Raw genomic sequence first — 72,089 nt, 5'->3', positions numbered from 1 at the left:
CTATTTTCTCATTGATGAAAACATATATTTATAGGCATACAATGCCATGCCTGATAGAATAGACAAACCTAAAAGAAATATTAAATCCTAAAAACTCTAATAATATCTTATAAAAAGATAATTTTTCCTAATCTTTATCCTAAATAAATCATATGAATGCGATAAAGTAAATCCTAAAGAAAATAAATCTAGACTTCTAAATTCTTGATGCTTGATCCGCATCAGCAAGACCGGCTTTATGTATTAGTGATATGATATGATATGATATGATATAGTCTTGGAATATAAAGTTTTAAATACTTCCTTTTCCGCTCTCACATTTCGTTAATCTTGTGTTAAATACTGGTCTCAATCCAACCAAATTGTTTTCTTAAACCTTCTAATTTATCAGCTAATTAAACATGCAATGGAATAAGGTAAAAATTGTTGGAGTAAAAAGAGGAAAGGTAGCTAATCTCTCGTCCAACCGGGCGCGAGAAAAAGTGTTTTTTGATATAACCGGGAGCGAGAGTAAAGTTGATTTTGGTCGTTTGTTCGCCCTACCGGGCGGGAGCTCGCCTTGCTGGGCATGAGACTCACTTGGCTAGGCGTCTTCATTTCTTCTCCTCGGATCCTTTGTTTTTGTAACCTCCATATAACTCCTCCTTAATAATATGTTTAAGGTGTTTTTACTCAATCACCTTAATTTCTTATTAAGACTTTGTCTCTTTGGATTCCTAAACTCTTGATTATCCCATTTTTCATTATATATGTGATGGTTGAGAAAATCAGATTTAATATATAAGTTTACATCCAAACACATTAAGCTAAACACATTCTTCTTTTTGGGCATAAGTTTATATATATGACTCCAACCTCTCATCCAAAAGTGTCTTTGTATGATAGAGGTGTGTTAAACTTAGGGAACGTGCCAACGAATACAATTGAGCACCACGGTTACGCCGAAATTTCGTTTTCAAGTCAGTTATTTGCATCACGACACACTGTATTTGTTCCATTGTTTATAAGATCAACTTTTCGATCTTAATATTGATTATTACTTCTTGATATCCTTGAAAACACATCTATTTTACAACAAAAATTAATTCAAATTGCAGTCTTTCAACCTTGTGCTTTATTTTTCCTAACCTCGTGTTTGGGCTGATCAATTGGTAGTCGACCAAACAAAAAGTGAATACTTCTGTTGTAGACTTGTTGGTACAACCATACAAGAAGAGTACAAATGAGTCCATTTTCTAATTGAAATTTACGCGATACTTTATATTTTTCTGATTCTTGACAATTCCATATGGTACTCCGTATGTAAGTTAAATTTATTTCTTAATAATTATGAAGCATTCCCTCTTAAAAAAAATGCATCAGATTGGTATATTTGTCAAAACGTAACTTTGGTCATTAATATCTTTAATTGTCTATTAGTAAAAATTATATTATGAAAGTAAATATTGTGACGAATCTAATGATATGCTATATAATAACATTTATTTATTTTATAATAGGAAAAAAAATATATAGTCAAATATGATATATGAATATTGCAAAAGTCAAACTAATGCTTTTACAAAACTAGGGTAGCCAAAGCACGCGTTGCGCGCGAGGTGGCCAGCCTTTGGGCTTAATTTTTGTTGGCTTGTGTTTGCATTTGACATGTAGTTAATTAATGGGCTGATAAAAGGAATACCTCTCTATTGCTTAGCCTTAATTTTTCTTAACTTGTGTTTGCACTTCACATGGAGTTTGTCCGTTGCCGAGGGCTCTTATTTTTTATATTATAGGATATTCTAGGAAATCTTATACAACAGACTGCACCCTTATTTAAGTAGTAAAAAAAACAATGTGCTTACACTTTATATAGGAATTTATGATACTAATATATCTTTTGGAATCACTGACCTAATTGGAAACAACAAGATACATCATATAGCAGTACAAGGTACATCACAATACATAGTAGTGGCATTAATATATAATAGTATTCAGATACATATGATTTCACAATGCTCAAAAGTTAACAGATAATTAGAAAATGAACTCGGACAAAATGCTTCTTACAATTTGTTTTGCAATAAAATAAGCTCTATGCAACCCCATAATTCCCTTGATAATTCCCTTTGAATCCCTTCTTGCTTTCTTCCCCTTTTTCAACATAGTCAGTTTGGTTTCCTTCCTAGTACATCTACTTAGCACAATCACATTAGTTTCAATGTCCTTTAAACATAATTATATATAAGTCGTTAATTTTGACCTTCACAAAATAAAGAGAAAAAAAACTCCCATATAAAGCAAGAACCTTTCGTTGTCTAGTAACTAATGTTGTCATGTAATTAAACCATAACCCCCATTAAATTAAATATGAAAAATTTTAAACTTTATTATTCCATTCTCCATTTAATTTCTAATTAATTGATGGGTCTTAAGAAAAATAACGAAGTTATACATGGGGGTAAGATGATAAACAAACATTTTGAGAGATATAATAGTCTGTGCACTATTTATAAGAACAATCTCCTTCTTTTTATAAGGTAGGGAAAAGGGAAGGAGTATATGATATAGAGTACATGATAATATGATATCCCTTTTAATTTTGGCTCATTATACATTTTACCCTTAATTTTTGTTAAAGTCAAGTGCTTATGTGAGAGTTGATTTTAAAAAAGAGAAATTAATTAATTAAGAGTAAATTCACCACAACACTCCAAACCTCCAACTCTCAATTCTCATATATTCCTTCTCTCTCCCTTTTTCTTTAAAAAATTTTTTTTTTTAAAATTACTTACAAATAACTGCTACAATTCCAAATTAACATGAAAAAATAATGCATAACTTTCTTTTCCAAAAACAAATTTTACGTGATTCACTCTCAATGTATTAGTTAAGCTACATTCGCGAATAAGCAAGAGGAGAGTCTTTACTAATCTCAAAGATAATACAAACTACATAATAGTGGCCCTTATAATTTAATGAATATATATAAATAGGATGTTATAGGCCAAAAAATTGTAGCCCACGTAACAAAAATTGTAAGCAGACTGTCGTTTACTCGTTCGTTGTATAATTCTCTGTTAATCATGCATGAATTTTTAATATGAAAAATCAGGATTATAACATTGTTTTTGACAGAGCAATTCCGAAGAGTTAGAAGGTATTGGGTGCACTGTGACAAGACTGTGAGGTCTCTGACAAGAGCTGTCAAATCAAGTGTTCAGATCGGGTTTGGATTGGGTGAATGCAAGTCAATTTAGCTACTTTGGGTCATGTCAAGTTGATGGACTCATATATGTGGGCTTGGTTTGGGTTGAATCATGTTCGGATTGAGTCATGCATCCTATTGATTTTGGTCGAGTTTGAATCGTGCCAAGTTCATTCTAGTCAATTCAAAACACGATCAAGTCAACTTAGTTCGGGTTTGAAGTAGGTTATTCTGGGTTCAAGTCAATTTTGGGTCAAGTCGTCATTGATACAGTTCAATTTTGAGTCGGGTTATGGTCAAATCGGATTTAGTTTGTATAGGGTCAAGTTAATTTGTTCACTATCAAGTTTGGGTTAGTGTCATTATCAAATTGAGTTAATTAAGTTCTAATCAGGTCACTGTAAGATTCAAGCTTACTATGGATCGTTTCATTATTAGTTCAATTTACATATAGTTTAGGTCATTAATGTGTTGGAAGCAATTTGGGTTAGGCTATTATCAAGTTAGTTCAAGTACAGAATAGTAAAAAATAAATAATTTTACAGTACATATTCAGCTTGTATATGCACTTAGTATTCTAACTATTTTTAAATTTGTATTTCCCTTATCTTTTTTTTTTTTTTTTTTTTTTAGAAAATTTGTTGAAAACCATTTATTTATTTATTTTTTTGTCAAAGCACATCTGTGTTTAAATTTTTTTTTTTTTTTTGTTGAATCCCACCACTTTTCGGATTTCGACTATTGACTAACATTTCTGGCGTTGATTAGCATGTGCACCTCACATGACCCACTTAACCCATAAGAAGAAGATTTTCAACGCCAAAAATAACATTTGATTGAAAAGTTCAAGGAAATTGATATTCAATTATAACAAATTAACAATAAAAAAATACCTCACCTCAGAAACTACTTCAATGGAGAAGAGAAAGCTCGGTAAGTTCTTCAATGGAGAACTAATAGTTTGCTTCAATTGAGGATAGAGGTAGAGGGGAAGAAGAAAAGGGCGCAATTATGAGTTATGAGGAAGACAGAGGAAAAACATTACTGAATCACATTAGGGAAAACAAATAGAGAGACAAACTGACAAAACATTAATAGGGGTACAAAGATAAATAAACATTTTCGGAGTTATATAAGTCCTAACACTGTTTATAAGAGTATTCTCCCACTTTTTATAAGGTAAGGATATATGTCCTAGTACTGTTTATAAGAGTATTCTCCCACTTTTTATAAGGTAGAGATTTTTACTTATTGTCTATTAATAATTAAATATACTTGTATTATTTATGAAAGTTTCGCGTTAGCGAATGTATCAATTAAAGTGAAATATTTATTTTAAAGTGAAATATTTATTTTAAAACATTGACATTACTCCGTATAAGATTATAACTCAATTACAATTTTCAACCATGCATTCAAAGTTTCAACATGTCATTTTCTCAAGTCAAAAAATGGTAAAGACACACATTGTCACATTGATGATAACTCGCCTAAAATGGCCACTCTAACAATATGTTGCATACCCACCTAATTATAAACCCAAATAACCAATAAAGCTTTCTTTATTAGGAAGTTTTTACAAATAAAATAATCAATAATAATTATGAAAAGCTAATTACTTCACAAGTTCACATGTAAGCACACAATTTTGAGGGCAGGTTGAGTAGTTGACCCAACTACCATCACCTTTTTATACAATAGTAATATAATTATGTGGATTTTAGGATAATTCCAATTTCCATTTTACATTTTTGTATTTTTTTTATTGATTAATAGTTTAATTAATTATTTTCATTTTAAAATATATTTTTGGGTGTTAGGGTGTTACTAAACACTTCCAAGTTAAAGTGTTGAAGTTCAACCCCTAGGAAGTAGATTTTGTCCGTGACTTTTCGCATGCAGTAGTTGGGACTAAAAAGGTGAATTCACCGGCAATGCCGGTCAATGTCTGCTACCCCACATTTTCCCGGTTATCGAATCTAACTCACCTCCTTATTACGTTACGTTAGTCTACTTTTGCAATTCAATTCTTACATCCTTATACAAGCGCGTCTCTGCTTATCCTCTACACTTTCAATCAGAGTTATCAGACAATCATACAACGGCCTACGTGTGTTAATGAGCCGAGCCGAGACCAAGCTTGGGTAGCTCAGACTTGGCTACCCAAGCTCAGTCTCGGCTCGTTACAGTATTGCTCAGTTTCGAGTCAAGCCTATTTTTTCGACCTTAAATTATTAAGTTTAAATTACAAGTAAAACTCGACTTAGGTTTGAAAATTATAATAATATAATGTCTTTTTTTTTTTTTTTTTTTTCAGAACATATAATGTCTATTTTTAAGATAATAATATATTATAACAAAGTTTATTTATTTTTCTTAGACTTATTAAAAATATTCTACCAATATTTAAGGTTACATGTTAATAAAAAAATAAAATAAAAACATTTCGAGCTTGTTCACGAGCTTTCGAGCAGAACATGGTTGTGTCTTGACTTGTAAAAATTCCGAGCAGAGCTCGAGTAGTTCACAAGCCGGCTAAGCTCATTAACACCTCATTTATTCTATTCACTTGATTTTAGTTATGTTTGATTTGGTATCTACATTTTTGTAGAGTTAGGTCAACGTAAGTTTTAAGACGGCATTGGGCCGGGCCACTTGAGGTACGACACAATCAGCACAAAAAAAAAAAAACGACACGACATGATACAATATAGACATGACACATTACTATGTGCATCGGGCTATGAACCGAGCCTATTTCGCCTTTATTTGAAGGAAGCTTGACAACGCATGCATGGCCCGACTCGGCACAACAAAGCATGTTAAAATCAATGAAATTTGGCTTAGACAAACAAGTTCAGTACGGTGTCAAGAGGACACTGATTGTGCACGAGCCACTCTTTTGAAAATTAATATCAACACGACACGACATGTAAATCATGGGGTAGGCCTGGCCAACTAACACATAAAGCACGGATGAGGCACGATCTGCAACCATCATTACACAAGCCTATATTTGTTGCTTATTTGAAATAATTAAGTATTCGTTGGTCTAATTAAGTACTCCGTTAAGAATCATGCAATCTAAGTTTACAATATGAAATAGAGCTAATTCGTGTCGTATATAATTATAAGGAGCTAGGATTTGGGAGTCCATAAAGATCGAGGAAATAATATTTTTATATTTCTGTAAATCATTTTAAATAATGATGTGTTTAACATAATTTTGTTTATGAAAAAAATCACTTTTTATAAAATAATTTTTAGATAATTGGATCTTATAATATACATAGAGTACACTCTAAGAAGAGCGAGTTGAATTAAATTTGGTGCATTATGTAGTCATAATATGAAAGGGTGCTCTAAGCTTGATAAAAGATTCTTACTTAATTTGGTCGTTAGCACGCATTGGAATGTTGATTATACTAACAAGACCAATTTAAAAGTATTAGTATCGGTCAAATTCATGTTAGGCAAATGAATATGTTCGTTGTTCCCTTAGGACTTCGAATTTTTTAACTTACAATCAAAGTCAATTTTTTCATGCACTAATGGTCATTTCATCTTTCAACTTCTCCATAACGTAACTAGTTGACTATATGGGTTGTAGCTTGTAGGCCACAATTTGACTTAGTTAAAGTAACGAGGTTGATGCGGTGTTATTGCATTATTTAACAACTAACCAAGTTAAAATCGTAGAAAAACAAAGAGCATAAAGATTGAATTATAAAGTTATAAATCTAAAAATATTGTTTATTTTGTAGTAAATGTTATAAATATTACCTCAAATTGTAAGGACTACGGATAATTAATAAATCAAGAGACCTAATGTAAAAGTGTTGGGTATAGTACATAATTATACATTAAAAGACATACAATTTTTATCCAGGGTTGAGATGAGTTGAAATACATCTATTTTTGAACTTTATTGATAACACAATTTTATTATTATATTATCACTGAAAACGTACTAAATGATTTTTCTCATATTTTTTACTAAAATATGTTACCATTTTCAACTTCATACTTTATATTTGTGATCAAGAAATTTTTAATAAGCTTAGTCAAAACAATTTTAAACATTTATACTTATAAAAAAAAAATTAGTTAGTGTTAGTGAAAAAGTAAAATAATAATTTAAAATTCTTTAATTAGCTTGCGAACAAATCCAACATGTTTAAATACTTAATAGGGTGGGTATGACTAATGGATGAGCAAGTTTTTAAGCCGGTCAAATAGAAAGCGAAGTAAAGGCTCTATCCCTTTTTCCACCCTAAATTCGCAAACGATCACCTTTGTTAGTGAGAAGAAGAAGTATGCTAAAGAGTTAAGCAAAGAGAACCATTGGCTAGAGTAATATTACAATTATTTTACAAAATTAAATGTTATAGGAAAAATTGTAAAAAAATAATCTCAACTTTGTTGTATTTTTCTTTAATAAACCAAATTTTGAATTATTCTGAAATAATTTAAACTTTGGGGGCTTACTTTCTTCAATATTAAACTGGTTAACAAAAGCCAATAACCTATTATATCAAATCACTTGAAACGTGTCAAGCCCTGATTGGTCTAAAAAATTGAAAATAATAATAAAAAAAATCACAAAACACCAGCCAACCTCCCCTTCCCCACCGGCCCACCTTAACACCAGCCCTCTACCCAGATCGCCGCCTATTTTGTACCGGCCAGTCGCCTCTTTCCAATCACTAGCGTCACCTATTTCCCCCTTCCGAAACCCTTTGCCATTCCCCTAGCAACCACGAAGCAAACCCCTCCCCCATTCCCCAAAAGCCCAAACCATCCTCCCCCCCCCACCTCGAAACCCTAGCGTTTCAAGGAGGTTTTCGCCTTTCGAGAGTGAAGGAGGTGGTTTTAAGGGAGTTCGAGCGTTTCAAGGAGATTCGACGGGCGGGGGAGAGTTTTGTAAAGGAGGGAAGGAGGGCGAAAACCAGTGCAAGGGGAGGGGAGTTGATGGCACAGGGGGAGGGGAATAGCGGCAGCCACCAGCGTCAAGGTTTGGGTGGCCGGAATTTGGGGTTTGACTGGCGGTGGGTTTTTTTTTTAAAAAATAAATAAATTTGTTTGTTTTTAATTTTTTTTAACCAATTCACTTATGACACATGTCACTTAAAAAAATTAACCCACTCAACTGGTCCCCCCAGAGTAAACAACCCCTAAAGTTCGGATTATTCTAGAATAATTCAAAATTGGGATCATTAAATGAAAATACAACAAAGTTGGGTTTATTTTTACAAATTTTCCAATGTTATAATTATTGTAGAACAAAAGAAATATATTTCACGTGAAAGGATGATCCTAGTTACCTGCTAGATATCTCGAATAAAAAGCAAAACTATTGAAAATCGTTATGTGTATCCCAAATGAAGAGTGTATATTACATATAAGGGTGATTTAGATTGTTCGCCACATTTTTCGATAAAGATATAATCTTGTCAAAAGCAAAATCAATGCTATGGTTAGTTCATCTTATTTCAGGATCTTATTACTTTTTTTAGGTTAGATGATGAGATATATATTTTTTTATTGTTAAATATTTTAAATTAGGCAAAATTGGCCTCAACACTCTAAACTATAACTTGGGTGTAACCAACCCCTTCAACTTTGATTAGTAGCTTAAACACCACCTAGTATTGATTGTCATACATATGAAGTCCAATTAACCAAGGCAATCAAACCAAATTTGTAAAGAAAAAAAATTCAAATAAAATCATATCAAATTAGAATAAATAAATTTAGAATATAATAGGTATCATATCGAATACGTAGTAAACAAAAATAAGGTGAATTAAACATAACGTAACAAAGACGCGCATGAGAGTGGGAAAAGAGAGCATAGGATCCACAACGTCCTCGTTTGACCGCACCTAACATCATGAATTTCCTACGTCCCCACCACCCCAACCTTCACCTCAGTAATCTCACTTTCAACTTTCAACTTTCAACTGATTTAATATTAATTAAAATACTTCTCGTAGAAAAATGACAAATTAAGTGCATTGACAATTAGATTTGTACTAACCATAATCTCCCAAATACCACTGTCCAAATTACAATTTCAGCACCTACTAAAAAGTCAGCTCATTTGTGTCATCATTTCTTTTTCTAATTCTATCCTATAATAAAATTACAAATATAAAAAAAACCTTCTTTTTTAGTCAATTTGTACAACCCAATTTGCCTCTTTATTCATACTAAAACCTCTGTTTTTTCTTCTCTATACTAGATTCTATCCACATTATTTTTTCAGTTTGGATATCCGGATTTTCGAATTTTCTATTTTGTAAAGCGGGGTTAGACAAAAGTGTGTGTGTGTGTGTGTTTTTTTTTTTTTTTTTTTCAAAAAGTGTTGGTTTGTTAAAGATCCTTAATTTCTTCCATTAGAAGGCAATTGTAGAAGAAGATTATTAAAGGTGTATACAGTAAAAATCAACAAATTTTTTTTTTCTCTCTCCTCATTTAATAAACTTTTTGCCCACAAAAATTGCTCAACCACTCCTGCTACTACTACTCTACCCCATTTCAAGATCTTGGGATTTGTTCTGAGTTGGGATTGAAGTGAAAATTGTCACTTCAATTTGAAGTTGTTGTTAGTTGGGGTTTTTCAACTTTCTGGGTAATAATATTTCTGGGAAATTATTTTCATTTTCCTGGGTTATTGTGCTACTATTTTTTTCAATAAACAATTAATTTGGGGGGTTAGAGTTTCTTGAGCTGGGTTATTTTTTTAGGTTATAATTTTCCTTATTTCATGGTCTTCGAATGTGATTACAGATCTCAGTGGGGTTGTACTACTTGTAGTATGCTTAATTGCTTCAATTATAAGTTGCTTATTTTGCGGAATTAATGTAAAATATTTTGATTTTGTGAAGTGGGTAGTTTTAAATTCAGTCAAAAATCTCACATTCAAACAATTGGGGTTTCTGGGTTTTTGTGGGATTTTCATGATTTGTGTAATTGAAGATCTGGGAATTCTTTCTGTTTGGTATATTGGTGGAAAATTTGGTTTATTTGGTGATTCAAGGTGAGATTATTGAGTCAGATTTTCGGGTCGTTTTCAAAACCAGATGGTTTGGATTTGTCAAAAGATTGAGTGACAAATTTGGCAATGGTGGCAATGCAGGCTATGTCAATTACTTTCCTGAAATCTGTGTTGTTTATTTGGTTTGTGGTTTCTATACCCGGCTTCGAAACCCTAAGCCAGGCATGTGATTCAAACGACCTCATTGCTTTGAACCATTTTGCTGGCAATCTCACAAATGCAGCAAATGTGTTCAACACCAGCAGCACCAAATGCTGTGAATGGGATGGTGTTTCTTGTGATAATTCGAGTGCGAATAATAATGTGTCTGCTGTTAGTAGGGTGATCAGTTTGGTGCTGAGAAATAAGGGTCTTAGAGGAGTGATTTCGCGCTCCCTTGGTTATTTAGACCGGTTGGAGGTGCTTGATCTTTCAGGGAATTACCTTGAAGGTAGATTGCCTGTTGAGCTGTCGAATTTACGACAGATGGTTTTCATTGATGTTAGTTTCAACAAGTTATCTGGGTCAGTTGTGGAAGCATTTTCTGGGTTGGAAGGTGTTCAAACTCTGAATCTTTCCAGCAATTTTTTCAATGGGACACTTACTGATTTTGGGGTGTTCCCTGAATTGGCAGTGTTCAATATAAGCAACAATTCGTTCACAGGACAAGTGAATTCAAGAATTTGCAGTTCGAGCACGATCAAGATCATTGATATTTCGAAGAATCAGTTCACTGGTGTGCTTCAGAGCTTGGAGAATTGTACATTTCTGGAGCAGTTGCACGCAGGCGACAATTCGATTTCTGGTGAGCTTCCGAGCTTTATCTATGATATGTCTTTGTTGAAGCAGTTGTCAATACCTTTCAACAATATCTCTGGTGAGATAAGTGTTGAAATCAGTAAGCTTTCCAACCTTACAAACTTGATCATTTCGGGCAATCACTTTTCTGGCTTATTTCCTGATGTATTTGATAAGCTGACTAAACTAGAACAATTTATTGCACCTTCAAATATGTTTTCTGGGCCATTGCCTTTGAGTCTGGCTCAGTGCACTAGGCTTCGGGTGCTTGATCTTAGAAACAATTCTTTGTCTGGCCCTATCGGACTTGATTTTACTGGATTGTCGAGTCTTACTGTACTTGATCTTGCCAGTAATTTTCTGAATGACACCATTCCAACTTCACTTTCTAGTTGCAAGAAACTGAGAACGTTAAGCATGGCCAGGAATGAGTTACATGGTGAGGTACCGGAAAGCTTTGGAAACCTTGAATCTCTTTCCTTTCTGTCAATGTCAAACAATAGCTTGGTGAACTTGACAGGAGCATTGTCAACCTTGCAGCAATGCAAAAATCTTATCACACTCATCCTCACTAGAAACTTTCATGGTGAAGAAATTCCTAGAAGTTTGCCAGGGTTTGAGAAGCTTAGAGTTCTGGCACTTGGAAATTGTGGTCTACATGGTGAGATTCCTGTTTGGTTGCAGAATTGTGACAAGTTAGAAGTCCTTGATTTGTCGTGGAATCACTTAAATGGGAGCATTCCTTCTTGGATTGGGCAGATGGAAAATGTGTTTTACTTGGATTTCTCTAATAATTCGCTTTCTGGGGAGATTCCAAAAACTTTAATGCAGCTCAGTAGCCTGATCAATCCGCGTAGTTTTTCATCAGATCCTTCTTCTATCAATGGCATCCCACTGTATGTGAGGAGAAACAGCTCTTACGGCTTGCAGTATAACCAACTCTCCAGCTTTCCACCTTCTCTTTTATTGAGCAACAACAAATTTAATGGGACTATACCAGTGGAGATAGGGCAGTTGAAGCAACTCCATGTGCTAGATTTCAGCAAAAATAACATCACAGGGACCATTCCTGATTCTATATCGAACATGCCGAATCTTGAGGTCTTAGATTTGTCCTTCAATGACTTATACGGATCAATACCTCGATCACTTGATAAACTCTCATTTCTTTCGAAGTTTAGTGTTGCACATAATCATTTACAGGGACAAATACCATCGGGAGTACAGTTTCAGGGCTTTCCAAACTCAAGCTTTGAGGGCAATCTTGGCCTTTGTGGGTCAACTCAAGCTCCTCCTTGTAACGATGTCCACAATATGAATATTCCTTCTGGTTCTAGCATTAAATTAGGTAGAAGAAGCATTATTGGGATAACAATAAGTGTTGGTGTTGGTATTGCCTTGCTCTTGGCAGTCGTTTTGCTGAAATTGTCCAGGAGAGATGCTCGAGCTTCTTCGGTTGATTTTCTAGATGAAGAGAATGGCCGGCCTCCAAGACTGTCTGAAGGGTTTACTACTGCAAAATTAGTGCTTTTCCAGAACTCAGAATGCAAGGATCTAACAGTTGCGGATTTGCTGAAATCCACTGATAATTTCAGTCAGGCAAATATTATTGGTTGTGGGGGATTTGGTCTAGTATACAAAGCTAGCCTCCCAGATGGCAGTAAAGTTGCTATCAAGAGGCTTTCTGGGGATTGTGGTCAAATGGAGCGTGAATTTCGTGCGGAAGTGGAAGCTTTATCAAAGGCTCAGCACAAGAATCTTGTTTCCTTGCAAGGCTACTGTCAGGTTGGTGATGACAAATTGTTGATCTACTCTTTCATGGAGAATGGAAGCTTGGACTATTGGTTGCACGAGTGTATTGATGGTGGCTCAGCCCTTAATTGGACTGCAAGATTGAGAATTGCTCAAGGTGCTGGTCATGGTTTAGCATACCTCCATAAGGTTTGTGAACCAAATATTGTCCACCGAGACATAAAATCTAGCAACATTCTTCTTGACGAAAAATTTGAAGCCCATTTGGCAGATTTTGGACTGTCAAGATTTCTTCGTCCTTATGATACCCATGTAACAACAGATTTGGTTGGAACTCTCGGCTATATACCTCCTGAATATAGCCAGACATTAACTGCTACCTTCAAAGGTGATGTTTACAGTTTTGGCGTTGTCCTTTTGGAGCTTCTTACTGGCAGGAGACCCGTTGAAGTCTGCAAAGGGAAAAATTGCAGGGATCTAGTTTCATGGGTGTTTCAGATGAAATTAGAGAAGAAAGAAGAGCAGGTGATAGATCCATTCATTTGGGACAAAGATCGAGAGAAGCAACTATTGGAGGTTCTGTGTATTGCCTGCAGGTGTTTGGATCAAAATCCAAGGAACAGGCCTTCCATAGACCAAGTTGTTTTATGGCTTGATGCCATTGGTGCCGGTTAAAAGCGTTTTAAATGTAGATTTTACTTAGTTTCAGGCGATAATACCTTTAATTCTGTAAAGAGGCTATAGTATTGTATCAAGATTGGGTAGCTTAAGTTTTCTTTGCAGTAATTTACTCTATACAAACAAAGCATAGTCTTTGTATACTTGGGCCAATTTGGTCACTTCTATTGGAAATAAACTTAAGTTTTTCCAATTGTTCCTTGCTTAGCAGTTAGCATTTGCTAACACTATTGTTTTTGTTTATGTGAAGCAAAATTTCAAAATAGTCAGTTTTGTACCTGTATATTCTATATATTGTGATGCTGCGTATTTTATAGTCAGCTTAATTGCCAGATTGTTGTATTTGAATGAGGGTATTTTTCAAAATTGTACATGGTACTATAATCCCTCCGGCCACTAAGGTATGAAAACCAATGTGATCATTTGAGAGTATTTGTTTGTTGGATTTGGGACGTATTTTTTATTACAGAATTCTGTTTTTGTCCTTGTTTTTCTTCTTCTCCATGGTTCCCCTGCCTCTTCTTTTCCCCTGCTCCCCTGCTTCTTATTTTCCCTGAAGTGTACCAGTTTGTATACTGTGATTTATATTCTCATGAATGTGCGTTTATCAGAATATCGATTCGTTTCTTACAATCCCTGCTTTGTTGTCTTGTGTGGATATATCTTAGTACCTTGGTAAAGTCTTACTGCTTTGTAATACTTGTCTATAGTTTACCTTACTATTCTGTTCTTAGTCTTAATCACAGTTTACTGCGGTCCTTAAATGTATTTCTTTCTTCTTTTTTTTTTTTTTTTTTTTTTTTTTTTTTTTTTGTTTGCAGTGATGGAAATACTTAGGAATTTAGGATTGGCTACATTACTTCTATGAAGTTGATACACATTTTACTATAGGCTATGATATTTTTATGCAACTGAACTACTACCAGTCTATTTGACATTTACTAAAACCTTTCCTTTATTCAGGTGGAGGATTTTATCTGCTTGTATACTTAAATTCATCTATGTGGTTAGTACTTGTATAATCTGAGTTATATTGATAGAATACGTCATTGCGTTTTGTGACTCTTTACTTTTTCTAAAACCATGTTTTAAGATGACTAGTACGTCCGTCCTTAAGTAATTATGTTTATATATCAAGTCATTTTTTAGAATTTTATTTTAGTAAAAATACCTTAACATATCATTCACTATTTCTTAAGTAACTATATTTGAATTTCAGGTCAGTTTTTAGAATTTTAGTAAAAATACCTTAACATATCAGTCACTATTTATTGTCTTACTTCTTCATCTTAAGTTGTACCAATGTAGTACGAAGTATTTGTTAGGAACTTAGTGAAACATATTATCAAAAATATTACGTGCAACTAAGTTTAACTCACTAAATTTCAAGATGATCTGTTTTTTAAGGTCAATTTAAGATATATCGAATATCGTGACCTATTAATGAGGAGGTATTATATATACAATGTGGCAAAATATGAAAGTGCTCTTTTCAGACAATCAGTTAGCATAACATTCGCAGTAATAGTTGAACTTTGACTTTTTTTTTTTTTTTTTTTTTTTTTTTTTTTTTTTTTTTTTGCTGTATCCTATTCAAAAATCTGCAGCATGTAAGCAATTAAGCATGATGTTCATACAGTGAATTACAATTCCACTATTCTTCCTTCTATTTACTAGAAGGCGTGTTATATAAAGGTGCTTTGAAAATTGAAATACAAATGAAAAGACTGTTATGAAATATATAGAAATTAGAGGATTAAGAGAAGAAGGTAATAAGAGAAGTATTACTACTTTTATGTATTACTCTTGGTAATATTTTTGCATCTCATACAAGTGAAATTGCATGGCTATTTATATTAGTAAGAACCACTATTACATTGTGGGCTATAACATTAGAGGGTGGCAATTAGGGTTGCCTACTACATTAAATGCAATGAAGAAATTGGAGTGTGGACATTCACACCTTGACTAAATTAATTAACTCTTAACACTCCCCCTTGAATGTCCATACAAAATAGGGTATATGTTGTCTCGTTAAAACCTTGCTAAGTAAAACCCTTTAGGATAAAAGCCATAGCTAAGGGAAAAGAGTACAACAATATATTACTATATGCTTTAGTGTACTGCCTCATTAAAAACCTTGTCAGGAAAAACCCATTGGGATAAAAACCTGATCGAAGGGAAAAAGAGTGCAGTGCATATAATGCTCCCCCTGATTTTAACATAGTTTATGAAGACGATGCATCCCAATCTTGTGGACCAACCGCTCAACACTCTTTGAAGGTAGGGACTTTGTAAACAAGTCTGCAAGATTATCAGATGATTGGATCTGTTGGACATTTATCTTCCCTTCCTTTTGCAAATCGTGTGTAACGAACAGTTTTGGGGATATATGTTTAGTCCTATCACCTTTAATATATCCTTCAGTTACTTGTGCGATACATGCAGTATTGTCTTCGTAAATGATGGTTGGACTTTCAGTTACTTCTTTCATTCCACATTCTTCTTGGATATTGCCGATCATTGACCTTAGCCATACACACTCACGTCCTGCTTCATAAAGGGCAATCAACTCAGCATGATTTGATGATGTCGCAGCTAAGGTTTGCTTTGTTGATTTCCAAGAAATTGCAGTTCCACCATAGGTGAACAGATATCCAGTTTGTGACTTGGCGTTTTGTGGGTCTGATAGATATCCAGCATCTGCATATCCGATGAGGGTGGTATCTTGCCTTGATTGATAAAACAAACCAAGATCTTTCGTTCCTCGTAGATATCGTAGTAAGTGTCTTACTCCTTTCCAGTGTCTCTTCGTTGGTGCGTTGCTAAACCTGGCTAACAAATTCACAGAAAAAGCTATGTCTGGTCTAGTATTGTTAGCTAGATACATTAGAGCCCTAATTGCACTTAGATATGGTACTTCAGGACCAAGGACATCCTCGTTTTCCTCTCGAGGTCTAAATGGATCATATTTCATAGTCAAAGACCGAACAATCATCGGGGTGTTTGTTGGGGTCGCTTTGTCCATGAAAAAACGTTTTAACACTCTTTCGGTGTAGTTAGACTGATGGAAAAAAATACCATTATTTAAGTGCTCAATTTGCAATCCAAGACAAAATTTAGTTTGTCCAAGGTCTTTCATCTCAAATTCTTTCATCAAGTATTTTGCAGTTCTTTCAAGTTCATTTGGGGTTCCAATGATATTCAAGTCATCAACATAAACTGCAACAATTGCAAACCCTGATTGTGATCTCTTAATGAAAACACAATGACTGATTTGATTATTCTTGAACCCTTCTTTCATAAGGTATTCACTAAGACGATTATACCACATCCTCCCAGACTGTTTCTATCCATAAAGTGACCTTTTTAATTTTATGGAAAGTAAATGTCTAGGCTTGTGGTTTTCTGGTAATTTTAGTCCATCTGGGACTTTCATATAAATATCTGTATCGAGTGACCCATATAAATATGCGGTCACTACATCCATCAATCGCATCTTTAGTCCTTCTGAGACTGTCAAGCTTACCAGAAATCTTAACGTAGTTGCATCAACTACGGGAGAATATGTCTCCTCATAATCAATCCCTGGAATTTGAGAAAACCTTGGGCTACAAGTCTTGCCTTGTATCTAACAATTTCATTTTTCTCATTTCGTTTTCTCACAAATACCCACTTGTATCCAACTGGCTTTACACCTTCTGGTGTAAGGGTTATTTTTCCAAACACTTCTCGTTTTTCGAGTGACTTTAACTCTGTCTGCATTGCCTCTTTTCATTTTGGCCAATCATGCCTGCAACGACATTCTTCCACTGTTCTTGGTTTACTATCATTTTCGTCAAATGTCATTTCAATTGCAATGGAATATGCAAATATTTCATTTACGATAACATCATTTCTATTCCAATAATTCCTGGTAGAAACAAAGTTTATTGAAGTTTCATTGTTATCGATATCATGGTCATCTTGTTCATCACCATTTAGATTATCATCTTTTTCTCCATTCTCATCTGTACTTTGTCTTTCTTGACCTTCTGTAAGGGGAATGTTGTTGATCTCATCAGGTCTTTTTAATTTTCTTGGTTTAGAGTCTTTTGAACCAAGTGGTCTTCCACGCTTTCGGCGTGCTAGAGATTCATTTTCAATGATCTTATCACCAGATGGAATTTTAATTCGTGCAGGGGCATTTTCAGCTGGTATATGTGATTTTGTCACTTTCTTTGCATCTATAAATGCATCAGGCAGCTGATTTGCAATGCTTTGTAAATGAACAATTTTCTGAACTTCTTGTTCACACATATTTGTTCGTGGATCAAACATTGACAATTGTGTTGCATTCCAAATGATTTCTATTTCTTTCTTTCGTGGGTCCACTTTCTCTCCCCCTAAGGCTGGGAATATTGTCTCATTGAAATGACAGTCGGCAAATCTGGCCGTAAATAAATCACCGGTCATTGGTTCAAGATATTTAATTATGGAGGGTGATTCAAACCCAACATAAATTCCCAGACTTCTTTGTGGACCCATCTTTGTTTGTTGGGGTGGAGCAATAGGAACATACACCGCACAACCAAAAATTTTTAGATGTGAGACATTAGGTTCTCGACCAAAAACTAATTGTAGTGGTGAGAACTTATGATAAGCAGTTGGTCTCAATCTAATTAGAGTTGCCGCATGTATTATGGCATGACCCCAAGCAGATGAAGGCAATTTTGATCTCATCAATAATGGCCTTGCAATCAATTGTAGTCTCTTAATTAATGACTCAGCGAGTCCATTTTGTGTATGAACATGAGCTACTGGATGTTCTACAACAATTCCAATCGACATACAATAATCATTAAATGTTTGGGATGTAAATTCCCCAGCATTGTCAAGACTTATTCTTTTTATTGTATGGTCTGGAAATTGTGCTCTTAGTTTAATAATTTGAGCAAGGAGTTTTGCAAAAGCAACATTTCTACTGGATAAGAGACTTACATGTGACCATTGAGTTGAGGCATCAATTAATACCATAAAATATCGGAATGGTCCACATGCAGGATTAATTGTTCCACAAATGTCTCCTTGAATCCTCTCTAAAAATGTTGGAGATTCAGTAGCAATTTTGTTCATAGATGGCCTTATTATTAATTTGCCAAGTGAACATGCAGAGCATGTTAATTCATTTGATCGAGGGATTTTAACATTCCTAATTGAATGTCCTACTGAATTTGCTATAATCTTGTGCATCATTCCTGTACCAGGATGACCCAAACGATCATGCCATAAATTTAGCAGATTCTTATTATCTAACTTCTGGTTAGATATCGAATTTATTTCAACTGGTCGTATATCTATATGATATAACCCTGAAGAATATGCTGGCAATTTCTCATACACATGTTTCTTGCCATGTTTTTCTGCCGTGAGGCATAAATATTCCTTTTGATCCACTATCATTGTTTCTAAATGAAAACCATTTTGACGCACATCTTTAAAACTTATAAGATTTCTTCGAGATTTACTCGAATATAAAGCGTCATTAATGATTAATTTTGTTCCATTTGGGAGTATTATGCAAGCTTTTCCAGAACCTTCTATTAGCTTGGCTGACCCAGAAATGGTATTAACATTTGCTTGAAATAATTTTAACTTTAAAAAATATTTTCTATCCTTCAGAATAGTGTGTGTTGTTCCACTGTCCAAAAGGCATTGAAATTTGGAACCAACTTCGGGCAGATCCATATCTTCATAAGATAATAAGTACAAGATTAGTTTAAGATAATTAAACTGGACTTACTTTATTAATGATGAAAAATTAAGAGTACATAATTTGAACATGAAAAAAAAACATATAAGAAAAGTACATAATGAAAACATAATACATATCATAGTAATTGATGAATTATCTAAACATGATTATTCTCTCCAAAGATAAATTCACCACCAGCTTCACCATTGTCTATGTGGTAATCAGACACATCAAGGCTAATTCCAGGGACATTTTCTTCATTAACATAATTTGCTTCGGCATGTTTTTCTTTCCCTTTAATGGAAGCCTGGTATAGTTCTACCAGATGTTTGGCCGTACGACAAGTACGTCCCCAATGTCCAGTCATGCCACATCTATAACATGTGTCTTTTCCTTTTGTGGTGACTTGATTTTTGTTTCCTTGTTGATGCCCCCTTTGAGTGTTGTTTCTAGGGGGAAATTGGCCTCTACCACGGCCATAACCACGTCCACGGCCACGTCCGCGGAAATTTCCACGACCTCTGCCACGGTTATTATATTTTCCACGTCCACCTCTATGAGCAACATTTGTCTCGGGTGGATTTGAGCTTTCTACAGCATTTGTTTCATTGAATGCTTGAGACCCAGTTGGTCTTAGGTTGTGATTCTTCAACAGAAGATCATTATTCTTTTCAGCAACCAATAATGTAGAAATAAGCTCAGAATATTTTGCAAAGCCTCTTTCACGGTATTACTGTTGCAATACAATGTTGTTAGCATGGAATGTAGAGAGTGTTTTCTCTATCATTTGCACTTCAGTGACTGGTTGATCACAATATCTCAATATTGATACGATTTTATATAGTGATGAATTATAATCACTGACAGATTTAAAGTCCTGAAATCTCAGGTTTGTCCACTCAAACTGTGCTGAAGGAAGGAGTACCCTTTTATGGTGGTCATATCTTCCTTTCAGGCTATCCCATAGTTCTTTGGGATTTTCCACCATTAAATACTCAGTTTTTAAACTGTTATGTAAATGATGCCTTAAGAGAACTATAACTTTTGCTTTCTCTTGATCAGTTGGAACTTTAACTTGAGCAGGGGCATCTTTTTCGTTTCCTGGGATGGTAATTTCTTTGATTGTATGTTCCAATCCCTGAGCCTTCAAATTCATTTGGGCATCAACTGTCCATTCAAGATAATTATGTCCGGACAAGTCTAATACGTCAAATTGTCTTTCCATCAAGTCTCCCATTTCAACTACAATCAAATAGGTAATTATTATTAAGCCAATTAAGCAAGTGATAATTAAAGTAATCAAATTATAATCATAATAATAATCCATTTAAAACATATTTGCTTCTTCCCCTTGGGTTATTATTATGATTTACATAAAGTTAAGCTAAAATTAAACATGATAATTACTTTAGTTAAACAACGACAACAACAAATATAACAATAACAATGATAATAATAACAATAACAATAAATACTACTACTATTACTATATCACCGACAACAACAAAAACAATAATAATAATAATATTAATGACATACATTAATGATAAGACAAAAGGAACATTTATTATAACAAAATGCACTTATAATCTACCTAGAAGACAAAAAAAAAAAACTTGAAGTACTACGGAGATTACATGCATGAATTCCCTTTGTCGAAAAACCGAGTACTACTTATGTAAAATGATGAAAATCATCATTGCCATTAATAAAACTACTAGGGCCATAATTAAAACTAAGTATAGTTTTAATTTCCTTAAATCTTCTTCAAAGGTAAAGGGGTGTGGTGGTTGTCGGTTGTTGATGGGGAACATGGTGTGTGGCTGGAGTAAATGGAGGAAGAAGAAGAGGAGATAATTTGGGTAAAGTTTAAGGAGGGGATAAGGTTTGTATGGTGAAATAAGGGGGGTGTAATCCGCCTTTTATAGGGGGTAAATTATCCGTTTCAGCTTTACACAACTGTAAAAATATCATATAATGTTCTAGTAGACTGGTAAAATAATCGTAATCAAACTATTAATATTTACAAACTTAAATAAGTATCACATTGGGATGCAAGCCGTAGTGGTCCGAGAACCCTAATCTATTCATGAGGTCAAGGGTTCGAAAACTGAAAGAAACATAAAAAGTGTGTAATCTAAAAATTAAATAAATATAAAGGCTGCATCATTTTTTTTTTGTGGAGAAATATATTGTGAGTTTCTGGTATAGAGGATCCCATATGGGCAACTATAGAGCATACTCCTCAAAATATATTTTGTGAAAGAAATTGAATCTTTGTAAAAATTGGATAATCGGTATAAGTATACCTGATTGAAGATGGTGCTGATAACGTGTTATGAAATATATAGAAATTAGAGGATTAAGAGAAGAAGGTAATAAGAGAAGTATTACTACTTTTATGTATTACTCTTGGTAATATTTTTGTGTCTCATACAAGTGAAATTGCATGGCTATTTATAGTAGTAAGAACCACTATTACATTGTGGGCTATAACATTAGAGGGTGGCAATTAGGGTTGGCTACTACATTAAATGCAATGAAGAAATTGGAGTGTGGACATTCACACCTTGACTAAATTAATTAACTCTTAACAAAGACTTTAAAAAGTTCCTTTTTTGCACTCATTCATTCAGAAAATAAAAATAAACATAAAAATAAAAATCATGAGTTGCAAAAAGATAAGAAAAACCAAAAAATGATTCAAACATGTTTTTTAATTGGGGTCCCAAAAATTAAAAGGTTTATTGAATTTGATTTTGACATTTCAATAATTTTTCTACTATTGGGGACAATTCAGACTTCAAATTTATTTGTCTCAATAAAACTGACACATTAAATTCTAGTACTATAATATAGTCAATGACCAACTTCAATGTGGTTTGATTTATCAAAAAAAAAAAAAAAAAAAAAAAAAATAATAATACTACTACCTCCGTTAACAATTACTTGCAACTTTGGGATATTATTTGAGAGACATAAAATATTTCAAAGTTGCAAGTAAATGTTAACGGAGGTAGTAGTAACATTTCCTTTTCTTATTTATGTGATTTTCTTATGCAATTACAGATGGTAAATGGACTGGACATGCTGATAGACCCAATAACCCATTCGCTATAATCATACCTACCTAAAATTTTGAGTATAATCCTATTTTACATATTTTCCACTACTTGTAAATACTCCCTCTTTTCAAAATTTGACCCATACGTCAATACAATAGTTTAACCTTATATAAAATCATAGTATGTAAGTAATCAATAAAATCAGTTAATACCATAAAACTTTATATGAATACCTATTTAAAAATATTTCATAATAATATTTGTTTTTTATACGTAGCTAAAAAACAATGGTTATACTAAGGAAAAAAAAATTAAATATTGAGAGTGAAGGATAGTTCAAGTGGTTAGAGCTTTCTTCCCGATTTGAGAGAAACTTGGGATCGATTCTCAGCATCCACCCTTGTAGATCTCTAAACACTAAAAATAAAAAAAATAAAAAAACATTTCAATTATTTAAGAGCAAGGGAGTATCAATAACTATATACTAAAAGATAGACACACCAAAAATGATATGTCATTTTCTTGATAGGAATGGTGTCCTTCGAACAAGTTTATTATTCCGATAGAGGGTTCAGAATTATTAGAAAGCTAATTATTCAGTGAGATCAAATGATCGGAATGCCTAGCTGGAGGCCGCTTTCGATCAGTAATAATAATTATATAATTAATATTACAGCTTAATTTTGACTGAACCCTACGGGTCACACCAATCAAGTAACTGATATGTGACGACGTATTAATCCGAAAGGAATTAATGAGTTGTTAGGGTATTATGAGCGTAGACGTCGGATATCGAGCTAGGAGCGTCGAAACCGATCGTCTCAAGTCGAATCGGATTTATAAAACGACGCGACGGTAAAATCAAGCAATCAACAAAGTCATAAATACCCCTAGCATCAGAATGCCCCGAGCAAACCGAGTGCTAGGGGCATGGCAGCCAAGCATGGCAGTCGCACCAAGCCAAGCAATGCTAGCATCGATGGCTGGTGGGGCAGCCATGCTAGCCATGTGCGCGCAATGCGCGGTGCTAGAAGGCCAGCAGCGTACTAGGCCTTGCTAGCTGTTGTTAGCACTGCACGCGTAGCACAGCCGCACGCGCAAGCAGCTCGCAATAGCGAGCTGTGCTTGCGCATCACCCGGGCTGGTAGCTAGGCACAGCCGAGCACCCAGGCTGCCTAGCAAGGCTTGCCTTGGTGCTCAAGGCCGAGGCCAGCTGGCAGCCTTCGGTTGGTGCAAATGTGGGAAGCCGGTTTGTGAGGGAAGCTTAGGGAGCAAGGGAATTGGTCCCCTACCCTTGGTGAACCTTCACCTACCCTTGCTCATATTATGACACTTGTTGATTATTGATTGTTTTGCCTTTTTCTTTTGACTAGGGTGGCCTACACGCGCGGAGAGGATAGCTCTTGTAGAAAAGTTGTATAGGCGTGTATTTATGCCTTTGGTTTGGGTAGTAGACCTGGTAGTTTTAATATGTACTATTTGGTTTATGCGCCTATGTGGTGACTTTGTAGAAGTATAAGAAAGCAATTAAAATCTTTTATGACAATTTTTTTTTAAAACCCTTACAAGTTTAACAGTGTTATTTTTAAAGTTGTTATTAAATAATATATAATTGATTTGCATCCCTTCATATCTTAAGTAATTGTTAGTTTAGAAATCTTAATTCATTTGCATGTTTCACTAATACCTAGCGTGTTATGATATAAAAGGGATAAATTAATTTATATAAAGAAAACACGTACTTTATTGGCCATTGAAAAAACCCTAGCCTCCCCTCTCTCTCTCTTCTTTCTCCTAAACCCTAGCCTTCATTGTCAATTTTGAAGGGGCTTCCATCGGATTTCACCGGTGGAAAGCCGCAATCTTTATTTTCTTTTAAGTTTTTTGTTTCTTAGGTTACAATAATCTCTCCCTCAAAAGAAAGGGTTTATCTCCTTCGAAAGACAAGATTTTTTCGATATCCTTTAAAAGACAAGGTTTTTCAGACTCCTTTGAAAGACAAGGCTTAATTTGTGTTTAATTTGGTCTCCGGTTGTGTAGGGTTATGATTGATAAAGGCTCGCATTCAGGTTACAGAATCAGCACAAGAATTTACTTTCTCACAAAATTGCGAAGTGATGACGGATCCACTCAAAAAGTTGTATGAGACAACGAATCGAGAATGTGCCGAGTTGTTATATTTATGTATTTGGATTTTTAGCTCTTCCCTGATTAATTCTTGTTTGATTTTGTTAATTCTTTTCCATTATTGTTAATTGTCAATTGTAGATGTCGTATGGCTTTAGTTAATGAAATTTAGTGTCCTTTAGGACTTCTTTCAAAAGTAGATAAATTAATACTTAGCATGTTTTTCTTCAAATGAATTTTTTGTGAGCTTTGGTCATACGGAGTAATAATATGTGAAATGTTCGTTGTAGCTAAAAACATAATTAATGTAACTTCTTTAATGTTCTATGACCATCTAATATCTATATCTATATCTAATACTAATACTAAAGCAATAACCAATTAGTTATATTTATCCTCTTAAATTCTCCCCATAATTAATACTACCATTTTTTTTTTCTATCATCAATTTCCCTTGATTTTAGGATTTTTTTAAGTTCTTTATACCTCTTGATAACATCTGCTAAAATATCACTATTTAATATGAATCCCATTCAAATTCCATAACGTTGTTTATGTGCCATCAAACAATGTAAATTTCAAAAGCTAATAAAGCTTAACAATAATTGAAATTGAAGGACGAAAAGATTGTAAATAAAAAGAGCAACCACGGAGTAAAAATAAACAGTCTCTTCATAATAAACAGTCTCTTCGTAAATACATTTTTTTTTTCTTTTTAAATAATAATAATAACATATGAAGTATAAAGCATTAGAATTTTTTTTTATTAAAAAAAAAAACCATTACGGAGTACAAATTTTTTGTTAGAAAAATTTTTGAATTAATGGATGATATGTTTAATGATTAAAAAAAAATTGAATATATTAATGAGAGTAAACATATTAATGAGGGTAAAAAAAGTAAATACATATTTTTGTACATATTTTTGAGGGTACAGTTGGTAGTAAACTATTCCTAAGAGTTATCTTCTACTTTTTATAAGGTAGGGAATTTTGATTTAAATTAAAATAGAAATAGGGATTTTACCAACTCTCCCACATTGATGGGAGAGAGGAATGTTCATGGGATTTTCTCTATAAAAAATCCAACTTTGGGGATTGAGAAAATCCACTTTGAGTTTTGAGCTTGAAAGGATCTCCAAAGGCGTGAACACTTTCGCTCGTAATACTCTAAGTTTTTGGTCTAGCCCCGGCTAAGCTCCGGGATAGGGGCCATATAGATCGGGCTTGAGGGTGTTAGCCATAGGAGGCTCTCGCATTTGCGAAGCTCGGCTAGCTTTCAAGAGCTCATTCGGAGCGAAGCACGCGTCGAGGGTAATTTCGTCTTTCCCTTTTCTTGTTTATTAATTATGTTGTTAATTAATATGCTTGTTTTAGTTGCATTTATTTATGTGCGGGGTCTTGGGGTCGGGTTTTGATTCCGCGTGGTGTTGGACATCACGAAACCCAACATTTCTGGTGTGTCTCTTAGTTTTCGTTTTAGTTTTAGTTTTTGTTTGTTTTTTTTTTATTTTTTTATTTTATATCTATTTAGGAAACAAATTTTATACGAAGTACATAAATAAAAGATTAGAAAAGATTTAATGTATCTTTCCACAATATATATTGATAACATAAACAAGTAAAATTAAAAAAAAAATCAAATTCTTGACATAATTTGTGACTTAAATTTATGGGTTAAATATATATTGTTAACATATTCATTTGATTACAACAAGAAAATGATATAAATTTGTTGGTGAAATATATATAAATGTACATACATACGTATTTTAGACACATCTTTTTTTTACGAATAATAGACTCTTTCATAATAAATTTGTTTTACGAATTACTAACTTAAAAAAATTTAAAAAAAAAATTAAATATAATATTAATTAAAAAATAATTATTAAAAATTAATGTACATGACACGAGACCAAGCCTAGTTAGTATACTAATTACAAGTAAAAAGAACGAGAACGAGTCCTAATTCACGGATCTTATCAAATTATATTACAAGTAATTGGTTAAAAATTACAGTACAAGCCAAGGCCCATCAGCCCATGTTATATGTATGTGTGCTACAAAAAAAGACACCAAAATTCACAAATATTAGACACGTTTAATAATGTGAACGTGTCAACACCCCGCTGTGACATGGCACTTCCTTCTTCTACGTGCCTCTTACAATTTTCTGTCCTTAAATAGGTAATAACATAACTTAGGTATGCTCCCTTCTACAATTTGTGTTTATTAATTTTCATTAAAAAGAAGAAAAAACATACTACGTATTTACATACAAAAATGTTGATGAAATATTGGAGTTTTTCTGCAAGAAGTGTTATCAATAATAATGTGTCCAAAGTTGGTCATCAAAATGATATTATCAACATGCTAATAAGTGCTACTAGCTTCTCCTCTATTAACCATAATCCTCAGGCAAGTTTTACCTCTTCTCTATCTCCTTCTTGATTTGATTTAGGTGTGTTTTCCTCGAGTTATTTTGGTTTGTTTTCGACAAAATTAGTGTGGTTCAAATATGAATTGAAGTAACATAGATACTGTATAGGTTTAAAACTATTAAAAGCAGGATAAGTTTAAGCTCTGTTTTTGTTAATTACTCTTCATTTTAAGATAATAGTTACGATCTGAATTATTTTGGCACTAGCATGTGCAAATATAATGAAGGGTTTGGCACTAGCATGATAAAAACTTTTGCATACATCTTAATGTACATCGAGCGGTATAAGAGTAATTTTAAGCCAATTTAGGGTCACTTTTTGAGTTTTGTCCTGTTTTGGGTAATTTCGAATATAATATGATTTTTTATATAACAGAAAAAGAAAAGTTTCATAAGAGTGATAAAACTACTTTCAGTTACTAATAATTTAATTTTAATCATTTAAAATGTGATTCTTTATCAAAAAAGCGTAGATTATTTTTTATTTGAATATTTGGTGTAACTTTTATTTATTTCAAGAGATCACTTGAGAAATCTTTATAATAAATGTACATCCGATTTCTTTTAAAAGTTTGTGATATAATGAAGGGTGTACATCAAAGTAAAGCTCATTTTCTCAACCTTATAATAAATTTCCTTGAAATTTAGCTTTTGTGTCATGTTGCTTATGAATTAAAACTAATTCATAAAGATTGTTTATATGATCATTTTATTTTATGTTGCTTATGAATTAAAACTAATTCATAAAGATTGTTTATATGATCATTTTATTTTATGTTGCTTATGAATTAAAACTAATTAAGACCGTTTAAATGATGATAGAACATTCATAGCAACAAAGTAGATGCACCATTTGCAACAGCAGAGCCTAAAATCGTCCCAAGGCAAACATCCGTAGAAGATCCCTGCGACAAAACCCACAACAACCTCAACTTCAACCCCAACCCCAACCCCAACCACAACCACCACGTCAACAAGAGCGACAAAGCGGCTAGAAGGACAACCGAAGACACGGCCAATTATGTCGCGGACAAAGCCAAGAGCGGAACCAGGAGCGCTGTCGAAACCCCCTTCGTTGTGGGGGAGAAACTCGCGGAAGGAATGGAACAAACATTCGGATGCGTCAAGGACACTACCAAGAAGGTTAAAGACACTGTGTTAGGCAAATACGACGAAGACGGTGATAACAAAGACCATGATAATAGTCATGGCAAAGTTGACAAACATGTTGAAGATTTGAGAAGGAAGGCAGGTGGATATGATTTGAGAAGAGATTCTCACTAATTTTTAGCTTCACTTTGTATGAACGATAACGCCCATTTTTTTGGGGTGTATGTTGCAATTTAAGTGAATTTTGTTGTATTACTTACCAAGAAGGCAAGAACACAAACTTTTAAACTACTTAGCATAACTCAATTCCAATCTTAAGCTTAATTACATCATTATATCATAATGTAATAAAGGTGCGTCTTGTAATATTGAACACGAGATATGTTTTATTCGATCAAATACCGTAATCATCAATACATGTGTATGAAGGTGTTAGTGTTGAGTGTTGAGTGTTAAGTACATGCTTTATTTTAACAATCTCATGCAACAGAGGTAGAGATAGACTGTTCTTACCATAAATAAATGTCAATCGTAAATCGTAAGATTCCTTTCTAGATAAGAGGATATTTTTAATCATACAAATCGATCAATTCCAATAAAATATACCATAGTAATTAACTTACGTCTCTCAATAAAAATGCATTTAAATAAAGATAAGTAAATTATAATGTACAAATCAACATTTTAAAGGTGGTGTGATAAGCAGTAAAATGGCTAAGAACTTTTACAAACTTCACATCATAAATGATAGGTTGTAGATAGGCCTAACGCACAATTGCACAAGTGTCCAAAACTATAGAATAGCAAGGCCCATGATTATATGTGGACATCATGAATCATAGCCCAATCGAAAATCACTTATTAGCCCCAATGAAATGCATCTAAGGCAACTACACCTATAATTTGTACATCAATCACATAGGTTTCTTTGACACAAGAGCTACCTATGATTCATGAAATCCACAAATATCATAATATCATACTACATTTATACTACTTACAATACTTATAGAAAGTACACCCAAGTTATAATAGAATTTTTTAGCCTTGAATTCGGGTTTGGCTCAATTTTCACACAAAAAAAAAAAAAAAAAAAAAAAAAAAGGTGTTTTGCCAACTCAAAAAACTCATTTTTAGTTAACATTTTGGCCCGATAAGCTCGCTAGTTTTTTCCTGGAATAGCGGGTTTGGATATGACTTAGCCTCGAACTTCGGCCCGGCTTATGATCACCTCTACCAAAAAAAAAAAAAAAAAAAAAAAAAACGTATAAATAAGGCCGTTAAAACGGAGACATTCATGTACTTTTCTTGTGTAGAACAAGACGTAGAGTAGCTCAATAAGGCTCACCATGATGATAATTGAACATTCGAACTAGTCTTAAAAATACGACAATAAGGTTTTAAGACATGGAGATTCACAAACATTACCTCGATTGGTGCGAACAAATTAAAAGAAAATGGGTACTATGTACGAGCCATCAACCTCACACGTCTAACCTATTCACATGGTTCACCATTACATGGATCAAATTAACCTAGGGCCTATTGTATCATGCATGTAACTTAGACTTGCATAACACGATCCAATGATGAAACTTGGAAGGTTCAATGATACAAATATTCACTCAGTCACTCCATGTTTCAAATGAAAGGTAGGGAATAAGGAATCTATATGTTGGAATCTTGGCCTTATTGACTCAGATGAATTGAATAAATACGCCAAAGAGTTGTCATTTTCTATTGGATTAGAAGGGTACAAATGCATATGACATACTTATATTGTGATTAAATTAATCAATTTAAAATGAATCATTCGTGCCTTTGCCTTTTATATATATATTTTTAATAGTTAATCAAATTAAAATGAGAAATACAGGAAGAACAAAAAAAATAATAATAGAGAGACTAATGCATAAATAAAGGTATTAAAAGTTAAAGATGTGCGTTAATAAACATGAACAATCAAAACAAGAACAAGTAAGAAAACAAAGGGATTAGCATTATTACAAACTCTTAAATAGACCTGTTTCACACTAATTTATTGTGGACCACTTATAATAGAGATACTATGGTTGTTTTATTAATTTTAAAAAAAGTCACTATATTAAAATAATGATCATTATGTTAAAATAAAAGTGATTGTTTTTATAAAGGTTATAAGAGATAAAAAATTTTAAATGAAAATTTTAAAATACTGGTCAATATGAATAATATAGGTCACTAGGTTAAAATTAGGATCATAACATCATACTTTAGGTTTGCAACAATATTAAAAATCACACAAATTTTATTAAAGGTTACTATGTTAAAATTAAGGTTACTATATTTAATATTAGGGTCACTATGTTCAATACAAAGCCAGTTACGCACATGTAGAATTTCGGGTCCACAATAATATTATTGTGAACCAGGTTCATACAAGTTTTTCTGTAGCATTATTCAATTTAGTTAAGTTCAATTATAAATTAATTAATTTAGTTTAATTCAATTATGTTTATCTTAAATCATATCATCTTCATTCACTTCAAAAGAATAGGGCTCAACACATTTAATTTAATTTAAACGAATTTACATAGATGTTTCTAAAAGTAAAGTATGCTTAATGAGTTTACATGAATAGTTACTACCAAACAATATTGTCCTTTAAGAGGAACCATGAACATCACTCCCGAATCTAATGCTTCTAAGGTTCTAAGATATAATTCTTTATCTTCACTGACTTTTCCCCCTTTTTTGGTCTTGGACAAATGTTCCTAACATTAAAGTTATATACTTCCTCCGTTTTTTTATTATTGCACCATAAGGGTTGGGTATAAATATTTTGGTAGTGAAAAAAAGTAAGAGAGAAAGGTAAAAATACAAAATTGCCCATGTGACACATTGATAAACTAAAAAGTAAGTGTAAAAAAGCAAGGATATGTTGGGTATTTGTAGTGTGAACACAAATAATTTTTTTCATAAAGAGGAAATTGTGCAATATTTGTGAAACTTCCTAAAAAGGCAAGTGGTGCAATAATAAAAGAACGGAGGAAATACTTCATTTTTCTTTTTATTTATCCCATTGAATATTGTTAGAAATATAATCTAGTATGATCAATTAGGACTAGTCGTTCCACATTGAAGAAATGGAGGAAGAATGACTAACATGTAAGATTGGCGGGCGGAGATTTTTTCTTTTTCTCTTCAATGAGAAAGAAATCAAAGAATAATTGATTTTAGGATGGAGCTCTGTTAGGTTTATATATGGTCATATTTTACTACAGCGTTGGTTTGTGCTAGGTTGACTTCATGAAGATTTATCATGGTATAACGAATGATCCTGACCCATTATCAACACCTAATAAGGGAGGATCTAGCGCTTTGAAGAATGCCAGGTGTCAGATCAAACAATCTCGACCCATTATTTAGCACCCAGCAAGGAAAGACCCAATGATTCGAACAATGCAAGATGAAAAGGATTAAAAGATTGAGAAGAATCTTTAGTTGATAAGTATATGAAAAAAAAAAACAAAAAAAAAAAAAACATTTATATGAGATTTTGTTATGGTAATACAAAGGATTTAGCAAAAGCAAGTTATTGATTTTTGTGGACACATACACATGATGCAATAGTTTGATTCATTGTCTTGTTCTTATTGTAGATAAAATCATGGGCTAACCACAACATATACATAGAATAGGGTAAACAAGGAATTACAACGACATACTGTCAGTTAGCAAGTAAGAACGTGAGTAAAAATGTTGTTGAGAAGTAAAGGGACAAATCTGTGTGCTCCAAATGCTTCCAATTCATGGAATAGGGACTCAAAGATGTAATCTTTTAGTGCTATAAGTGGTCCGAATTATGTATAAATGTGACCTTATTGTATGAATGTTATATGTATGTCTTTCATCACTCTTTTAATCCTCTTTAGACACAAGATGCCCCGACCCGCTATTGCGCTCCTTTTGCTTAGATATGATCGAAAAGGACATGATTTGAGCAATATGATTAATTGCGCTTTCGGGGATTTGTGATTCTTGTACGACATGGTTGTGTGATAAGTTTTTTTATTTTTTATTTTTTTTATTTTTTATGGGTGACTTTAAAATTAAGGTGTAAATAAGGTGATAGTTTTTCACTCATGCTAAATTTTATTAGACATTTTTTTAAATTTGAACAGTCTCATAGACATAAGGATCTAATCATCAATATGTAACAACACTTTATTGTAGTTCATCTTTTTTTATGAGTCTTTGTCTATCTCCTAATATTGATGCTCATTATACCCTAAGCTTGGATGAGTCTTTTTCTATCTCCTAATTCCGATTTGATTCTCTCTGATCTCTTCACACGCAAAATCAATGTCTCCAATAATAAATGTTTTTTTAAGGTCATTTTCATTAATCTTCCCCATTTTATTAAAAAAGGCTTTAGTTAATTATCTATTAGAGGTGGTACAAGATACACATGTATTTAGGACTATATTAATAATGATTTTAGAAGTATAAAAATAATTTCTTTTGAGAATTTTTTTTTTAAAAAAAATAGAAGTTGACTTAGTTTAATCAAGATTACATTATTATTAAGCTTTCATCGCCCTTCTCTTTTTTTATCTCATCGATCTCATGACCTTAGCAATCGGCTCATTTGGTGGATAAGTATGACAAAAAGTGACTTTGATATTAAATTATTCGTTTATAATTTTGATACAAGACAAAAAAGTGACTTTGATATCAAATTATTCGTTTTTAATTCTGATATAAGATTCCCCTCCAAAAAACCAAAATTTAAACAACCAATTAACATCATTTTATATGTGAATTATCATCTACTAAATGTATCGTGTAAGAGATACATGTGACATGAATAGCACGAGATGGTTTGACCGTGCAAGAACAACTATAACCCAAATGACGACAACAAAAGGAGACATACACATCAAACCCAACTTTAGGTGGTTGGAGCCAAAGATTGAAAGGGAAAGAAGATGAGGCTAGCTAGTACGTACTAGCAAATAGCAATAGCAATTTGGGTGCTCATCTTATTGATGAGTGTACAAAGCAAAGCAAAAGGTCAGGGTACGTACTATACTCATATTATTTTTATGAATGGTACTTATAATATAGTTGATGCATTAATTACCATCCAAGGTGCGATATACGACATTGTATTGAAGATAGATGTACTGTGTACACTAACAATATAAAGGTGTACTTCACCAAACAAGACTTGTCCTTCTCAATGGATGTCTTCCTTCAATTTGATCTTATTGTTTGTGAACCAACTACTTTGCATCTTAGCTTTGGAATCCAAATGGGCCCTTTTATTTTCTTTTGCTAAGACTTCTATTTTGTTTGGCTACACCTATGACCTACTAGTATGTCTTTAATTAATTCATGACCAACGAGATTTAATTTATCTCTAAGTTTAATCTTAAACCTTTCGATTAAGGACAACTTGCCTAAAGAGGCAGTTATAGGCATATCATCGACATATAATAGAAATTAATAGGATTTTTCATATGTTTGTAAGTTTTCTGAAATAAACACGTTTATCAATCATCACAATATTATACGATGCGAGTTTATGAGAATGAAATTGCTAGGCCAAAAGAGAAGCCTCTTACACTGTATCTAAGAGTGAGTAAGTTAATTAGAGACCACATAATGATTTGTGTAAATTGAGACCAATGAACCATTTGACGTTTTTCTCCATAAGTTTAAATAGAGAAAGAACAGAACTTTACGAGGAAGGTTGTTTACTCTTAGTTATTAATTAATCTTATGCATATATTTAAATTGAGACCAACGAACCATGTGCTTCATATGAAAGTAGAGTTCTTTACTAAGGGTTGTAGAGTTTTACATTGGGTGTCAGATTCTGTTATTGGTTTCCTTTTCCTTACCCTACAAACTAGGTATGTTTCCTAGCCTTTAACCCCTTTAATCCATCATCTTTAGAACAAGAAATCCAATTCCCTTTTACACGCACAACACACCTTTTGTCCGTTCATTCCCCGAGGTTTTTCAAATAGTACTCCCTCCGTTTCATAATATAGTTTCCGTTTTCCTATTTTGAAGATTTAAAATGTTGTTCCTGTTTCTTTTTCTAGATAGTATGTATATATCATTGTACCCTCACTTTTTTAACTCTATTAATTGTAATTCCTAATTTACCCTCAAATTTTACACATGTCTTGTACTTTTTTTCCACTTTCTCTCTCTAACTTTTGTCTACGATTGTACTTTTCACTTTTATTAATGTAATTCATCTACTTTGTCCTCCTATTTATTAAATACCGTAAAAAAAAAACATTTTAAATTACATTATGAGACAAAGGGAATACAAGGCCATGTTTTGTGCTGTTTATTCTTGTTCATTTCTTCAGCATTTCTAGCTAATACCATTATAGGACTCTTGAATACACATTCACTCCTTCAACACTTTGTATGTTGTTCCCTTCACTTTAAAAGCTCCGCCATAAGGTAATGCAAATCTAGATTTAAACAGTTTAGGTCCTATTTATCTTTAAAATTGAACCTAACATACAATCATGCATGTACACCAATGTACAAAGGATTCGTTGACTTCAAATTTTCCTTAATTTTGATGTTATACTTGATTTGATCAACTTACAATATCATTACAGTCTAAAAGACTTTATATATTCTTATTTGTTATCAGATGTACCTTTTTTTTAGCCTATTTTATCAATTTTGCTTACTTAGTACACTTAACACATGATTAAAAGCGCCAATAATATGTTAATCCAAGGATGCACATGATAAGCTCTACATGTAGAACGACAACAAGACTAAAGTGCTGATAAGGTGAACGCATGTGAATCACTTGCATCTCTTAGGCACTCTTAATCAAAGGACAAACATTATTCTTCTTATCCTTCTTATTTTAAGTACAATGGCATGTCAATTCAAGCATTCACATATACTCAAAGTTCACAACTAAAATAAAGTGATGAAATCTACATAAACCTAGTTATCAGTGAAGTTGATTAGATGCCAAATGAAGAGTTAAAAAAAAGGGTAAAAAGTAAAAACAGTTAAAGAAAATCACGTGTCTGAAGCAAAACTGTAAAAGGAAGGAATCATCCAATCAAACAAGAAGAAGCCTAGAGTGGGCTGTTAGCCCGTAAATTGAGAAATTGGGTCACCAATCATTAGAGCAAGTTTAACCCTTAGTTTTAAAAATTGGGGTGACATCATCATCTTGAGTTTTAAGACTCATATTTAAGACTTTTTTCATTTTTCTTCTTAAATCTCAAGCAAGTCTTAAATTGAGTCTTGAAATTCTAAGACTCAATTTAAGACTTGAGATTGAGACCCACTTCACCCATATCACTTTTATTTTTATTATTTTTATTTTTATTATTTATTTATTTTTTTTACACTTTTCTACGTATAATATTTCATATATTTGATTCTTAGGGCTAAAGTGATAAATTTATGCAAGTTTTAGTGAGTTTTAACAAGAATTTGATGACATTATTTTTAATGGAAACCACCAAAAGTGATGTCACATCCAAGTCTTAAGAGTTGGAGCTAAACTTGCCCTTATTGCTTTTGCAGCAAAACCCACGCGTAATACATCCCAATTCATGGGGTAACTTAAATTAAAATTAAAAACAAATAAAAAGTGAAAACTAACTTTTATACAGTAAGGTTTTTTTTTTTTTCTTTTTTTTTTTTTTTTTTTTTTTTTTTGGGTAAAAGTACTAGCTTTGTTATCTATAGTACAAGCCCAGCTAACCCACCGCATACACTTCATCAATTCATTGGTTTAGCTACATCAGATCTACTGTTGTAATTACTTTGTTATATTCACTTTGTTAGTGAAAATAAATTGAAATATTGGCTAAACTTTTGCCTTTTGTAGTTTACTTCATTACTTCATATATGTACTTTTCTATAACAAAACAATACTCCATATGTATGAAATTAGGGTGAGATTAGGGTGAATTCTAATCATCGGTGTATTTAATGTATTTAGCAGAGTTTAAATTATGTTACTCTTATGAAATTAAAGGTGGATTGATTGAGTTACATAGTGTGTTTGATTTGCGTGGAGCACAAACAACACATTAAATATAAATATGGTAAATAAGATGAATAAAAAGTATAAATGCGTAAGTGATTCAGTCAATAAACATGACCTATGATACTTTGCATATGTATTGTAAACATTTTCTTATTATCTTTCATGGAGGATAAAAGAACAGCTGTAGTGAAAAAGATACAAAATTCTCTGTCACAAAAGTGGAGTAGCATCTAGCTTAAATTGGCTTTGGCAGCTTCAATTCTCACATGTCTACCTTGTTGTACACCTAATGGTATTTTTTTTAATAAAATAAGAAACCCTAAATTATTTTCCATGAATTATTGAGCTTATGCCCTTGTCATTAAGATTATGCCCTGTCATTGAGAATCTACTAAAACAATATTCCACCTCCAATTTGAATCACCTCACGAATATTTCTAAATTGATAGATATGTGCAATTGAAGCAACCAATTTTTCTTTGATTCAAGTCACAAATAATACCTTTAAACTTATATGTGAGCTAGAACTTCTCTCAACTTATTGGATCTTATTAAAACATATTATAATTTATATTAGTTGTAAATTAAACTTGAGTACATAGCCACTAACCCTTATTAATATTTATACTAACTACGAAGTATATATATGTTTTTCTTGATCTTGTTACGATTAAGTTTTCTTGAATAAGTATTATAAGGTGAACAAGGAACTTGGATAGATATTTATTAATTCTAAACAAAATAACCCTATTATTGTCCAATGGGTCTATTTGGCAACATTAGCTAAAAAAAAGCTTAATAAGCTGCGGAGTAATGATTTAAAAATTGTAAGAATTAAAAGGACGAGTACATATAAATGTCGAAAGAGAAACATAAACACGTGAATGTATGTAATATAATAAATTCATAGTAATTTTAATGACACTAAATGCAGTATGTCATAGATTAGCATGAAATGAAAAACATTTTATGTATGAATTTGATACGGCTAATGGCTATAAATGGCAGAACTAGTTGAATAAAATTTGCTTATTGTAGAGAAACATAAGCACATTTAAAGCATAAACTGTGTGAAACACAGACAATTTGGAAAGAAGGAGATCAAAACACAAAGTGAAAAGTGACACATAAGCTGATCTGACAGCCAATACCTTATCTAAGGTCGTTGTATCACGAATAATTATGTGTATGCTGCAATTATAAACTTAACTTCAACTTGAGGCCTTTCAAAGGGAGGTTTGTGATATATGAGTAAATGTATAACGAGAGGTATTGGGGTCATTTCACGTAAATGGTTTTTTAAATTTAGAGTAGTTCATTGGGTTATCAATTGTATCACTGGATTATCAAATAGTATCACTGAACATTCGGTGGTACTATATATGTATGTAATGTTACTATATATTCATTCAGCGGTACTCATTACGTGTAGAAATAATACCACTACATAATCAATGATATTATCTAAGCTTTCAATGGTATATTTAAAAGTGGTCCCACTTACCCATCTTTCTCCTCCTTTCTCTCACCCCAATGTGCTGGATTTAGAGTGTACCACTGGGTGATTAATAGTATCACTAGATGATCAAATAGTATCATTGAACATCCAATGGTACTATATATTCATTCAATGGTACTGTATATTCATTCTGTGGTTGTAATACCCCTCATGATTGCTAGGAGTTTGATATACTACTCATATCAACAAGATGCATCTTCCTTTTAGGGAGCTCATATGCTAAGAATACTCCATAGTTAAGCGTGCTTGGCTGGGAGTAGTCTTGGGATGGGTGACCTCCTGGGAAGTTTTCCCGGGGTGCGCATGAGTGAGGACAAAATGCGCCGGAAGGACTTGTGTTGGTCTGTGGGGATAGTTGTTGGCCCTCGATGCGCATTTCGTGACAATAGGTCCCTCCCTAATTTGTTTGGGGTCGGGGTGTTACAGTGGTACTAAGTATGTGTAGAAATAATATCACTACATAGTTAATGATATTATATAAGCTTTCAGTGGTACATTTAAAACTGATCCCACTTGCCCATCTCTCTCCTCCTTTCTCTCACCCCCATGTGCTTTACAATATTTTTCAATATTTTAAGGTTTGATATGTATTTGCAAATACATATCAAACCTACATTAGTACTTTCTAAACTTTAACCTTTTTGTCTCAAGAATTTAAAAATTGTTTTGTCCCTAAAAAAATTGAAACTCGTATTCATACAATCTATAATATTATTAAAATCTAAGGATTAATATGTTGATGACATATGACATACTTTGTCATCATAACATTTATGATATACGCCACATAAATGATGACATGACAACACATTAGTGTTTGGATTAGATTTGAACCATTATATCCCATGAAATTCCACTTTTCATTACCACTATTCCGCAATTGATGTCACTTTATTACTTAATTAACATTCATATATGAATTGTAACTTTTTATTAAGCATTATATGTAATTCACACTTAATTGTAAAACAAATAGTATTACAACTCTCTGTCTATCCCCAACTAATTTTACCATTTTTATTTTATTATTTAAGCTTAATGTATTAGTTTCAAAATATTATTTAAACTCAAGGTAATTTTTTCATTTTGTATTTAAACATAATGCGGGGCATCGCCCGGGCCCAAACTAGTTATACTCTTTTTGAAAGAAAAAAAAGCTAGTTAATTACCCTTATTAGAGTATAATTTTAAAAAAGATTTAAATGTTATATTTAATATGTGAGATTAAATCTGGAATATTTGCCGTTAATAGAAGTATGTGTTATCCTGAAGAGTAATTAAACATTACATGAAGCACAATATATATACTCCCTCCATTTTAATTTGTTAGTTCCATATACTATTTTGGACGTTTTAAAAATATTCTACTTTCACTACAAGAAAACAGCAAAATTGCGACGGAAAAATTCCGTCCGAAACTATGCAAAATCCGTCGGAAAATAGCTTTCCGATGGCATTCCGTCGTAAACTGTTGTCGCAATACTATTTGTCGGAAATTAGGAAAATTCCGACGGAAATTCCGTCGGAAAGTCATATTCCGACGGAATTTATGACGGAAAATGTTCTGTCGGAATTCAGTTTGACCCAAACAGAAGTTCCGTCGCAATTTTCCGACGGAAAATTTCGTTGCAAATTATTTATTACGACGAAAAATATCCGTCGGAATTGATAATTTGCGACGGATTTTTCCGTCGTAATAAATAATTTGCGACGGATTTTTCCGTCAAAAATTATAAAATATTTCGACGGAATTTTTCCGTCGAGAAATTGCGAGGGGATATTCCGTCGCTATTTTGCGATGGATTTGTTTTCTGTCAGAACGTTATATAGTTTGCGACGGATTTTTCCGTCGGAAATGTGTCCAGTTTGCAACGGAAATAATCCGTCGGAAGTTGGTGCTAATTCGTCGGAAATTCTTGTTCATACAATTTCAGATTGTTTTTTTAAAATAAATTGATGTAACACCTAAACACCTGCGGCAAGTTTTTGTTAAAAATAAGTTAATTAACGACCTAAGAAATTATATTTTATATATATATATATATATGAATTGTCCTAGTACAAAAGATAATCCGAACTAATTTAATGTCCATACTAAACAAAAGTTATGCTAGAGTGAAGCTACGCTAAATAATCGCCAGGGTACCTTGGCCTGCTCCGCCACTACCCGAGTCGTCCCTAGGGTCTCGATGTTGTGGACGAATGGTGGAACATGTGTCATTGTTGGTGAAACGACTCATCATCTCATCCATACTCTCCTTGTGTCTCCTCTCCATTTCGACCATTTTGGCTTCAATTTGGCTTTGCATCTCGACTGCCATTTGAGTTTAGAGAGCTTGCACCCTGATAGGCGTGTCGCGTACCTAACAAAAATAACCTAACAAGACCACTACTATGTAGACGGGCAAGTAAGGGTCGGATCCCAAGAGACTATGGTTCAACTAATTAATTAGACTCAAGTAACTACTAAGCAAGTAACCAATCAATAGTGTAATTAGGTACAAAACCCTTCTTATACAAATGAAGTAGAACCGTTTCCGCATCCCAAAGCCGTTTGTTTTACATTTAAAACATGGACACCTAACTTCATTCGGGTTGCTACTCTCGGGATGATCTTTGACATATTTAAGGAATTCTTCTACCCCTTTCACAAACTCTGGATTAATAGAATTCCCAACCTTCCCTACATACATCCAGCTACGTTCTCTTCGTTTCATGATTACAACTTCTACACAACTCACGCATATATAATCACATTAGTTACAGAGCACATTATATGTTCATTATCCATCAAAATGTTATGGAATGCAAATGAGATTTGAAATGATTTCCAAGGGTCCTTATCACTCCAACCTAACCCATCCTTGGACGTTTAATCTCACTAGTGAATGTATGCCAGATTTTCAATTCTATGGAAAATTCGACAACATTTCCCTACCATTTTCCAAGTACACGATGTAGGCGATTAGATACACCTATATATGTACCCAAAGAACATTGTAGAGAAATGACAAGCAAGGATATTCCTTAGAATCAAAAAAATGGAATACAATCACCACCTAAGTGAGAATAAACGTACAAGGACAATCCTAACCGAGGACTATTCAAGACATACTCCTAATGTGTATGCCTTGAACGGGTATCTAGGCATATGATTATGCAAATGATTTATTTAAAAATATATAAACTAAACTAACATACATAATATCATAATTAAACTAAACAACAGTAACATTTCATAACACCATAATATTAATATAAACCAAATCAAACCAAACCAAAGTAAACTAACATATCATTTAAACTAAACCAAACCAAACTACCGTTTTATTATATTAAACTAAACTAACATACTTATAAAAAACTAAACTAAAATAAACTACATTATATTAAAATAAATTAAACTAAAACACATTATATTAAAATAAACTTAACTAAACCACATTATGTTAAACAAAACCAAACCAAACCAAACTAACATACATACATTATATTAGGGTTTGTAATATGACTAACCTTTAGATCTGCACTTCTTTTTGACAATTAAACCACCTAATTGTACAAATCCTACAAAAAATTTAAAAAAATTAAATAATTAAGGATTTATTATTAAACAAAATTAAATTGAAAAAAAGGGGGGAAGCAAAGGATGACTTACCGGAATTTTCAGCCGGAAGCAATGTAGGTGCTTCAGTCACGGCGAGGGAAGGGAGGAGGCCGGAGGCTGCGTTGTGGTGGTTAGGGGTTAGCCGGTCAGATTTGAAAAATAAAAAAAAACCTGCCGGAAACAGCCACCGGCGTCAGGGGAAACTCGACGGCAACAACCATCGGCAATACTTCTCTTTCTCTTCCTCTTTCTCTTTCTCTTTATCTTTCTCCTTCTCTCTCTTTCTTTCACCCTTCTTTCTCTTTTTCGTTCTCGGCGGCGGGTGTGCGTCGCCGACAGGGGAGAAGTCGGCGCCACGCTACTCGTTCTCTTTCTCCTTCTTTATCTCTCTCCTTCTCTTTCTCTGTGTCGTTCCTCTTTCAGTCTTCCCCCCTTCTTTTTTTTAGGTCTAACCATAATGAAATTGATTTGGGTATTTTTTTAAAAAAACCTGATATTTTTCGACGGAAATTATTCCATCGCAATGATACACTTCCGACGGAATATTCCGTCGCAAATTAATTTTCGACGGAAAATTCCGTCAGAAGATTATTATTCCGACGGAATATTTTTCCGTCGGAATAAACATCGGAACTCATATTTTCCGTCGCTATATTGCGACGAAACTTATTCCGTCAGAAATTTTGAACTTTGCGACGGAATACTAGGTCTGTCGGAAACATTCCGTCGCTATTTAGCCTATTTCTAGTAGTGTTTGAACTTAGTTTTTATTTCCTATTTTATACTCCCTCCGTTACAAATTACTCGCAACAATTACTATAAATGGCTGTTATACATTACTTGCAACAAAAAATTTTCTTTCCTTTTTTAGTAAGTTTTTTAGGGTGAAATGACGAATTTACCCTTACTTTTTTTTAAAGTTTGTTTAATTGTTTCTAAAGTACATTACTTAAATCTTAATCTAATTTACTCAATACTAATCTACTCTAACCATTTCCACCAAAAATTACACCCTTTCTTTCTTAATTCCTCAAACATTATTCATCTCCCCAACTACCAAATTGAATGATCTTCATTCAATTTGCCTCGAAGATGCTGCCCATATCTCTCTTCTTCTGGAGAATTATCCAGAAACTCTTCATAAACCCTAGATCTCCTCCTTCTTTCTGTTTTCTCTCTCCTCTTCCTTCTCTGTTCTTTCTCTTCTATTTTCTCTGTGAAACTCTAATTTCAATTTCCATTGAATTTATGGAAAAATGAGTCCCAAAAAAACAAAAAAGATTCCCTTAAACGTCCTCAGAAGGACAATGAGTCCACTCTGCACATTGCAAGACGAGGATCTGGAGTGATGAAACCTGTTCATCGGTGCTCTGCTTCGTTTTCCAGGTACTCTGGCGGTAAAATTGGGGCTAAGTTGGAGTACATATCAAGCGACAGAGAGGAGGAGGTTGTTGTTGCAGATCCACCGAAGACGGTGGCTGTTGAGGCGGCGCTTGTTCCAGATCTGTCGGTATCCACTGGAGAAGTTGTTGAAGGGGATGTCGGTGTGAAGGAGGGCCCTAAAATTGCTGAGTTGGAGAAGGAGGTGACGCCGGAGAAGGCTTCAGGCAGCGAAGGCTCTCCTAGGGGACAGAAACACCCTAGATCTGTCTTCAAGGACGACTACAACGACCGGGATACTTGTTACATGGCCTATCTATGGGATAAATACCCTCATGACTTCCCCCCCAGTCTCTGATCTTGCACCGTAACTATGACTAAACCCTAATTGCTTTACTTTCTATGTTATTGGCTACAATTATTACTTGTTTGGTCTTAGATCTGAGTCCATGTTGTTTATTTATGCATGTGTTTGTGTTGGTTTGACTATGAATATTGTGGGTTAATTTGTTGTTGTTGGTTATCATGATGATTGATCTGAGACAAGGGTTGAATACACTCTGTATGGTGTTACATATGAGTCCCAAATGACTGCTTTTGTGAATGGTAGTATGAATGGTTAATTATTTATGTTGGCTTGTAGTTGATTGGACTCTATACTCATGCAGATTGGGGGTGTTGTACTGTATGGACGATGAGCATGATAATGTTATTTAAGCCCTTGGAATACTCCTGTTGTTAGTGTGTTTGTGTTGCTGTAATTGAGTCCTAATTGTTGGTTATCTACCTGTTACATTCAGTCCTAATTGATGCTTGTGGCCCTGATGAATTGACTCCCAGTTGTTGCTTGTGTACTTGATGCATTGAGTCCCACTTGTTTCTTGTATACTTGAGGCATTGAGTCCCCCCACAGTAATGCATCACTGTTGAATGTTGATCCAAATGATGAAGGGACTCTTCTGATTGAACCCCCTTAATAAAGGATGCTCCAACTACTTCATAAAGAAGTTGTTGTTGAGGTGCCTTTTTAGAGTGAGTAATATGGTTAAAAAAATGCCCATCTGATGGATTTAAGTCATAGTTCACCTGTCATATGAACACAACCCATCTTGGTGTTAATGGTTTCTTTTCATTTTCAAAAAATTGTGAACTTTACATAAGTCCTACTCCATGTACACTTCTTTGTCATGACTGCCTAACTAATATACCTATGCTATTTAACAAAATACACATAACCATTACAAAAACAAAAAAAAACCTAGTTTTAGTTTTAATGGTTATGTGTGGCAGTCCATGATCTTCTAAAACGTGTTCATTGAATCTTCATATTCAAAAAGTTGTTCCTTGCATCTTCATCTTCAAAAGGTTGTATGCTTGCACTCTCATCTTCAAAAACTTCTATAATTGTATCATCATCAGTCTGCATCCACTTCCATCTCTTGTGTCTCTGGTTGAGATCCTGTGGTAGGAATAAAAATTATGTTGAGGTAGTTCACAGTGTCAGCAATGAGTTCCCTGCTTACCTTGAGTATGTCTTCCAAAGTCCCTTCTCTAGCTTATCTTGCCTTTGCCATGTGTGGTGGGTTAAAGTTATTCCCACCTTTTTTTTTCTAGTATTTAAATCATGCATGATTGGAGAGTGATCCATGTCTACCTGTTAAGTGTTGGATCAAAAATCTCAAAAGCCTCTACAACTTTCTCAAGAAGTTCATCCAAATTCTTGGGGAATGATTGATATTGGATGGACTGTATGACCTTAAATAAACCAAGGTCTAACACATTGAGGTTTGGGGATTGGGCAGGTTGGAATACAAACTGAATGTTAAAACCATTAGCTTGTGTAGCTGCCAAAAATTCATCATCTGTTGGTACTTGATAGGGCCTTGCATTGTCCCATTGTATGACTATGTTCTTTGATAACTGTTCTGGCCATTCTGCATGTATAGTTGGAATGATTTTGTTCAAAATCATGTCCCTAATAGCTTCTCTGTTGACACTCTGAATGGCTTTGGTTTCCATTGTTCACGCCTCTCTGTTCTTGCTTTTCTTCTTTGCCCTTTCATACTTTACAAAAGGAAAAAGGCCATATTTCCCTGAGTGAAGCAGAGTCCTATCCTCAGCATACAGAGGCTTGCCTATCATCCCCATAAACATTGCCTTCAACTTAAACCTCTTTGATTGTTGTGCTTTGTATGGTACCTCTTCATTTGGTGTTAGATAAAAGGTCCTTGTTTCTAGGTTCAGATAGAACCACTTCTCATCAATGTGGATTTGATGTTGCATATCCAAAAATGTTGGGTCTCCCTCACTTGGAACAGGGTTAATATGCTACAACACCCATTTTAGCCTTGCTACTTTGTGATTATCACTTAATGCTGGGTGATTGCTTGTTGTGACAACCCTTAGTCTCCCCTTTTCCTTTAACCTATGTATGGTGACATGATTAACATTCAGTGCTGCATCATAGCTCCTATTTGTGGTTCTCTTGTAAAGAGGCACAGACATAAGCCACTCATCAGAGTATTCCTTGGGCTTCAGACCTGTCTTGCCTAATTTTTTGCTCCTGACATCTACAATATCCCCTAGTTGAATGTGTTTTTTAATTTCTTTAAACCATCTACATGTAGTAGATCTGTGTACAGAATGCTTTCTTGCCAATGAGGACAGAAGGCCTCTTGGAAGTGAGTCCCCTTCCATATTAAGCAGGATATCATCAATTATCTACCTCTTTTCTTTGATGTTCAGTTCTCTGCTTTGCCTTGCGTTGTTTGCTTCATAATTTTCCTCTTCTGCCTCTGATTCTGAGTCCCCTGTGTCAGTTGATTCAGTATCTTGCTGATTATTTGCTTCATTTGTGTCTGACAATGACTGTGAATTGTTGGAAGCCTCTTCCATTTCCGTGTTCTGCTGCATTTCTGTGTTTTGCTCCATGAGCAGTTGGCTGATGTTGAAAAATTCATCAAACTCTTCTTCTATGAGTCCCTTTTTTTCCAGATGAGATGGTAGGTGATGAAGTGGAGGTGACTAGCTTTTTTTTTTTGGGAGTTTTCAGTGGAGCCTAATTCTGTACAAAGAACTAATCCTGCTACTAACTTAGCAATTAGTAATTAGGACTAATTTCAGTTGGAGATGGTTTTTGTAATTTGCATACAATGGCACTTAAATTTCTGGTCTGTAATTTAACTATGGAATTTGATTTCCCTCCCCCCCCCCCCCAAAACCAAGAACTTACGGTAATGAATTATGGTGATGTATGAAACAGGTTTCCCCTTTTTATAAAGGGCTTTTGGTTGTGAATTGGGGTTAGTAGGAAAATTTTGAATTTGGTTTGAAAATTGTTTAAAATTTCATGAAATGTTTGAAGGGAAACAAAATTGAGGCAAAAAATAAGCCCTCTAAAAATTGCCAGCCAAAAAAAGGGAGGGAAAAGAAAGGGACCTCAAAAAATAAAGTCACATCATCTCCACTAAAATTGGGACCACTACTTTTCCTATCCTTTTTAACTCTTCTAATTATATACCCCTCTTCTTTAATCTACCCCCTTAAAAGTTTTGCCTAGGAGTCCGCAAACTCCCTCTTTGTTGCAAGTAATTCGTAACGGAGGGAGTACATATTAAATTTTGTTTGGTTAAATTAATTGATTATGAATTGATGACATGCCTCTAAGTAAGGAAATTATTCCTTTGAATTATGCAATTATGTTTGACGGTTTCCTAAAAATATCAAAAAAATTTAAATAAGGCAAAACTTTTATGAATTGTTTTTTATTTTAATGTTAGATTCCAAATATTCTTCTTTTCTTATTTTATGTGATTTGATTTCATATGAGACTATCATATTGAAACGGAGAGAGATTTCTATAGTTAAGCTACTACTATTTAGTACTTGCAATATATTATCTTCCACACATATTTCACCGAGCTTCTCTTAGAGGTTAAGATCTCCATATTACATCGTTCATATTGAACAAGAAATTTCGCTACACTTACACGATGAGTAGTTTATTTTAATTTATATCACATAACATACATCTGTTTCATATTAATGGTCAAAGTTATGCATTAATATATGTGTCAGTCAAACTGTTATAATTAATCTAAAACGGAAGATTAGAACACTTCATCAGTAAAGTTAAAACTAAACCTTCTAATCCACCATAATCTTTTGAATTAAGTAGAAATCAATACAATATATCATATGCCTCCAATCCAAGGCACTATAGAAACATAATTAATTCAATGGAAATAATTAGTGTCTCTCTTTTAAATTACATGATTATCATTTGATCACAAAGTATGCCACCCTCATAACCTAGCAAAATGGAAATGACCCAATTGTGGTCCTCATCCTCTCTATCTATTATTTATCTCTTTCTCTATCTATTATTTATTTTTCCTAACTTTTTAATTATTTTTTTAATTATTATTTCCCCTCCCAAAAATCACATAAAAAACTATCACATTCCTCCTCCCACATTCTCTCTCCAACACATTTCTCCTGCCCTCTTCATCACATACACCCTCCACGGACTTCCACAAACCCCAAAACACAACCCCCGCCGCCTCGGCCGCAACCCCGAAAAGGATGATGATGCTGATGATGCGAGACAAATCGGCCAAAACAACCATCACCACCTCACTCAACTTTGATGATGATCAAAACTCGGATGATCAACAAGAAGATACGACTACTACAACTATTACTACTCCTTTTACTGAAGAGAAGAAACAAAAAAGATTAGGTACTAATAATAATACTACTACTAAAAGAGTTACGAGTGGCGGTAGCGGTGGCAGTGCTGGTGGTGGTGGTGGAGGAGTGACAAGTTGTCAAGCTGAGAAGTGCACGGCGGATCTGACCGAAGCGAAGCGTTACCACCGCCGTCATAAGGTGTGTGAGCACCATGCTAAGGCCCCTTCTGTGCTTGTTTCCGGCATCCGCCAACGCTTCTGCCAGCAATGTAGCAGGTAATTCCCATTTCCCTCATAACTACGGTATAATATACTCTTTTTGTCTCTAAAAGTTCTTCCTCTTATATTAAAAAAAAATACAAATAATTAGAGGTGAAGAGAGTAATATATATGATTAACTACTTTAAATTATACTATATGCATCATTATATTATTAGTATTATATGTATGTCATTTTTGGTATGTTGAATTTTGGTACGTTTTATGGTGTTAATATTAACGAACTAGATTAGGGGAGGGGATATTTAACATGTTATATAGCTAGTTAATTAACATTATTTTGTACTTTAATTAGTTTCTTCTACATACTATAAGTGGTATTTTAGAAAGTATTTTCACAAATTTGTGGCCTAAAGTGTTTTAAGGGTAGTTTGTGAGACTTGGAATTATAGGATGATTTTGAGATTTTTGGTATGTTGTTTAGGTATGTTTGATGATGTTGAAAGTATGAAATTGATTTAAATTTATTTAGCATGGTTTAACATTTATTCCAATTTTTCTTACTTGTATTATTTTGTGGGTGAAAGTTTTTCACATGTGATTATGTGGTTATGGAATATTTATAACCAAAATGTTTAGCCTTTTATTAAGGGCTAATAAGAAACTTAATCCAAAGTATAATACAAAATATACATGACACATACACTTAATAACACTTTAATTTAATCATTAAACACACCTTTAATATACTTTTTTACATATAATCACTTGTAATTTAATTTAATGGACTCATCGACAAAACTTAAAAAAAAAAAAAAAGAGAATAGTGCACTAGTGGTATTTGTACGATTAATATCCCACTATTCAAGTTTAAATTTTCACCTCACATTATTGCCTATGTGTACGTACTCGTCTTAACTAGAATGGACCTGTCCATTTGTACAATAACTAGGGCATAGGATGGACATTTACCTATATTTATTGAAATTAGAATACATTGAGGACAATAATTTTCTATTTCTAATCATTTAATTTTATTATTTTGACATAGGATTAATAAATTAATTTATGTATTTATGTTCAACTACAACTTCCAAAAAATTCTAGAATTTAGGATATTCGATTGAAATCTTACCATACAAACAAAAAACAAAAAGAAAAAGAGACAGTATAAGGTCAACGCTATTTGATCTAGGCTGGCGATAGAGTCCTCCATTTTACAAAGTATATGGTCAAACATCCTTTCCTTTATTTTCCACAACAAACTTTATTCTACAGTATTAGAAACGACAAATTTCAACTCATTTTCGAAGTGGAATTTGGTCCTCCTTCATGTCAATTTGCTAAATGAAACTAGAACGTGAAGTTTATGAGTTAAGTCGTTTAGACACTTTATGTTTCAAACAACTAGTAATTTTGAGCTTCAAAACCCGAATATTATAATTCTTTATAATCATGGTGGATTTTCATTAAAACTCGTATCTTTTAACTTATAATATATATATATATATATATATATATATATATATATATATATATATATATATATATATATATATATATATATATATATTAAATTGTCTTAAAAAATATAGTGTAAATATAAAATGTCTGTGTCACAATAATAATAAGTATATATGTTTACTTTTTAACTATCGTTTATGATTTGCAACTCAACATAATTTAATCCTACAAGCTATGTATATTCTCAAATTTTCATACATCTAACATCCAGGTTTCATGAGCTATCTGAGTTCGATGACACAAAGAGGAGCTGCCGGAGGCGTCTAGCAGGGCACAACGAGAGGCGTCGTAAGAGCGCATCAGAATCTCAGGGAGAAGGCGGGTCGAGTTCAAGCCAGAGTAAAGGGTCTAACCTACAATTAAGGACAGGGGATCAAGCTCAGATATCCTACTCTGGGAATAACAATAACAACGGCACATCCTCTTACAAACAATTTCAGATCAGATAAGCTAATTATCTGATTAAATTAACCTCAGTTGCTCCCTCTCTTCTGTCATTATGATCATCCAGCTTAGCTAGTAGAACAATTAATTATAAATGTTTATGTGTAATGTTATGATCAACAACTGTATGTTTTTAGGCTAGCTTAGCTTATTCTAATCTAGCATGCACTATTATTATTACCAAATTGTCTGTAAACTGTAACTTATGTGTTGCATTTGTATCGCCAGTAGCCGGCCTTAGTTACGTTATTAATTACTTATTAGCTATGTTGATTAGAAGGTTAGAACAGTATGAAATACCAAATGCTTTTCTTTTGCTCATCGTTCTTCTTCTTTTATTTCCCGATCAACAATAGGGTATGGACCGAAGTCTAAAACCTATACATCACACATGAACACGTTGTGTGGACTTATTTGTCCACATGTAACGTCACATGATTAATTTTGCCTTATATATTCATACGGGCAAAGCTTAGTTGAGGCTTAAGAGGGCCATGACCCCTGTGGTGTTTTGCCCTTACTAGTATTTCACCTTACTCGCGATAATTGAAGTATGCATGAATGAATATCAGACTAGATCAGCCTCCCACTTCAGTCAAGTCTGGCTTTGCTAGTGCTCCTGTATGTTCCTGCATTCAAAGATAACCTATTGTACAATATGTCGTGTAACACGTATTGCCTAATACACCAATCCACACATACATATCACGTACGGTATCCCACTTCCTTCCAAGAGTACAATGATTTGGTTTAAGAAGTTATATACTAGTATCAATATATGGTACGGAGTACATCACATGCCAATCAAATGGATGGTAAATTTTGTTTTTGGAAAGGGGAAATGGGAACAAGTATATGATAAAATTGAAGGATAATCTCTAGCATAAAATGGAAACATTACCCCTTAAAACCAAACATATTATAATCATAGAATTCAACCTATTAAATAATTAATGTAGCAAAGTATGGTCCATGAATTAGCATAGCTTGTTTGTTTGCTGACAAGTGAGTGTGCACTTTACTGAAGAAGTAGATTCTTGCGTAACTATCATTCCCAATGGAAAGAGTTTTTAACTATGCTATTGGCTGACGAAGGAAGTACTGTTCAATTGAACGCATTCGTGACTTTTTTCTTACCACCATTGTCATCCATACAATTGTTTTTGTTTTTTTACTTTTCATTACTTCCTCCCATCATTGTGTGACTAGGATTTTGATGGGGTGATAACGAGTCGAGTTGAAGTTAGATTGCTCGGTTCAACTTGCACTTCTTCAAGCTTGACTAGTCGAGGTTGTTGAGCTAAGCTACAAAGTTGAGGCTTTCTCAATAAAATATATTCCTGGGTTTCAACCATCAGTTTAAGCTTTTGGTAGAGATGGTCCACTAATATGGTATCAGAGCCAACATGACATAGAGGTCACCGGTTCGAATCTCATCCACCCCTCCTTCAAAGTGGAATTAATTCGGCCTCAATCATAAGTTTAAGCTTTTGGTTGAGATAATTCTCTAACATGGTATCAGAACCAGCTTGACCCAAAGGTTAGGGGTTCGAATCTCATCCACCCCTCCTTCAAAGTGGAATTAATTCGCGCCGGGTATGGGAGGGTCTGTGCTGCATACATTTCAAGGCCAAAGGGCCTTTCATGTGAGGGGGAGTGATAGAGTATAGAAGATATTCCTAGGTTTTAACCATTAGCTTAAACTTTTGGTTGAGATGGTCCACTAACACTCAACTTGTACAACCTCAACTAGTCAAGGTTGTTAAGATTCTAAATATAGGCCTGGTTCACCTTATGCATCGGGTGTAAATTAGATGGATTGAATTGAACTGAACTTCTCAATTCTCAAGTTCTAATTTAATCTAATCTTTGTAGGACCTTGATATTTGATTCGAAGTTCCATCGAACTATTTTCTTATAAAAATCTAGTCCCATCCAAAAAAAAAAAATATTCACAAGTCCAAATTTAGTTTAATTTGGTCCAAACTTTTTTTAATGATATTTTAAAAAGTTTACCTTTCAAGCTCAGTAAGCTTTATTTTTTTTAAAAAAAAAAAAAAAGAATTATCCAATATTTAATAACACTAATGAGAATTACTTTACAAATTATAGCTCCAATTCTAATAGACAAACTACATATACACGAAGACTCAACATTAGTCATCTTTTTTAATTGTTACAGTAGCAAATAGCAAGTTAACGATGTATACAAGTTAATGATGTAGCTCCAAACATGAATCCTCAGTCTATACTCTTAAAATTATTAATAGAAGTAACCTCTCGAATAACTATCTACCGGTCTACCCTACTTGCTTTCAAAGATTTTCTTTTCTGAAAATGATATATCTCATACAAACATATTCTTGTTGAAAAAAAAAAAAAAAAAAAAAGAATAATAGTAAGTAAAAAAGACGAGCGGGAGAAAGAAGGAAGAGGGGGGGGGGGGGGGGGGGGGGGGGGGGGGGGGAGGAATCAACAGAATTAATGATGTATACAAGTTCATACCTTGCTTAATATTGCAAAACATTCAAGATGATATTAAGAGAGTCAATTTAAGGACAAGAGGGAGGGGAGGAGCAAGAGTAAGAGAAAATAATATTAATTAAGCTTAAGTAGAACCTATTTTAAGTGAAGACCAATCTCCTAATTAAGCAAGAGTATGTGCATAACAAATTTTCAAAGATTTGGGCTTAATTGACCATGTGGACTCCCAAAGGGCAACTCCAAATCAAGTTCCTATTATGAAAAATTTGATTCCAAGTCCAATCCAATCCAAAATTTTTGAAGTTCGATCCAATCTGAAATTGGATTATCCTTAGACCATGGAGTTTTCCATTTACACCCCTCCTATGAATCAACTTGTCACCGAGATTTTTAGGATATTTTGACTTTTATCACATAAATTGTTTTTTACTATTAAAACTTCTAAAAATTTTATTTTATTAAAAAAAAAAATCTAAAAATTGTTTTTTTTATCACTTACCGTCAAAATCATTGTTAAATCAAACGGTTTTAAAAAAAATTATTCAATTTCCATGCCAAAAACAAATTCTTTAGAGGTTTTGAAGGGATCATTTTGGCCCTTTGAATTCGAATTCAGGTCAAAATTGACAAAAGAAGTACTGAAAATGCTTCAATTTGCATGTCACACAAATTGAGGTTTTTTTAGTTGGCAAAACGATACATTTGCAATAATTTTTTGTTAATTCTGACCTTAAATCGGAACCAACAAACCAAAATGACCCCAAAAACCAATAAAGAGCATTTTTTGACATGAAAATCAAAATTTTTTTAAATTTCGATTTATTTAATGGTTATTTTAATGGCAGGTAGAGAAAAACAATTTTAGATTTCTATTTGATGGGAAAGTAAAACTTTTAGAAGTTTTGATGGTAAAAAAAAAATTGTATTTTTATTTTATTTTATTTTATTTATTTATGCTAAAAGTTTGACGCACTTGTGTTATTTTACTATTTACTGTTTATTTCAAAGATGGCTAAGACGTTCAATACAATCAATTGAGATGAACAAAGAATGTGGAGATGGAGGATGGTTAGTCCCTCCATCTCCCCCCAAGTTGTTGGAAGTTCAATTCCTCACCTAGCCTCCCATTCCTGTGATGGAGTGGGGGGCCTACTGTACAAAGAAAAAAAAAAATTTGAGATGAACAACTGAACAAGTGCGAAGTCTAATCAATGATAAAAGATCAAATAAGCTAATTTCCCTTTCATGTAGGATGCATGTCTCACACATTTCCGAACGTATGAACTTAATGGCTGTGGACTATACCTCCCAATACCAATTAATTATTAGCAATTAGCCTCGCTTGGAGGTATTATTCTTCTAAGAAATGGAAATTATGATATATTCCATAATCACTCGCGAGTCCATTGCAAAACAAAAAGGGTTGTGATTGTTCATAAACAGAAGAAACATCACTAATGTTTACAGTTTTTGATCAACTAACAAGAAAATACAAAACAGGCAAGAAATTAACCATCCAATTCATTTAGCAAATGTGAGTTTTCACACTTACAATGTCGAATAAGTTCATTGGAATCTCACAACTACTACAGAAATGTCATCGGTGCTTTTCCTGTGCAGAGCTTCTTCGATCAAAGCCTTTGCAGCTTCTCGAGCATCTTTCACATTCTTAATGCAGTCCACTGCTTCTTGGTTGTTCATTACCTACAAAACATTACAAACATCAGTGTAAATCCAAAATGATATGAACCTAACAATCGTGTTCCCATCTCCGAAATAAAGAAGAAGAAAAGATGGCCTAGTATTGTAAGGACTGAAGAAAGTCATAAGAATTAGAATTAGAATTCTAAGCACTAACATGCCATATTCCATCGCTAGCCAAGAGTACGAAGTCTGTATCTTCATCTATCATCTCAACTGTAATGTGTGGATCTGAGCTTAAATGGTCTTTCATGGTCTTGTCACCAAATGCTCTTGCCACTGCAAGTTGCCCATCAACACGTGCCACGTCCCCTGAAGCAATCATATATATGGTTTATGTTAAACAAGACATAAGCATATGATAACAAATTAACAATATGATCTTACTGTAACAATTAATAGCTTAAACAATGGGTAGAATAAACATCTAAGAGGACTTTTGTGATAGAAAAACCTATGCTTAGAAAAATAGAAATGCAACATATAATGACATACCGGGGAACTTGGTGACAAAACCACCCCTGTCCTCAATATCTTTCCTTTCGCTATCTGGTTCATGGTCGACGGATAGCTGTTTTGCCTTTCCATTCCGGCTAATGACTGCCCTAGAGTCCCCAAGGTTCGCCACCACCAGCTTCTGACAATTGATTAGAATGGCAGTAACAGCAGTAGAACCGCCTTTTCCCAAGTCTGCAGATTTCTCCAAAATCTTACTATCAGTTATGCGATATGCTTTCCTTACAGCATTCTCAGTCTCAGTCCAAAAATCAGGCTGTTTACGTCATGTGGAAAAAAATGGAAAGAAATATAGTCAATACCAAGAAGTAGTAAGCACTGGGCACAAACAATAAATTGTTCTAAATGTCTGACCTAAATAAAATGAATTCATATCTTTCAAGCATAATATATTCAAGAATACCTAGCATACACAACAGATCAATATGGCTCATTTAAGCCTAATACTATTCTAGCAAAAATCCGAAAGTAGTATCACCGTAACAGTAAACGGAATATTATTGAGCCATACAAAGAAACAGTTAGTACCTCTTTCAATATGTTGTTAAACAAATGAGATCTCAAATAATCAGGAACATCTTGGCTCACATGACCATCAAATATAGCGAACAGACCAAGCTCATTATCTTCCACCTGCTTAAATTCAGCGAAAACATAATCCTCCATGGGATGAGCTGATTTCCCCTTGGCTGTATGATAGCCATGTGTAACATGCTTTGATATCCTACTCTTCCCTTTCCCAGTTTCTGCAGAAGATTCAGTGGAACCTAGTCCAACCTTTTCCTGCAACAAGGACAAGTATAATATCAGGGTTTTGTTACATGATCTATATTAAATACTTCTTTACATGAAACAGAGCAGTCGAAAAATAAAGGCAGCAATTATTTCAGAAGTTCCTTAGTGTCTGGATGTCGTAATTAAAGATTACTGATTACATATTATCTATTGAAAAGTATCCAAATTCCATTATCTCATGTTCAGATTAGGCAGCCAAAAATCTTATCGATAATTGACCAATTCATTTAGTTATATAAGTATTGGAGGGGTGAAGGACCTCCATAATGCAACTTCACTGAAGCATATATCGAGATTGACCCTGTGGAATAGACAACTTATCTTGGAAATAGACAGGCATTCTAAATTCAATTGTTACAATGACCAGTGAAAAGATCAGAAACAGAATCAACAATGGACAACTTGGATAATATAACATAAATGATTAATTTATCCTCATAATAACCATCACTTTATAAATTTATTAGAAAGTAACAGTAGGTTTGTGAACATTAAACTTACTGCCTATGAAATTTGGTACAAGCACTGCCAAAAAGATGCGATCACACTATAAAACAGATTGATATGAGACCACACATGCGTCTCAGACACCGGAGACAGTCGCATGGTCTTGGACTATTGCGTGGCACCCTCCCCTCGCAATAGGTTACTGTATATCTTTTGAGTGACTACTACTTATGGCAAGGGGAGAAAGCAATGGTTTGGAACCAAGTTTAGTCAGTGTAGACACATATTGCATGAATCTAAGCAAGGAATAAGCATCCTTTTTTTTTTCCCTTTAATATGCCACCATTAATCCCTTTTCATCACAGCAACAATCATAGTGTTACCAGGACACAGTGGCCATTGTGTTGTAAAATTATGATGTTATCTCCAAATTACGCGTACTACATGTAAATTGAATGGCACGAAGTTCAATAACACCAGACATCTTCATAGCCACAGAGTGAAATTAGAAATTCTGAACACTCTCATAGTAGTCTCATGTTCAGATTACGCATTCAAGAATGAACATAGATAGATGATAGTAGATTAGTAGTATACATATCAAACAGACTACGCCCCTTAAGTTACAGCCAATTAGTTTATGGATATAACCACATTTGGATTAATATGTTGTCTACATTGCCTATAAGCACTAGCATAGTGTAGTTCCATTGAGTTGTATCGGATTCAATTATAAAGTAGGAAAAGGTGGTATGTTGCTTGAACCATTATGGGGAGGTGTCACAGCTCTTAGTGTGCTCATAGCATAGTTCAATTCATCGGTTACCTAGACACGTGCTATGACCTAACATCACTACTGAGATTAAAAGGGAGATGAAACACTACAGATTTGAAGGGGAAAATGGATCAAGAATCTAAGATCAGAGTGAAATTTACAATAGTAAGTTCATTGGAATCTACGGTACCAAATCTACGCTACCAAAATTTTGCATTGCATTTTACACTAGTTGCACTCTAATTTGACCATATTTGGTGATTAAAATAAATTTACCGAAAAAAAAAAAAAAAAAAAAAGAAGTCATGTTAGATCTTATTAGATTCATCACATACTTTAAAACATCAAATTAATGGGAAGAGTTACATTAAAAGAGTTGCATCGAAAGTAAATAGAGGAAGTATGTACCACTTGTTCGTCAATTAAGTTGATCGGATCTTCTAACCGTATTGTATTATTTATTAATTTGATAGTAACATACTAACATGAACCAATAAAAGAAGATTGAAAATGAGAACCACAAACAGAGAAAGAGAATTTGGATTTGGTTACTACTTGCTACTTTGTAGGTACAAGCTGAGTAAATTACTATCAAACTTTCCTAGTACAAACCTAATTAACTTAAGCTAGTACCTAATATTAATTTTATATTTTATCCTTTTCTCATAGTTCAAACCTAATTAACATAGGCGTTGTCCTCCTAATTGAGCCGCAATCGATAATTTAGTTCAAATTTGTATTAAAATTTCATGATCCAGTCCATAATTAATCAAAGGTAATCCGATCCTAAATATATAAATTTTGTTTTTTTGGAGGGGAAAGAATATGAATGTGTTATAAAGGAAGTACGGATTATTTTAAGGTACTTTATGATAAACTCGAATATGACCCCACCTTAATTGACCCAAGTCGGTCCTAAAACTAAATCCAAAGTGAAAGATTCATCATTAAATAAAATAAAACCCAACCCAAATCCGATCCAAAAAAACTGGATTACCAACCATAGTCAGGTCCAATTAGCACTCTACATTTCGCATTTTCTTTTCTTTTTGGGAATGACACAAACGATCATTCTAACATGAAGCAAGTCACTAAATTACAAAAAACATATACTTAAAGCAAAGATTAAAATGGTCGACAAAATAATTCCAACAATTTTTTTATTACTTCATATTAGAAATTAATCAAAAAAAAAATGCATGAATCAAAACCAAGAAATCATGACAAATGATGAAATAACAAAAAATGTCACCTGAAAACTATCCATGATGAAAGTCCCCACCTAGCTTAGCTAAAATATTTTTCCAAACTTGTATAAGTTCCTAAACTTTATAGGAAAAAAAATGGCAAATAATCAATATATACATATATCTATAATAGCCCATGATTTAATAATTTAGAAAAATTGCAAGAAATAACACATAATAAGCAAAATTAGGATATAAATTATGTGTTACTACTAAAAATAACATCTAAATTGAGTAAAAAAAATTTAAAAAAAAATGCGGTGGGAAATAATAAGAAAGAAAGCATACCTTAACTTTGATAAGAAGTTCTTTACCGTTAGTCATGGTTAGAAAATGTTGATATTAAGAAGCACAAGAACCAAGAATAGGCGAAGAGATAGGAACGAACAAAAATAGGGAAATACATGTAAAGTCAGCTAGTCAAGAGTGGGTGATTCATTGACAAATGGGCTTCTTACTTCTTCTACGTGTGACACGAATCATAACTATACATTTTATTTATTTTTATTGGATACTAGTCACTTTCTTAGTAATGCATTTTATTATTGTTATAACATTCTTGGATTGGATTCGTATTGTTAATTAATTAATTGATGAATTATTCCATGCAATGGTTTAAAAAGGAAAACCATGTTGGTTTTAACTTTAAAAGGAAAACCATTGGTTTGAAGAAGTAAGACCGTATGATAATAAATTTAGTAAATACTTGTTGAAGTTGAACTCATCATACTCCTTCCATTTTTAAATATTTGTTTTTTCGGCCATTTTTAAATACTTAGGCCCTGTTCACTTCACCTTATTTTTGCTGAACTGAAATTATTTTTACTGAAACAAAGTTATAATTGTTGAACTTAAATTATTTTTACTGAACTTAAATTAATTTTACTAAACTGAAATTAATTTTACTGGACTGAACTTATTTTTACTGAACTTAAATTATTTTTTACTTAATAATACTTTTTTAAGGTGAAGTGAACAGGGCCTTATTCTATTTCTTTGAAAATATTTTACAATATTAAATTTATTTCTCTCACCTAGTGGACCCAATATAAATAATATTTTATTAATTTCATATTTTCTCTCCTCCAATTCTCTCAACTACTTTTGTTTTTTACAATTTTTTGTTCTTTCCCATACCCCACTACCTCTATATTTTATTACTTTCTCCTAAAATTCCGCGCTTTAGGTTAAGAGAAATGGAACAAGTATTTAAAAATGGAGTGAGTAAGTAATAGGTAGTTAGTGGATTTCAAAACATACTTGTCCCTTATACGTTTAATCCAAATATCCACCCACCTAGACTTTCTTAATGATACTATATTTCATTAGTTAAACTCATACGACATTTACAATTGACAATTAACGATAATAAAATATATTTAACAAAATCAAACAAGAATTAACCCGGAAAGGGCTAAGAATCCAAATACACGGCACATTCTCGATTTATTTTCTCATAAAACTTTTCGAGTGGATCCGTTATCACTTCATAATTTGTGAGAAATAAAATTTTTATGATGATGTTGTAACCCGAATCCGAGCAATAATCAATCGCAGCCCTGGACAACGGAAGATCATATCAAACGCATATAAAATCTTGTCTTTTGAAGAAGTTCGAAAAAAACCTTGTTTTTTTAAAGGAGATAAACTATTTCTTTCGCAGGAGACATTATTTTACCCTAAGGAACAAAAAAAACATAAAAGAAACAAAGATTGGGGGTTTTTCCACGAGTAATATCCGATGAAAACCCCTTTAAAATTGACAATGAAAGTTAGAGTTTAGAAGAGAGGAGAGAGGGAGATGAGCCTAGGATTTTTTAAATTGTGTATCCGCCCACTGCACCAGACTTTATATCTAATTGTCTACTTGATCCTTATCACTTTGTATTAACAACAATTAAATTTTTAGTTTTTGTAAATAAAAAGTTCCAATTGGTAAGTAGGCGGATAATAGGACATACATATGTACTGTGTGTTAGGAAATCAGGTAGTGTTATTGTGTTTGATCAATACGGAACAAGTCAATGAAAAATAAGAATGAGAAAAACAATAAAGAGAATAAATAAAAAAACACAAAGATTTATATGGTTAAGTCAAATTAGACTTACATCTACAGGTGGGGGGATTCGAGAGGTTCTTTACTATAATTGAGAAAGAATGAGAGAATAATACGAGGAGTCTTTATTCTTAATGTCTCTTTTAGGTGTGATATAATTAATCACCTTCTTTAAAAAAAAAAAAAAATTCCCTAAAGGGTCCTTTTATAAAACACGAAAACTCTATAGTATGTACTCCCCAAGCATATCTCAAATAGCTATCATGTGGAGATCAGAAAACTGATTTAAAGAAACTTTAATTTCCATAAAATATGCTGAGCCTTCTATCGGACCAATTAGATTCATGCTCGTGTTCTTGTCTGCCCGGTCATATCGGGCGAACCCGCGTTGTCGAGCGCACCAACGAGTAGTTCTATTTCTTCAATCTTCATATTATAAATCTTCCGTTATTCGCCCAGCTAGCCACAGTGACCACGAACAAAAACACACTCCATGGCTAGCTAATACCCAATTCAAGGCATATTTAACACTGTGGGTAATGAACATGCATGTAGTAAATATCCACTTTATGTGGTGGAGAAAGCGAGGATTTAAATTTATATCTACTTTGGGTGGGTGCCGATGTTGGATATGTACCCATCACGGGTAGTGGGTAGGTAGTGGCCTCGGTTCCAAAACCTATCAACTCTCTCCACCTCAACCACCACAACGGTCACGAATTCCACCACGACATTGAAATGTCGCAAAATTTTAATGAAAAAGAGACACTACCACGCCTTCAATAAGTGCCATTAAATGGGTTGCAAATTGTAATCATTTGATTTTTTTTAATGGTATACATGGTATATAAATATGGTTCAAATCCTGGTACAATATGTAAACTTGATGTTTTATGTTTTTCTTTGATAGTATAATTGAAACGTTAATGTTGTAGTTTTTATTTGGAAGTTTTATTTATTCAGTACCAAGAGAATGATAGTAAATGCTTTTCTTTTTTTAAAAAGAAAAAACAACAAATAGCTAAAGTTTAACAATATCAATCATAATTTTTCATATAATATTATATACAAAGTTCGTAACGATGGGATAAACTCATATAAGTCTAAGTTTAATAATATCAATCGTAATTTTTCATATAATATATATACAAAGTTCGTAACGATGGGATAAACTCATATAAGTCTAACAATTATACGAAGGAGTGTAATTTTTACAAACATAATTTAAAAAAAAAAAAAACTTCAAATCGATTGTTGTGTCCGATCTAAAACCAATAGTGTCATATCCAAAAACCTAACTGATTTGTTGTGTCATATTCCAAAAATCGTTTATGAGATTTGAATTTTCATCTCTCTATTCTTGATTTTAATCAATTGTTGTTCACAAAATCAACTCTTGAAAACATTAAAACATGTCTCTAGTAACTAATAATTTGTTTCTTAATGACACTCATTATAGTAAGCATGAGAAAGTTGTAGAGAAACCTTGCTTGTCAGAAGAACGTGGAGAAAGAGGTGTTGAAACATATGTTTCCTTACCCTCTAAAGTTTATGAGATATTAAATGGATGACAAATTTGGGAAGTAATGTTAGACAAATTCACCTTTCCCCTCCCTTTACCGAGGTTATCCAACAAATGCCAAACTATGCCAAGTTTCTCAACGAGGTTTATAGTTGAAAGAGAGGGTTATATGCCATTGAGACAGTGAATCTCACCGAATTGTAGAGTGATAATCATGAATAAAATGCCATCAAAGTTGAAAGATCTGGGCAATTATGAAGCTATAGAAAAGTTTCTAACTTTTGAGTTACTACTGTAAATAAAAATTTTATAAACCATCAACTAATATATATACAATTGGTAGAAATGTTAACATTTAAAATTTTGTCTCATGCCTAATTTCAAAAATTAATTTTAACTAAAATTGTAATAAATGATTATCAAATTTGATAAACTAAGCTCTTATATTTTTCAATTTACAAGCTCGCTCTTTAAATATTTTAGTGTACTCCTTACAAAGCCAGTTACAGTCTAAGAAAACAACTAAAAGCACAAGTTCTAATTCAAATATTGAGACTGAAATTTTGTTAGATTTCAATCATTGCATCTTTGTTAGGGTTGGTGTCTGCGTATAGTAGACGCAAATTAAAGAGTTAAAGATTGAGAGAATAAAGTACTTAGTCAAGAATAATAAACAAGGGAAGGAGGATTTTACAAGGAGGGTAGAAAGGTAAGAACGCTTGTGCATTGGTATGGCTTTTTTATCTTTTTTATTTTTATGTATATCTCGATTAAATACCTATGACTATATGACTATATTTGTAGTTGAAGAAATAGCTTGGAAGAAATATTTAGAAGATTCCAAAACTTTATATATGAATCTTGTGCCATATGTTCTAGAATTTCATAAACCATATTTTCTACTCCCTTTTTTTTATTTATTTATTTTAAATGCATGTCTTGAGTTTTCACACTTGTTGAGACATAACTTTTACCATCATCTTTAATTAGATATAAGTAATAACTATAATAAAATTATATTATGAAGGTAGACAATGTAACAAATCCAACAAAATATTACATATCATATTTATAAATTATATAGTATTAAAAAAAATTAAGTCAAAGGTAACATATGAATAGTGCAAAATTTCAAGTGATGCATTTAAAAAAAAAATAAAAACAAAGGGAGTAATTATTTCCAATGTCAATAATTCTCTAGAACGTTAAAGTAGATATTCTCTTTTTTACTCAAAGTATTGGGTGAAGAAAGTCGCACCAAACCATTCGTGTGAGGACCCTTATCAATGACTCATCACCAACCAACAAACTTCTTCATTGCTACTACTCTCTCTATTTCTCTTATCTTTCTCACTTTCACTCTCCTCTCTCCTTCAATGGCGGCCGCTTTGGCCAATACGCCAACCTTCTTCTCATTGTTCACATCTCTACTTTCTCTTTCTTCACACCATTTTCCATCTTTTCCAAAACCGCTCCACAATCTCACCTCCACCACCATAACCGCCGCAACATCCACCACGACATTGAAATGCCGGCGAAATTTAAGTGAAAAAGCGACGACAACCACTCCTTCGACATCGTTTCTAATGACAACTATTACCCTGCTACGAAGTCTGCTAAATCCAAAGCTCCTCCATCTTTTTTGTGTATAGAGGAAGGATTAGGTGAGGTGTGTTGTTGTTGTGAACTTATGATGAGGGGGAAAGTGAATTGAACAACGAAGATGAGGTTGAGCTTGATCGAATAGTGGAGGAGGAAAGGGGATAGATGGGCTGTTGATGTGGGTATTTGGGTTGTTTATTTGGGTGTGGGTCTTTTGGTTTCCAAGGCTTCTGCTTGAGGAGAAGAAAGTTTATGAGAAGGTACTATGTGAGACTGGACTCACTGTGAATCTAATCTAACATAATATCATATTTTGACATTCTAACATCACATTTAACATTTTAATATTTGACATTTTTATATCATATTTTAACATGTTAATAACACATTTTGACATTCGGATATTAAATTGTAACATTATTAATATCACATTTTGACATTTTGATATTAAATTTTGACATTTTTATATCAAATTTAACATGTTAAAATTACATTTTGATATTTTTATATCATAATCTAACAACTTTATATTAGATATTGACATTTTTTATATCCAATTTTGACACTCTAGTACTTCCTCCGTCCCAAAAATATTGCAAAATAACCATTTTAGGAAGTTTCACAAATATCGCAACATGTCCTTATTTGTGCATGTTTTCTCTCATTAATTTCTCTCCTCATTACATGAATCCTATCTTTCTTTCACTTTATTTCTCTCCTCTTCTTAAAATGCATGTCTCATCCTCATGTTGTAATATTTGGGAAACTAAGGAAGTATCAAAATTTGACTTTTTAATATCTGATATAAATTATTAATTAAAATATGATTTCAACATTTTAATATCAGATATAAAAAATTAACATCAAATATAAAAAAATGTTAAATATCTAATATATAAATAATATATGATATAATAAACCAAATATAGTGCTATAGTATGATATACCTCCTCTATTTTTTAAAGATGCATCACTTTTTATCTATGGAAGTTTCAATTTAGATGCATCATTTTCCTTTTTAGTCAACAATTTCTCTCTATCTCTCTCCTGTCACATATGCCTTCTTTATTTTTATTTTTTTCTCTCTATCTTTCTACTCCAAAAATTGACTAGGAGTCCGCAATTTCAAAAGTAATAAATCTAATAAAAAAACAAAGAAAATTATATGGAAAATTTGTGAGAAACAACCTTTTAAATAGGATTTTTTGTGAGAAACAATTTTTTAAATTTTTTGGCGAATTAAAACCTTAAACAAAATTTTCTTTGTAAGATGATGCCTTACTCTAATTTCTGACATTGACTAGCCTTTTGTAAAATGGAGTTGGCCTAGTAATTGCACTCTTTCTCTTCTATTTGCACTCTTTTCCTCCTCCAAAACTCCATTTTTATCTTCATCTACATTACTCTTACACCATTATACCACCAACCTTTTTATATTCATTTTCATCTTCTTCATCTCTTCCAAAATTTTAGCCATTAAAGAATGTATAAATTCTCTACAATTCTTCTATAACAATCTTTTCTTTCCAATTTAACTCTCTTTTGCCCCAATTCCAACTCCTTTTTCCATAAAAAATTCCCACAAACTCCAAAATTTTTGCTTAAAATACTGATATGTTTCAAATTAACATTTGACGTGCCTTCTATCACTAGTAGAAAAATTCATTTTGGCACCGAGTCATTAGCACCGGTTATTAAAAACGTTGGCAAAAAAATTAGGCGGGAGGTAGTATATTAGAAATGGCACCGGTTCAAACCAAACCGGTGCCAAATTAGTTAAATGGCACCGGTTTGAACCGGTGGGGATCCTTAAGAAAAACGCCTTTTATTCTTTTGATATAAAACCCTCAAAGGCTCAAACCCTATCTTTCTCTCTCATCCGCCGTTCTCTCTGTCTCTCTCTCATCCTTTTCTCTTTCTCTAATCTTTCATTCTCATCTATCCCTTTCTCTTTCTCTTTCTCTTTTGTTCTTTCATCTAATCCTCCTCTTTCTCTCGTTCTCTCATCCTTTTCTCTTTATCTTCCATTCATTTCTGGGTTCAAGGTTATTTTGAGCTCGTGAACTCAGAAAAAACCTCAGCTATTCAAGGTTCTACCAAAACAGCTCGTTTCAAGTTTGGATGATTTGAGGTTAGGGTTTCTGGGTTTAATTATTTATGTTAAATGCCTTGATTTTTTTTAGGTTTGATTGTTGTAATATTGTTCGAAATTGACGGGTATAATTGATTTTGGAATTTTCTGGGGTTAATTGATTTTGGAATTTTCTGCGTTTAATTGATTTTCGAAATTTTTGGGTTTAATTATTGATTTTCTGGGTTTAATTGTTTTCGAAATTTTCATGAATTTTCTGGGTTTTTTCTAGCCGATTTTTTGGGTTTTTTCGAAGATTACTGGGTTTTTTTATTTATTAGTTTGAGTTCGTTAATTTTCTGAGTTTTTTTAGCCGATTTTTTGGATTTTCATCCTTTCCTCTTTCTCTTTCATTCATTTCTGACTGCACGAGTTTTCTGGGTACATGCATGAGTTTTCTTTTTTTTTAAAAAAAAAAATTTTGAGTTCGTGAATTTTCAGGGTTATTTTAGCCGATTTTTTTGGGTTTTCATCCTTTTCTCTTTCTCTTTCATTCATTTATGAGTTCACGAGTTTTCTGGGTACATGCATGAGATTTCTGGGTTTTTTTATCGCAGTTCATTGTGAGTTTTATTAATTTTTTTGTTTTAATTGATGCAAGTATTAGTTTATGACTCCACATAGAAGAAGGATTCAAGACTTTGATTTTGGAATATTGATTTTGATGTTGCAGTTTTTTTTTTTTTTTTTTTTTTTTTTTGTATTGTACAATAACAATTTAATGTTGAATATAATGTGATTATATTTCATTGTCTTCTGTGCTCCTGTTATATTGATTGTGATGTTGTTTGCCTTATATTTCATTGTCTGATTTCAAGTGCAAAAAGCCAAAAAATAATAATAATAATAATAATAATAATTACAATTTATACATGAAATGACACCAGTTAACCGGTGCCAATTTACTTTATTACCAAAAAAAAAACCCTGGGAATAGTTTTGCCACCGGTTAACCGGTGCTATAATTGATTTTTGGCACCGGTTAACCGGTGCTTGTATTAGATATTGCCACTATTTTTGAACCGGTGGCATTTGTTGGATGAATTGGCATCCCTCAAATACTCAACGGTTCAAAACCGGTGCCTTAGGGGGGTTTTAAACCGGTGCCAGATTGACTTTTCTACTAGTGTATAAATATAAGGATTTATTGTATCACATTGATTTTACCTACAACATTAAGAGGGGTCTTAAGGTATAATCCTCATTAACCCTAGTTTTTCAAAAAATCGAGAAGTTTCAATGGTGGGAATATGATAATAGCTAGCGGAGTTGGGCTTCCCATAAAAATACATAAGAAAATTCATCTAGATCTCCCTAATTGCTTGATAATTGTGGTGAATTATATATAGAATTTATATCATAGTAGTTATGATGAATATGCCTAACAGGCTAAAGTCGCATCACCTATCAAAAGTAATTCCTAAAACCAATAACTAAAATAGATAGGTAAGTATGGTCAAATCCACTGGAAAATAGCGTTCTTCTATTCCTAATTAATTATTATAATTTAAATTATCAAGAAACAAATAAAGGTCTGTATGAATTAATCTAAGGAATAAATCAATAATAAAAAGCCTAAGGTCACAAGTTCACCAATAGTTAATACTCCGAGATAAACATAATAATCAACGATTAATATTGCAAACATAACATGATTAACAGGATCTCGCAATATATTAATCAATATAGATCTAACAAGCTCTCGTAATTTACTAGATCTAATTCTATTGAAAATAGCCTTTAATATCAAACTAACATCTGCTCGATTCATCGATTCAATACTGCTATACTTTTAAAATCAAATCACATCTGCTCGATTCATAATCCAATTATAAAGAATTAAAACAATTCAATAAGAAATTATCATGTAATACTAATAATCAACCAAAATAAGTTATCCCTTCATATTAATTATGGATTCCCCAAGAACCCTAGAAATTAACTACTCACACATATTTAAATCTAAAATAATCAAAGCATATAAAGAAAACATGATTGAATTCAAAGCACAAAATAACAAAGCAATTAAAATCAAAGCAATAAATAAAGCGATAAAAGAGACGAGAAATAATATCGAATAAAGGAAATATGAAATTTCACTAAGAGGGGAAAAATTGAGTTTAACAATAATCTCTAACTAAAAATCTATTTAAACGTTTAAGCATGAAATTAATAATGAAAATGTAGCTAATAAAGCTTACAAAAAGAGTTTAAATACTAAGCCCAAAAATTAACTCAAAACTTAATCCTAAACGTCTCAGAAAAACACGCGCCCGATCGGGCCCGCCTTTTCTTCTCTCCGCTTTTCTGGGCATTCGCCCGATCGGGCCCTGTCTTTTTCTTGGCCGAGTCTTGTTTCCTCTTTTCCTTTGGGCTAAAAACTTGTGGTCCAATTCTTTTTCTTCCTTGGTCCATTGCTTGGACCAATTCCACAAACTAAGCCCTTGATCACCGAGATAATCGGTCTTGGCCTACGAACAACGGTCATGAATGTGAACATAAGCTCCAATATCTTGTAGTGGCCGGAAAACCATAGAAATCACTAACGAATCCAGGAAATTCCTACAAAACAAACGTTAACTCTACAAACACGCGAAACCACACATTAGTACTAAAAATAGCCCCAAAGAGCTCAAATATTCATAAAAATGACCGCGGGATGGGGGAAAAAATAGCATATAAAACATACATATCAATGCCAATGTAAGAAGAGAGAAATTCGAGGTGATATTGATAAAGGGTGGAAATAGGGTGACTGATAATGCAATTGCAACGATGAAGAGAAGATAGATCGCTGGAGAATTAGAGGGGAAGTATACAAGAGGAAATTGAAGATCTGATCAAATGGGAAAGAAGAAGAAGAAGAAGAAGAAGAAGAAGAAGAAGAAGAAGAAGATGGAAATAAGAATAAAAGGAGTGCAAATTAAGTAAAATAGAGGAATGTGACTTGCACGTGAGAGTCAATGTCGGAAAAAGCTTTGGTCAACGCCGGAAAATGGAATATGGTTTCCTCTTACAAAAAAAATATTTGTTTAAGGATTTAATTTGCCAAAAAATATTTAAAACGCCGTTTCTTGGAAAATGTTGTATATAAATGGTTGTTTCTGACAAATTTTCCATGTAATAAACCCAATGTATGAAATTAACAGGAAAATCTTACTTCAATTATTTCCACTCACCGCCTCTGACTTGGAACCTAGTTATAGAAGCCTAAAATACAACATTGAATTTTCACACATTAGGACTTTGATTTAAAAAAAAAAATGCTCTCAACCAAAGAAAACCCTTTTCCACCACTTGCTACCTCTGCTGAGGAATAGGATCTGCTTGCTAGATCAAATAAGAAATCGAAATGAAAAATTACTCATTTGATATTTGGTAACCAGAATAATGATGCACAAGACACTGTTATGGGGGATGAGGGATTTAATTCTCTAGGGCAACCTATGCCTGCTCCGCAAATCTCTTTTAGAGACCTAATGAGAGGCCAATAGAATTCTCAACAAAATAATGAGATTTTGTTAAGTGATGATGATGGGGTCTCTGATGATGATATGACACCTGATGAAATCCTCCATGATGATAGATACCCTGTTATACTGCTCTCAAAGGAGGAGAAGCGTAGGATGCACAAACCTTGGAAACTTTCTCTAATAATTAAAACATGGAAAATTTGTCTGGAAGGGACTTATATCTTCACTCTTTTTCTGGAAGGACCTTATGTTCAATGTGGTCTAAAAGGACCTTATAAGTATGTTTTGTTGTCCAGAGGGACCTTGACGTCATATTATCTACTTTATAAGTATGTATTTTAAGGGTGTTGGTGTGCATGTTATCTACTTTTGCTATCAAACTGTTATTTAGGTTCCTGTGGAACTTTGTGTGTTGTTATGACAATCACTTTTGGAAAAAATGTAGTTATCTTTGGTTTGGATAATTTAAAGACATTTTCTACTCTTTATTATTCATATATATTTGGAAACTATGTTAGCAACCCTTTTATGATATCAATATGTCTTGTATAAATGTTAAAAATTTGCAAAACACACCAAAATAAAGGCAAACTGATTTTCATTGATTCATTTGAAAGCATTTACATCGTTTCATTCCCTACATAGTGCAATACAACTACACTTAATTAGACACATAACTTCACAACAATCACACTACAAAGAATAGACAAATCACACAAATCAACATCATTCCCCAATTATTAGTCCTGATTAGAGTTCTATAAACACCTTCCTTGCTCCTCATCATCTTTTTCTTCAAATTCTCATGTTCATCAATCAACCTTCTCTTCTCATTTTCCATACAAGCCACCTTAGACTTCAAAACATTCATATCTGTAGCCAATCTTTGTTTTTCAGATAGTAGAACATTAGCTACATCCTTCTACCACTCCAAAATATCTTCATCAACCCATTCAAAGTAGTCACAACCCTTCTCCCCTGTCTCAAAATTATAATATTTGCAAGCTTTAAACCTTCTCCCTGGATTTTCATGAGTCCATGAAGTCCTTTACACAAGAGGAAGACCACAATTGCACTTTGATAACTTCCTTTTAGTCGAAAACATGCTTCAACAAAAAAAAAAATGATTTCAGAACCAATTTAGTTATAAACCCTAATTTTCCAAACAACTAAACTTAGGCTTAAAACAATGGGATTGGGGAAAAAAACCGTAAGAATTGTTCTTACCTGATGCGAAAAGGACTTAATCGAAAGCTGCTTGCTTGAATTTCTTCGAAAATTAAGGAAATCCAATGGATTAGATTTAGTCACCTTGTTTCGTGAGGAAAGAGAAACAATTTAGGGAGAAATTTAGGGGAACAAAAGAGAGAGAATGTGAATTGGAGGTAAAAGGTGAAAAAAAAAGAGGGAGGGTGATTTTTTAAAGTCACGTGACTGGTCAACACCGGAGTAAAAAAGTCAAATACCGGAATCCGGCGTCAAGGTCCCTCTGGACAATAAAACATACTTATAAGGTTCTTTTAGACCACTTTGAACATATAAGGTCCTTCCAGACAAAAGAGTGAAGATATAAGTCCCTTCCAGACAAATTTTCCTTAAATCATTTAGTGGGAATGTAGGATACATGGGCCTCATGTGCAAATTGAAGAAAAATTGGAACCTCTCAAGGGAGATTTGGCATTGACTGATATTGGCTGCAAATACTTTATAACCAGATTCACTAATGCTGTTGACTATAATTTTGCGCTCGCTCAAGGTCCGTGGATGATTGATGACAACTATCTCACCATTAGGAAATGCATTCCAAACTTTATCCCTGATGAATCACCAATCAAAGTGTTGACAATGTGGGTACGCATTCCCAATTTATCTGTGGAGTATTTTAATGCCAAATTTTTTTACAAAAAATAAGCTAAAAAATTGGCAAAGTTCTTCGTATTGATAAGACTACTGCCAATGCTGAAAGAAGTCAATTTACCAGGCTTAGCATTGAGATTGATATCTCAAAGCCACTGTTATCAAAATTCTGGCTAAAAGGTAGAGTTTCGAGGATACAGTACGAAGGAATTCGTATGGTATGCTATAAGTGTGGTAAAATGGGTCATTATGAGGAATCGTGTATATCAGATCGTGCTGATGTCGGTAAGGATATTATGGATTCTGATGAACTCCATAAACCACAGCTAGTGCCTGATAATGTTACCAAAGAAAAACCAGAAGAAATTGAAAACTTTGGGTCTTGGATGTTAGTAAAAAAAACCGACAAGCAAGAAACCGGTGAGACTGGACAAAGTGCAGCAAGGTCCAAAATCCATCACCACAACATGTGGTGTTATCCCTGATGGTCAAGATAGGAATGCAAAAACTGGAAATAATTGAAAAGTGGTCAACCTTCCACCGTGAATAAAGAATTCAGGTCTAGATTTTCTATTCTTGATACAGCTAATGTAACACCCCAATAATTCTCTCTTTTCCAAACCACATAATTTAAATAAAATAGAGGAGAACCATTGGCATGTTATCGCCACGTGTTAAAACGTTAAGACTTTATCAAAGTATCGCAGCGAAAATCCAACTTAAATCTTAAAATAATTTAATTTAGAAAACCAATAAGTCAAAGCTTACAAATTGGAACCATAAAGGCCCTTATTAAAACCAAACCAATATTCAAAATCCCAAAACATAATTGAAATAGTAAAACATAAATAAGTTCAATACAAAGAACGAATACTCTCAATCACACCAATCCCTTGACAATGCGTATGTCAAATTCCCGAACTTCACATCATCAAGCTAACTTGTGCAATACTGCTCCCCAATAATACAAGTGTAATAATTGGATCATCACAGGGTCATTGAAAGGCGAAGGCCATGACCAAAAGTAACACACACAAAAGCACGCAATCAACAAAGCTGAGTACATACAAGCTACAACATACAAAACCTAGCATGCTCAATTAATTAAAGTAAATAAACATACAACACGAATTCATTAATCAAGACTCCACACTTAGACAATTCAATTGACTCAACATACTTACTAACCAATTCCAAACACTTGACTCTTTATATTTAATTTGATTAATTTAATTTGGAGTAAGCAATAGACGAGGTTGTCTGACCCACAAAATCATTTTGGTCCCAAAGACCATTTAAAATAAAAGTTTAGCGCAATGCAAGAATGGACGCGACTCCATTCTCACAAAGTTAGTCTAAGATCCCATCTAACTTTCATTATAAAATAAAAATGTAAATACCAAAAGAGAAGAGGACATGTTGATCAAACAAGCCTCGGAAAGCCACGGGCTACCACCGTGTACCCCAACCCATAATTGTCAATACTCCAGAAGTGCACGCTTTCTAGAGTTTTATTGCTCATCCATGTTTCACTTTACGTTATTACAAATTTAATTAATAGCCGACTCTTCAAGTAGACCATACATAACAATCATACATCAATTCACTTTTAATCTTATTTAGGACAATGGTGATCACATCACAAATTGACCTTTAATTCCTTTAAACTTCCAAATTATCCAAAATTGTTGAACATAGTCAACCCACCTAGCCATTTCGGCTTAATCCACTTTCACTCAACATACTAACAAGTCATGCTTGAGAAATAAATAAATTAATAATAACCTTGTGGAATAATTAATAAATTCATTCCACTTAAACCATTTAATTCCAATCCTTCAATAATCAAAATATGGTTAACAAACCAATCCAATAAAAACATGCTTGTATCAACATTCCATACAAATAATTAATCCAATATAATTCAACATTCTTGCATCCATAATTCCATACAAACATAATCAATTCACCAAAACATGTCTCATAAACATAAGCACATGAATTAATTAAATGTATAACCAAACAATTTCCATTCAAGTGTTCTCTAAACAAGAAACTAAGTTCTTTCCTTTTGGTACCTAAACATGATACTACTTACAACGAAGTAGACATGTACGTACCTCGTG

General features: G+C 33.3%; 4 protein-coding genes across 5 annotated transcripts; 3 read left to right on the top strand and 1 right to left on the bottom strand.

The window, feature by feature from the left end:
- The first annotated feature begins 9,409 nt into the window (after window positions 1–9,409).
- On the top strand, window positions 9,410–13,725 carry LOC145574847 (tyrosine-sulfated glycopeptide receptor 1-like). The gene has a single exon (XM_081632705.1). The coding sequence runs from the start codon at window positions 10,317–10,319 to the stop codon at window positions 13,452–13,454; it is 3,138 nt and encodes a 1,045-aa protein (XP_081488831.1). The 5' UTR covers window positions 9,410–10,316; the 3' UTR covers window positions 13,455–13,725.
- A 12,863-nt stretch (window positions 13,726–26,588) lies between these two features.
- LOC145576747 (uncharacterized) lies at window positions 26,589–28,119 on the top strand. The gene is made up of 2 exons (XM_081634461.1): window positions 26,589–26,803; window positions 27,648–28,119. Exons 1-2 carry the CDS (start codon window positions 26,669–26,671, stop codon window positions 28,107–28,109), a joined length of 597 nt encoding a protein of 198 aa, XP_081490587.1. The 5' UTR covers window positions 26,589–26,668; the 3' UTR covers window positions 28,110–28,119.
- An 18,801-nt stretch (window positions 28,120–46,920) lies between these two features.
- Window positions 46,921–49,676, top strand: LOC145576746 (uncharacterized). The gene is made up of 2 exons (XM_081634459.1): window positions 46,921–47,446; window positions 49,125–49,676. Exons 1-2 carry the CDS (start codon window positions 47,064–47,066, stop codon window positions 49,360–49,362), a joined length of 621 nt encoding a protein of 206 aa, XP_081490585.1. The 5' UTR covers window positions 46,921–47,063; the 3' UTR covers window positions 49,363–49,676.
- A 3,657-nt stretch (window positions 49,677–53,333) lies between these two features.
- On the bottom strand, window positions 53,334–57,751 carry LOC145576745 (putative protein phosphatase 2C 39). Of its 2 annotated transcripts, XM_081634458.1 has the most exons (6): window positions 57,611–57,675; window positions 57,328–57,402; window positions 54,587–54,841; window positions 54,038–54,314; window positions 53,700–53,854; window positions 53,334–53,545 (listed from the first exon to the last, which is right to left on the bottom strand). In XM_081634458.1, the coding sequence occupies exons 2-6, from the start codon at window positions 57,340–57,342 to the stop codon at window positions 53,408–53,410; spliced, it is 840 nt and encodes a 279-aa protein (XP_081490584.1). In that variant the 5' UTR covers window positions 57,343–57,402; window positions 57,611–57,675; the 3' UTR covers window positions 53,334–53,407. The 2 variants fall into 2 exon arrangements, with proteins under 2 accessions (XP_081490584.1, XP_081490583.1); XM_081634457.1 differs by lacking the exon at window positions 57,328–57,402 and having other exon boundaries at window positions 57,611–57,751.
- Window positions 57,752–72,089: the final 14,338 nt, after the last annotated feature.

This window comes from Chenopodium album, chromosome 13, assembly GCF_948465745.1.
Source record: "Chenopodium album chromosome 13, dcCheAlbu1.1, whole genome shotgun sequence".
NCBI lineage: Eukaryota > Viridiplantae > Streptophyta > Magnoliopsida > Caryophyllales > Amaranthaceae > Chenopodium > Chenopodium album.
The sequence above is the reverse complement of the archived record's forward strand: the minus strand, read 5'-3'. Positions and strand labels throughout refer to the sequence as shown.

What these genes read in the sequence shown, in the direction of transcription:
- LOC145576745 (XM_081634457.1), bottom strand. Translation starts at nt 57,646, where the DNA reads ATGACTAACGGTAAAGAACTTCTTATCAAAGTTAAG. An exon ending in TTTTGTCACCAAGTTCCCCG is followed by an intron (nt 53,855 to 54,037) that starts GTATGTCATTAT and finishes TGATTGCTTCAG; the next exon opens with GGGACGTGGCACGTGTTGAT. An exon ending in CTAGCGATGGAATATGGCAT is followed by an intron (nt 53,546 to 53,699) that starts GTTAGTGCTTAG and finishes AATGTTTTGTAG; the next exon opens with GTAATGAACAACCAAGAAGC.
- LOC145576747 (XM_081634461.1), top strand. Translation starts at nt 26,669, where the DNA reads ATGTTGATGAAATATTGGAGTTTTTCTGCAAGAAGTGTTATCAATAAT. An exon ending in CTATTAACCATAATCCTCAG is followed by an intron (nt 26,804 to 27,647) that starts GCAAGTTTTACC and finishes AAATGATGATAG; the next exon opens with AACATTCATAGCAACAAAGT.
- LOC145574847 (XM_081632705.1), top strand. Translation starts at nt 10,317, where the DNA reads ATGGTGGCAATGCAGGCTATGTCAATTACTTTCCTGAAATCTGTGTTG.
- LOC145576746 (XM_081634459.1), top strand. Translation starts at nt 47,064, where the DNA reads ATGATGATGCTGATGATGCGAGACAAATCGGCCAAAACAACCATCACC. An exon ending in TTCTGCCAGCAATGTAGCAG is followed by an intron (nt 47,447 to 49,124) that starts GTAATTCCCATT and finishes TCTAACATCCAG; the next exon opens with GTTTCATGAGCTATCTGAGT.